The sequence below is a fragment of the Denticeps clupeoides genome, unplaced genomic scaffold (genome assembly GCF_900700375.1).
Source record: "Denticeps clupeoides unplaced genomic scaffold, fDenClu1.1, whole genome shotgun sequence".
Taxonomy (NCBI): Eukaryota; Metazoa; Chordata; class Actinopteri; order Clupeiformes; family Denticipitidae; genus Denticeps; species Denticeps clupeoides.
Window position 1 is genome coordinate 86,316 of NW_021630094.1, and position 72,089 is coordinate 158,404.

Here is a 72,089-nt window from a genome sequence, read left to right on the forward strand (position 1 = left end):
ACAATATCACCTTCACAAAGTCTATATGCCCTGCCCCTAATTCATACTTCAGACCCTGAAATTAGAATAGTACACAATACATCACTTAATTGACACCCCACATTAAAATAAAAAAAAAAGATTCATACATTTACAAAACAATAATACTCATGATACATCCCTTAAATTATTATTACTACAAATACCCATTTTACCTCTGTGCATACCTCTATATTTCCCTAAACGCATTCCTGTTTTCACACTGACCCTCCTCACATTTTTTTCTGAAATACATATTTACCTTCCTCAACCCTGCAAATGAGCTCATAAATAAAAAAAAAAAAAAAACACAAATGTTGCTTTTGCTTGACACAGTTGTTAATAAGAAAGCACAACCCTGCAACTAAGCTTTAAAAAACACATAATTAAACTAATTAAACTAATTAAAAGAGACAAGTGTTAATACTACAATCCAGACACAAAGCTTTTAAATAAAACAGTAAAAGAATAAAAAAAAGATTCATACCTTTCCAACCATGACCAACATAAAAATGGACGTAAAGCACTGAGAAGACTGATCTGACTACACAGTTCACAATAAAAAGAAAAAAAAAATCATACCTTTATAAAACAGTAAGACTCATAAAACACCACTTAAATTATTATTATTACAACAAAAACCACATTTACCTGCGTGCATACCTCTATATTTACTTAAATGCATTCCTTTTTTCTCACTAATCTACCTCACTTTTTTCTGAAATACATATTTACCAAATAAAAACAGCTCATAAATACAGTAACATAGAAAGTAACACTATGTTACTTTTTCTTGACACAGTTCTTAATAAGAAAACACAACACTGCAACTAAGCTTAAAAATAATTAGTAAAAAAAAAAAAGTCTTAATGCCATTAAAAAACAAAATTAAACTTATATGACAACAGACAAGTGTTAATCCAGCAACTAAGCTTTTAAATAAAACAGTGAAAGAATAAAAAAAAGATTCATACCTTTCCAGACATGACCAACATAAAAATGGATGTAAAGCACTGAGAAGACTGATCTGACTACACAGTTCACAATGAAAAGAAAAAGATTCATACCTTTATAAAAAAGTAATACTTATTAAACACCCCATAGATTATTCTTATTAAAAAACACACACTTTTACCTGCCTGCATACCTCTATATTTACCTAAATGAATTCCTGTTTTCACTTTTTTTACTGAAATACATATTTACCTACCTTAATGCGGTAAATGAGCTCATACATGCAGTAAAAAACATTGAGATTCATATCTTTACAGAAAAAAACTATATGAAAACAGACATAAAGCACTCTAAAGACTGACCTGACTACACAGTAACAAAGAAAAGAGAAATATGAGCTCATACATGCAGTAAAAAAAGGTCACGATTCATACTCTCACAATATTACTTTTGATTTGACAATTGATAATAAAACTCAAACCCGCAACCAAACTTGTAATTAACAGTAATCCTTACAGAGCTCGTTACCTGCGTATCTACCTACATACTTCAAGCACTATGAAAACTGATCTGACTCCAACTTCACAAAAACAATCAATACACCCTGCCTCTAATTCACACTTCAGAAGAACCTGAAATTATAATACTACAAAAAAAAAACACACAATATTACACTTAATTGACACCACACAATCACTGCAAATCATGCAAATGAGCTAATAAACACAGTAAAAATGTTGAGATTCATATCTTTCCAAATGTGATCAACATAAAAATGAACATCAAGCAATCTGAAGACTGATCTGACTGCACATTCACAAAGAAAAAATAAGAAAAAAAAAAAAAAGATTCATACCTTAACTAAACAGTAATACTCATGTAATACTCATGATATACCCCTTAAATTATTACAACAAAATCCAAAATTACCTGCCTGCATACCTCTATGTTTACCTGTTTCCACACTGACCTACCTCACATTTTTTATAAAATACATATTTTCTCACCTCAATCCTACAAATGAGCCCATTAATACTGAAGAATCATGATTCAATTAATACCATAAAAAAAAACAATATCAAACTTAATTGACAACAGACAAGTGTTAATACTACAATCCAGCAACTAAGCTTAAAAAAAAAAAAAAACAGTAAAAGAATAAAAAAAAGATTCATACCTTTCCAAACATGACCAACATAAAAATGGATGTAAAGCACTGAGAAGACTGATCTGACTAAAAAGATTCATACCTTTATAAAAAAGTAATACTCATAAAACACCCCTTAGATTATTATTATTACAAACAAAACACTTTTACCTGCCTACCTCTATATTTACCTAAATGAATTCCTGCTTTCACACTGACCCACCTCACTTTTCTTTCTGAAATACATATTTACCTTCCTCAATCCTACAAATGAGGTCATACATGCAGTAAAAAAAACATTGAGATTCATACCTTAACAGAAAAAAAACTATATTAAAATAGTCATAAAGCACTCTAAAGACTGACCTGACTACACAGTCACAAAAAAGAGTAAAGAAAAAAAAACCTTAACAGTAATACTCATAATACACCCTTTAAAAAAGTCGAGATTCATATTTTTCCATAAGAGACAAAGATGGACTTCAGGAACTCTGAAGACTGATCTGACTTCACCTCCTCTATAAATCTCACAGCCTTGTCCCCTAATTCACCTCTTTTTTAAAGTCTGTCCTCCACCTGACCTGGTTGTTTTTCCTGACGTCGCGTCTCGTAATTCTACCTGATTCCTCGGTCGTGAGGGCTCCTCTTGTACGGCTGGGAAATAAAACCTGCTTTTTTGTGAGGTGAAACTGGGTGTTTTACCTGTCCAGAGACCGGACGGTTAGTTGGAGGGAAGTCTGGACGGTTCTGGTCGCCGTAAAAATAAGTTGATGACGAACTTTTTTTGTTATTCTTACCCACGACTGTAACCAGGACTCGTCTCCGTCAGTCGCGCGTTCCTTTTGTTCATCCATGAATCCTCGCCGTCGTGCACTGGGTGTCGCGGGGATCCTGTAATCCTCCTCTCCGTTCGGTCCTCGGTCCTGCTGCTCCTGCTACGTCCTTATCCGAGGGAGGCTTCTTTAGTTTGGGGCTGAACGGTATTTATACAGTAGAGCGATGACGTCATCGTTTTTATCAGCCAATCACATGAGAGTTCTAAAAATCTGATTGGACGAAAACCGAGAGGGTAATATCCGCAGAACTAAATGGTTGAGATGAATATAAAAAAATTAAATATGTAAAGTAATGAACGTAACAAGACGTAACTGCAGTTTACAAAGACAGAGTGGAATGGTTTCTTTTATTTTGTGAATGACTAGACATATTTAGTATGCAGTTCAATATTTCATTTAATTTAATGCACAGTAATTTGATGAATTTCCCATTTGCATCCTAGATTTAGATTATATCTATATCTGTTGCAGTGTTTGTTGTGGCGTCCGTCTCCACCTACCGGCAGCTGTGGGTAATGCGTACGGAGAGAGACTGGAAGTGCATTTCAGCGGAATCTGAGCGGCAGTTGCTGCGTTTTGAGCTCTATTTTTCTCTCCCTTTCGCTCAGCATCTTCACTATGTAAAAATATTAGTTCTATGCCAGGTAATATTTTGTTATTCCTTTATTGGACGTGTGTATATAGCCACGTTCTTTTAATTAATATTGAGTCCTCGATATTAATCTTAGGACTATAAACGATAATTCCAGAGGAAATTTTGATGGGCCTGTCCGGGCATTAGTCACAGCTGCGGGCGTGGCATTTGTAAAATGGGGCTTCTTTTAAGTGGTACTGCAGTATCACTTAAAAGAAGCCCCATTTTACAAATGCTACCAATGCTAAAATTAGCATTCAATGCATTCTAATGGGAAAATGACCCTGTTTGAGCGTTAATAGCTCGGCCACGCCTAGTCCGATCGCTTAGAAAAGTAATAGCACACCTCACACAATAAAGTACTAATTTTTGATATATAGCACACCGGTGTGCGTGCTTCGGTATGACCCGCATTAAGTGCCGAAAAAACGCTGACATAATAAATAAATACATTTTTTCTCGCCCATTGACATTTTTTAGTTTTTTCAAATTTGTGCATGATCTGTAAGTCAGACAGAGACAAATATATCAAAACGTCGGTCTTAACGAGATCTACGAGACAACATTAAACACATTAACTTTTTTGTATGTCAAACCGTCTGGACACAAAGTCCAAAAAAGTTCAATTTTCGACAAGAATAATAAACACGTTCCGAAAACGCTTTTTGTGGAATTGCGCGCAGACCGTAAATCCGTCCGAGCCAAGCCATATGTCAAACCGTGCGGAACGAAAAGCCACACGACCTGACATGAAATTCGTGTGTGTGCTCTGAAACCAAAGTTTTTCACACTTTTAATGGTTTGGCCACGTTTTGTGTCATTTTGTGCGGAGAGGTCAGGCCTTCAGGCCTTTTTGTGCGTTTCACGGTCTTAGCGTGGCAGCCACAAATGCAAGACATGGCCTTTTTTGCCTTTTTCCCTATTTCCTATGTTTTCCTGACAACTGTTGGTGGTAGCAACACATCCAATATGTCAGATTGTGTGTCTCGGCGAGGCCTTCGTTACTTTTTACACTTTGAACATGATTTGTGGGCAGGCCGTATGACATACCAAAACATATTGTTATATGTCATCTTGTTATTGTTGATATATGTTATTGTATGTTATCGCATACTGTAATGTGATTTTCCTGTTCTTTCAGTTTCACCTCAATAAAACGACATTTTTAGAACCATAGAACCACGTCTCGTTGATGGGGAAGGCATTTAATAGACTGACCAATTACGCTGCTTAGTGAGGAGGGCAGAACAGTATATTATCCCGTTCTGAACAAATACAGGGAGTTCAAAATTATTAGGCAAGTTGTATTTTTGAGCAATCATTTTATTATTGAACAACAACCATGTTCTCAATGAACCCAAAAAACTCATTAATATCAAAGCTGAATGTTTTTGGAAGTAGTTTTTAGTTTGTTTTTATTTTGAGCTATTTTAGGGGGATATCTGTGTGTGCCGGCGACTATTACTGTGCATAATTACTAGGCAACTTAACAAAAAACAAATATATACCAATTTCAATTATTTATTTTTACCAGTGAAACCAATATAACATCTCCACATTCACAAATATACATTTCTGACATTCAAAAACAAAACAAAAACAAATCAGCGACCAATATGGCCACCTTTCTTTGCAAGGACACTCAAAAGCCTGCCATCCATGGATTCTGTCAGTGTTTTGATCTGTTCACCATCAACATTGCGTGCAGCAGCAACCACAGCCTCCCAGACACTGTTCAGAGAGGTGTACTGTTTTCCCTCCTTGTAAATATCACATTTGATGATGGACCACAGGTTCTCAATGGGGTTCAGATCAGGTGAACAAGGAGGCCATGTCATTAGTTTTTCTTCTTTTATACCCTTTCTTGCCAGCCACGCTGTGGAGTACTTGGACGCGTGTGATGGAGCATTGTCCTGCATGAAAATCATGTTTTTCTTGAAGGATGCAGACTTCTTCCTGTACCACTGCTTGAAGAAGGTGTCTTCCAGAAACTGGCAGTAGGACTGGGAGTTGAGCTTGACTCCATCCTCAACCCGAAAAGGCCCCACAAGCTCATCTTTGATGATACCAGCCCAAACCAGTACTCCACCTCCACCTTGCTGGCGTCTGAGTCGGACTGGACCTCTCTGCCCTTAACCAATCCAGCCACGGGCCCATCCATCTGGCCCATGAAAACTCACTCTAATTTCATCAGTCCATAAAACCTTAGAAAAGTCAGTCTTGAGATATTTCTTGGCCCAGTCTTGACGTTTCAGCTTGTGTGTCTTGTTCAGTGGTGGTTGTCTTTCAGCCTTTCTTACCTTGGCCATGTCTCTGAGTATTGCACACCTTGTGCTTTTGGGTACTCCAGTGATGTTGCAGCTCTGAAATATGGCCAAACTGGTGGCAAGTGGCATCTTGGCAGCTGCACGCTTGACTTTTCTCAGTTCATGGGCAGTTATTTTGCGCCTTGGTTTTTCCACACGCTTCTTGCGACCCTGTTGACTATTTTGAATGAAACGCTTGATTGTTTGATGATCATGCTTCAGAAACTTTGCAATTTTAAGAGTGCTGCATCCCTCTGCAAGATATCTCACTATTTTTGACTTTTCTGAGCCTGTCAAGTCCTTCTTTTGACCCATTTTGCCAAAGGAAAGGAAGTTGCCTAATTATTATGCACGCCTGATATAGGGTGTTGATGTCATTAGACCACACCCCTTCTCATTACAGAGATGCACATCACCTAATATGCTTAATTGGTAGTAGGCTTTCGAGCCTATACAGCTTGGAGTAAGACAACATGCATGAAGAGGATGATGTGGACAAAATACTAATTTGCCTAATAATTCTGCACTCCTTGTAAACAGTAAATTCCCCTCCTCTTTAACAATTAAACACAATAACCAATCAGTGTGTAACAGTGGAAGGACAATTTTTTGCACAGTTTAAAATAAATCAAACACACACAAATAATTTATTTTATGCCAAATAAAATTATGTTTTATAACACAGTGAAAGAAATGTAAAATAATGGTCAGATAGGGAAGTGTCTAAAGACACTCAGATTATTGGATATTTAAATTAAACATGTAATATAATTTATATACAAACCCACTTTTCATGTTATTGACCAGACACATTTCCTACTTTAAAAAATAATGTTGAGAATAAGAACCATTTTTTTAAAATCTGAGGTTATAACAGTTGTGAAGTGCTCCAAACAATGTGTGAGGCTTCCAGCTTTGCTATGTAGAAAGCAGTTTTAGCAGAGGTGAGGTTAGTGGAGAATTTGCATAGAAGATTTTGATTCTGATAAAAGAGTCGGGGTCAAGCTGTAATTTCTTATATTTTCTCTTAGTTTCACAACGCGTCAGATAACCAGTGGTGGAATGTAACAAAGTATTTGGACTTTGTTACTGTACTTAAGTACATTTTTACGTATCTGTACTTTACTTAAGTAAAAATAATTTTTTTTACTCCATTACATTTGCGGCAATTAACATGGACATTCAACATGGACCCAGAGTCTTTGCTAGCATAATGTCCAGCTCAGTGTTGTGCCAGTTAAAAAGCTCAAAAAATGAAGAAGTTCACGTTCGTTCTTTATTTATTAATTTATTTATTTTTTCATTTTTTAACATTTTCAATACAACGTCCTTCTATCTGAACCTCCTTCAGTCTTTTCCTTCTATCTGTCATACAACTGAACAATCACAGATATGTTACATTAAAACCAATTTTGAGGTTGAGAATAGATCTTACCACTTAAGCAACACATTGTGTTATGCTGACAGTGGAAAAAAACAAGGTGCAGGTATACTGTATATGGACATTTTATTCAGACAACATTAACACGAAATGTTAATGTTAAACTTACAGTGCTCAGAAAAGAACAGAAAGTAAACAATCAGTAACACCCGCTGTCTTTCAGTCCGTTTTTTAACCTTATCCAACTAGTGAAAATGTAGACAAACTGCTTGTGCAGAGGCGTCCGGACTCGAAGCACCAGCCATGCTAGCCTGTAACCAGCAAACTTTAAAACGTGAGCGGCGTTCAGTCTCGCCAGAGTGAACGTCACTCACGTTCACGTTCATAATATTTAAACTGATTCGTTCAGTTCAGCGTTCACGAAAAATAGGAACATTGAATGCGTTCATGCACACAACTGGTCCAGCTTGGCTGGAAGTGGTGCTTTCCGCCTGAGGGTTCTTCAATAAAGCAGCAGAAACTTGACAACACCAAAGCCTCTCAGAAGACCATGGACCTAGCGGTGGTCAACTTTATTGTCCAGGGTTTGCACCCTTTTTCTGTAGTAGAACAGCCTGGGTTCGTTAATTTAATGCAGCATAATCACCCACAACATTGAGAGAGAGAATAGATAAGCACACAAAGCGAATGAAAGATGGAGTGAAGAATGCAATGCAGACTGCTAAATACATCGCCACAACTGCAGACTGTTGGACAGCTCATAGACAAAGCTTAATTGGGGTTACTGTCCACTGGATTGATTCAGATAACCTAGAAAGCTCTGGCTTGCAAAAGGCTGAAAGGGGCACATACTTATGACATGCTAGCCAGTACACTCAATGACATTCATACAGAATGTCATTTTCACAGCCTGAAAAAATTGTTAGGACCACGACAGATAATGCCTCAAACTTTATCAATTCAAATTCAAATTTTATTTGTCACATACATAGTCATACATGGTATGATATGCAGTGAAATGCTTTTTGCGACTAGTACAGACCACAGTATTGCAAATGTGGCAAGTATACAATGAACCAATATGCAAATATTACAAACATAACCAAATATTACACTTTTACGTCTTTAACATAAATCATGTGTAAATGGTATGATGAAGGTGTGCAAATGAGTTAGACAATGTGTAAAGAAAAGAGAAAAAGAGCCATAAAAAAAAAAGAGCAGTAAAGTAAAAAGCGCAGAGTGATTTTGTGCAAAGTGATTTGTGCAAAGTGATTGTGTGCAAAGTGATTTTGTGCAAAAGAGTCCGGAGTGATCGGAGGTGAAAGTGAAAGTGCTGGAGTTCTATGTACTGTTGTTGTTGAGAGCTTGGACAACCTGCGGGAAGAAGCTCCTCCTCATTCTCTCTGTGTTGGACTTCAGGGAGCAAAAGCGCTTCCCTGATCGCAGCAGAGAGAAGAGTCCATTGTTGGGGTGGCTGAGGTCCTTCACTATCTTCCTGGCCCTGGTACAGCACCATTTGCTGTAGATAGATTGAAGGTCAGGGAGCTTGGTACGGATGATTCGTTCGGCTGATCGAATCACCCTCTGTAGGGCTCGCCTGTCCTTCATGGTGCTGTTCCCGAACCAGGTTGAGATGTTTCCCGTCAGGATGCTCTCTATGGTGCAGGAGTAGAAGTTCCTGAGCACCTTGGAGGGCAGTCTGAAGTCTTTCAGGCGTCTGATGTGGTAGAGACGCTGCCGGGCCTTTTTCACCTGGGTGTTGATGTGACAGGACCATAACAGGTCCTGCGTGATGTTAACACCGAGGTAACGGAAGCTGTCCACTCTATCCACTGGGCTCCTGTTGATGACAGGGGTCTGGTAGGTCCTCTCCTGCTTTGTACTGAAGTCCACTATTAACTCCTTTGTCTTGCTGACGCTCAGGTGGAGATTGTTCCTCTGGCACCAGTTCACCAGATTTCCAACCTCCTCCAGGTAGGCCGTCTCGTCGTTGTCAGAGATCAGGCCCACCACGACAGTGTCGTCAGCAAACTTGATGATGGTGGTGGAGTTAGTAGTGGCTGTACAGTCGTATGTGTACAGGGAGTACAGCAGGGGGCTCAAAACGCAGCCCTGGGGGGGCTCCAGTGCTGAGAGTGATGGGGGCTGAGACATGTCCACCCATCCTTACTGCCTGTGGTTTCCCGGTTAGGAAGTTGGAGATCCACTGACAGAGAGATGAGCTGAGTCCCAGGTGCTCCAGCTTGGTGGTGAGTGTGGAAGGGATTATTGTGTTAAATGCTGAACTGTAGTCAATGAAAAGCATTTTAACATAATTTCCCTTCCGAGTGTCCAGGTGGGTGAGTGCTGTATGGAGGAGATGTGATATGGGGTCATCTCTGGATCGGTTGGGACGATACGCAAACTGTAGTGGGGTCGAGTGTATCTGGAATTGAAGAAATGATGAAGTCTCTGACCAGCCGTTCAAAGATCTTCATCACTGCTGAGGTGAGGGCTACAGGGCGGTAGTCGTTGAGGGAGGCAGGATGGGTTTTCTTGGGGAACGGAACAATGATGGACACCTTGAAGCATGTGGGGATCACCGACTGAGATAGAGAGAGGTTGAATATCTCTGTAAACACAGGTGCTAGCTGGTCCGCGCAGGCTCTGAGGATTCTCCCCGAGATGCCGTCTGGTCCAGCTGCCTTTCTGGTGTTCACTCTCTTGAAGGCTCTCCTCACGTCATGCTCGGTGATGACGAACGCGTTCTCGGTGCTGGCAGTGTCCTCCTGTCTGCAGCTGTTGGAGCCGCTAGCCGTGTTGGAGCCACTAGCCGTAGCATCGCTAGCGCCTTTAGCTGCAGCCTCGAAGCGCGCATAGAACGTATTTAGCTCGTCATTCAGAGACACGTCCACGTTCGTCGTACCGGATATTAAGGCCTTCAGAGTTTTTGCATGTGAAGATGAAGGAAGTTCAACTGAAGAAGAGAGGGAAAATGTAAATGACAGTGCGGAGGAAGATGATCCAGAAGAGGAGACAGAGGGTGTTGAAGTTGAGGCTTTGATGGAGGAAGAAGATGAGTGCTCTGAATATCAACTCCCAAAACATCACCGTTGTGCCTGTCATCTTTTGAATTTGATCTCAACTGTGGATGCTAAAAAAGCTGAATCGAATGTTGTGTACAGGAAGATGTCTCGTGCAGCATTTGCCAAGTGCTCAGCTCTTTGGAATAAGACTGCCCGCTCATCTATCGCTGCGGAGGTTATTGAAAGGGAGTGCAAACTGCAACTCATCCGTCCAGTTGATACCAGATGGAACTCTCTCTTCCTTGCAGTTGAGCGGCTACTGAGGATATTTAGAGAAAGTGGAGAAGGAGCTGTCAGAGCAGTGACCATTGCACTTAAAGTCCCCATGTAAGTTTGACTTGGAGCAGATGCACAGTTATGATATGGTTGGCTATGGATTGTGTGCCATAATATTGTAGTTCACAATCATTTACACCTCATTTAATTGAACTGCAGTAGTATATCCTATAATTATTTAGATAACTTAGAACACAATAAGCATATCAGTCATGTCTGTTTCATATCTATGCTGACAGGCCACAAATTCATATTTTAACAACTTTTTGCAGACACAATCTGAAATAATTAAAAATAGTTTGTTGAATGATGTGTGTAATAACATTATGTATATCTACAGGGAGTGCAGAATTATTAGGCAAATGAGTATTTTGTCCACATCATCCTCTTCATGCATGTTGTCTTACTCCAAGCTGTATAGGCTTGAAAGCCTACTACCAATTAAGCGTATTTGGTGATGTGCATCTCTGTAATGAGAAGGGGTGTGGTCTAATGACATCAACACCCTATATCAGGTGTGCATAATTATTAGGCAACTTCCTTTCCTTTGGCAAAATGGGTCAAAAGAAGGACTTGACAGGCTCAGAAAAGTCAAAAATAGTGAGATATCTTGCAGAGGGATGCAGCACTCTTAAAATTGCAAAGCTTCTGAAGCGTGATCATCGAACAATCACGCGTTTCATTCAAAATAGTCAACAGGGTTGCAAGAAGTGTTTGGAAAAACCAAGGCACAAAATAACTGCCCATGAACTGAGAAAAGTCAAGCGTGCAGCTGCCAAGATGCCAATTGCCACCAGTTTGGCCATATTTCAGAGCAGCAACATCACTGGAGTGCCCAAAAGCACAAGGTGTGCAATACTCAGAGACATGGCCAAGGTAAGAAAGGCTGAAAGATGACCACCACTGAACAAGACACACAAGCTGAAACGTCAAGACTGGACCAATATCTCAAGACTGATTTTTCTAAGGTTTTATGGACTGATGAAATTAGAGTGAGTTTTGATGGGCCAGATGGATGGGCCCATGGCTGGATTGGTAAAGGGCAGAGAGCTCCAGTCCGACTCAGACGCCAGCAAGGTGGAGGTGGAGTACTGGTTTGGGCTGGTATCATCAAAGATGAGCTTGTGGGGCCTTTTCGGGTTGAGGATGGAGTCAAGCTCAACTCCCAGTCCTACTGCCAGTTTCTGGTACAGGAAGAAGTCTGCATCTTTCAAGAAAAACATGATTTTCATGCAGGACAATGCTCCATCACACGCGTCCAAGTACTCCACAGCGTGGCTGGCAAGAAAGGGTATAAAAGAAGAAAAACTAATGACATGGCCTCCTTGTTCACCTGAACTGAACCCCATTGAGAACCTGTGGTCCATCATCAAATGTGAGATTTACAAGGAGGGAAAACAGTACACCTCTCTGAACAGTGTCTGGGAGGCTGTGGTTGCTGCTGCACGCAATGTTGATGGTGAACAGATCAAAACACTGACAGAATCCATGGATGGCAGGCTTTTAAGTGTCCTTGCAAAGAAAGGTGGCTATATTGGTCGCTGATTTGTTTTTGTTTTGTTTTTGAATGTCAGAAATGTATATTTGTGAATGTGGAAATATTATATTGGTTTCACTTGTAAAAATAAATAATTGAAATGGGTATATATTTGTTTTTTGTTAAGTTGCCTAATTATGCACAGTAATAGTCACCTGCACACACAGATATCCCCCTAAAATATGTAGTGTCTGCGTAGGATCACAGATGGTTGATCTTCAAAGAACCTTTTAACCTTTGACATTTACATACCAATTACAAGCCTGGACCCTCAACCTGATCGCCCCGTCTTCCCCCACTGTCACAAATGTAGCGTTAAACAGACTGGGTCTGCAAACTGTTCATGGGGGTTCCAAGCTTCAAAGCATTCCATAAAGGCCTCCTGCCTGGCCCCACCTTTGCAATACACAATCACGCACACACTTAAACGCATTGTCTGTATCTTGTGCTAGGAATATGTGATTATAAGTGGATCCCGTATATGCACGCGTTGTGTGTACGTTCCCTTGTATGAATTATACTAGTTACAACTTTCTATTTTGCATTAGGTAAACTTTAATTACCTATAATTAAGTGTATAAGTGTATTTCCACTTTCCTACTTCCTAATGGTCCCTTTCTTGGTATCAGAAGGAACATCTCTTTACTACTGAAACAGTGATGCATACCATGTGATCACAAAATATTTCTATAAGGTAGAAATTGTAACTGCAACGAAATACAGTTTCTCTCTGGGCCAGCCATAAAAATTCCAGTCAGTCGTAAACCCAGACAAAGGGAACTTCTCCCGCCAAAATGCCACACTTGTGATTGGCCATTCAGGCCACATGATGGGCGTGCCAGAAAGCATCAAAAAGAGCGTCACACAGGCACGAATGCTCAGAACTTCTCTCCTTCCTTCCGAGACACCTCTTTTCAACACTTTGACTCTTTGGCAAAATTTACCTTCAAGGAGGATCGCGACCCTACCACATCAGGACTCCTTTGCATGAAATAAGGACCAATGCAAGTAACTATGCACGTTTAAACCCCTTTTTAAGGTGAACATAAGAATTCTCTGACGATTCTCATTAGGCTGTGGTTAATTGATGTGTAATACTGCCATTCTCTTTTCATCACTTTCCTTTACCCTGTATGTATCTGTTTGTCTAATTGTTGTATGTTACCTATAGCCGTGTTTATTAAATTCTTTAAATTCACAATCGTTTGTTTCTGTGTGCTGCTCACAGCTGAGTCACTGAACGTTGACCTTTTAAGCTACATGCTAAATTACTGCTAGCACGCAGAGTGGGAAAGCTACCTTTCCTGGCAAGAGGGGGGATAATCGTTCCCAGAATTGATAAATAATTATATTATCTGCTCCGTGGACGGACAGATCAAGTAATTGTAACATTAATTCTGCTACAGTTTATCCCAAAATCTAGTCTAAATGTTTATTATTAATTATAACCAGTTATAATTAATTCTAGATATTTCCCTTTTGAGCTAATTCGTTACAAATAGCTAAAAATAAAAACAAACTAAAAACTACTTCCAAAAACATTCAACTTTGATATTAATGAGTTTTTTGGGTTCATTGAGAACATGGTTGTTGTTCAATAATAAAATTAGTCCTCAAAAATACAACTTGCCTAATAATTCTGCACTCCCTGTAGGTGTGTGACAAATTCCTTGTCACTTGTTGACATTCTGCATATTCCAATACTGTGTATTACAGGTTCAGCCCTGCAGAACTTGCTTTCTTGACAGAATATGCATCAACCATGAACCCAGTATCCAAGGCAGCCAACATGTTGCAGGCAGAGGTGGATGTCCACATGGGATGGCTGTTACCAACTATAACCGTCCTGACTGTGAAGCTGGACCGCCTCCAAAAGCCATCCAAGTTCTGCCAGCCACTGATCTCTGCCCTTCAAGAAGGAATACAGCGGCGGTTTGGTGACATGCTTACTGACCCTGAACTCATTGCTGCTGCAATTTTACTTCCGAAGTTTCGCACATCGTGGACAAGCAATTAGGATTTGCTAAGGTTGGGTAAGTAATTTAAATCATTTATTTCATTGGCAAGTGTTTAATTGATAAGGAAACCTTGCAAAGAACCTTTTCTGATCCTGCCAGTTAATCTAAAAAAATGTTGTTGCAACTAGGAGACCGTGGGAAATTCCAAAGTGATAATTATGGTTTTTACAAGGTTAAAGAGAAATACAGTTCTCTTCATATAAGCTTAATGGTTCCTGTATTCTGTGTTTGGGCATGGACTACATCAAGAGTCACTTGGAGGAGTACCAAGCCTCATCACCAGATAGCCATTCTGGCTCAGACGAGGAGGACTTCTTTGGCCAAATGAAGGGAAACGTCCAAGAAACCACAAGACAGCTGGATGCCTACCTGGCCAACTCGGCTGCCTCCATAGATACTCTAAAGTCGGTGCCCACAGTTTTCAATTTGTCCCTCAAGCTCAACACACCGTTGCCTGCATCTGCAGCATGTGAAAGACTGTTTAGTACAGCGGGGCACATCTTTTCTGCGAAAAGGCTAGGGTCAAAAAACTCTTGTTGAAATTTAACAAAAAGCACTGGTAATGCTGTGCTTATAAGGGCACCAAATGGCACTTATACTCTCATGTTCATGAGAGAGCCATTTTCACCCTCTGACCTTTGATTGCCTGGCCAGTGGTAAACTTTTCATTTGATGGTCCTTCATTTTAAGTTTCTTATTCTAAGATCTGCCTTTTGTATTTGTATTGTAAGTGTTGAGTTACACAATATAGTTTTTTTCTGCAATCAATAGATCATTGACAAGATTTAAAATTACATCTGTTTTTCATATAGACTTGTCTTTTGTTAAAGAAAAAACTCTTAACAAAAAGTATTGATAATGCTAGGTTGATCAGGGGTCTGAATAGCATTTATACTGGCATATTCCTAAGAGAGCCACACCCCAGCCAATGGTCAAATTTTATTTTCAAGGTCCTTTTTGTTGTTTCTCATTCTAACATCTGCCTTTTGTATTGACTAAGTGTTGTGTTATTCATTATTAGGCCAATGTTTTTTGCTTTTCTGCAATCATTGGAACATAAACTTTGTATTGACTAGTTTTACAGTTGCGCTACATTTGTTTTTCATGCAAGCCAGGATAAAGGACTTTGGAAAGCAACTCTTGTTGAACAGAATGTTCTGGTGATACGAAGCTGGTGATATGTACTGCCATATTCTTGAGAGCGCCACCCCACCACTGGTGTTTGGTTACTGTTGTGTTTCCCTTTTACTGCTCTTAACAGAAGTGTTGAATAGTTTTGCAAGTACATAAATGATTTAAAGATATATCATGTCCTGATTGGTTTATTTTAATGGTATATTAGTGGGTAATACCTAGTAGTGTCATCCACATAATTCTAAGGTACACACAGTATTGCAGAGTGCACGCACAATAAGCACACCAAACTTTCCAATACACATATACTGTAAAATTGCTTGTAATTATTACGAGCAATGACATCAGTACAGGCATAAGTCAGTGTATGTACTATGCTTTTACAAAATGGCACACCCCAGATGTTGAGACAAACCATTGTGTGAGTACTTTTACTTAAAAAAAATACTTTAAAGTAAATTTAAAAGTAAGTACTTAATACTTTTACTTAAGTAAGATTGTTGATGAAGCACTTCTACTTTTCATTTCACTACTTTATCGCTGTCTGTCTCATTGTTGTCTACATGTTTTGTTTGTTTGCACTTTATGTCAGTTTGTAACGTTGTTTCAATGTTACATGTAACACCAGGTTCTGGAGAAACGTTGTAAGGTCAGACACATATATGTCTGAAATGACAAAGCTCAACTTCAGATTGTGTTGGTCCACTTCCATGAAGACTCGGGGTGATCGGGGCTCTGCTTTCAGGCAAGGTTTGTGGGTGCATATGTGGTGGATTCGAAGTTGAATGAGACCGAACAGGAAACAGAAAGCTTGAGTGTGCCATATCAACATCGCTTCTCGGCCTTTTGGCTAAGATCAAGTGTAGTATCTGTTCTTATCAGTTTAATATCTGATACGTCCCCCAGCGGGGGACTACATATTAAGCGGATTTATAGAACAGGGAGTCGGCAAAGGAGCTTGCTCCATCCGCTCCACGCATCGACCCAGTATTGCAGTGCCTCTGGGAGCGGTGCACTTTCTCTGGGGGCAGTGGTGGCCTAGCGGTTAAGGAAGCGGCCCAGTAATCAGAAGGTTGCCGGTTCGAATCCCGATCCGCCAAGGTGCCACTGAGGTGCCACTGAGCAAAGCACCGTCCCCACACACTGCTCCCCGGGCGCCGGTCATGGCTGCCCACTGCTCACTCAGGGTGATGGGTTAAATGCAGAGGACAAATTTCACTGTGTGCACTGTGTGCTGTGCTGCTGTGTATCACATGTGACAATCACTTCACTTTAATTAATTTCACTTTAACATGCTGAAAAGCTACGTTGAGCGAGAGAACATAGTGGTACAGGACGAAGCTGCAGAATAGTGAAATTCTGCACGATTTAGAAGCTCGTCTGTCCCACAGTCCGCAGGCAGGTTATTGGGTTAATTCAGCCACATGCCACTTTGTTCTCTGACACATCTATAGGTACGTCTACTTGTTGGAGAAGTCCATGCCTACTGGTTCATAAGCCTGATGGGACATTTCGGTTCGGTACTGATAACTGAAAGGTTGATGCGATCACTAAACCAGATTCATTTCCATTTCCTCGAATGGAAGACTGCGTAGACAAGGTTGGTGCAGCCAGAGTTGTCATGAAATGAGACCTTCTGCAGGTTACTGGCAGGTTCTGTTGACTCCTCGTGCTGCTGAGATCTCCGCCTTTGACGCTCGGTGATGCATTTGGGTTACGCAATGCCCCTGCTACCTTCTAGCACTTAATATGTTGCTGGAGTCCCTTGCTTTTATTGAGGTTTATTCAGATTATAATATAATCTATTCATCCACCTGGACCAGCACATTGAGGCATTAGAATTTTTCTAAGCGCCTTCAGCCAGTGTAACTAACCCTCAAGCGACTGTGACTTACTTAGGAGAAGAAGTGGGTCAAGGTCAAGTTTGACCCATGTAGGCCAAAGTTCGGGCTGTCATGAATTTCCCTGTCCCCAGTTTGAAACAGGAATTGCGCTGTTTGTCTTTTTTGGAGAAGGCTGGATTCTATCTGGGTTTTTTATCAGAACTTCTCAGATGTGTTCTGCCGTTAACCAAGCTGCTTCTTGGCAGAGCAACCTTGGTTTGGTCTCAGGACTGGAAGGAAGAGAAGGGAGGAAATACACGAGACAGACGCCCTGTTCGCAGTAGCAGTCTACCCTGCACTTCTTCATGGCCGCACTGCTTTGTTGTGTCATGGCTTAATTTGACTTCTTTCTGTTTATTAAAAATTGGTAAAAATGTTTGTAGCGTTTTCCTCCCTGTTTCCTGGACCAGGACTCTCCTGATCAAGAAGAATTAATTATATTGTATTCGTATATGTTGTTGTGAACATCACTTCAAGGTGACTTTTATAGATTGTTTCAGAAAAGACTGCAGAATAACCTCCCCTGAATAAACAGTAAATTCCCCTCCTCTTTAACAGAGACACATTTAAACACAATAACCAGTCAGTGCGTAACAGTGGAAGGACAATTTATTGCAGTTTCAAATAAACCAAACATACACAAATCCTGATGGTCAGGATCAAATAAAACTGTGTTTCATAACACAATGAAAAAAAAATTAAAATAATTGTCAGATAGGGAATCTATGAGCATTCAAAAAAATCTCAAACCAAAAATCAACATTTCATGTGTTTTAAATATAATACTTAAAATTGAACATATAATATAAGTCAAATATAAAATTTCCCCATATATAATATAGGTTAAAAAATGTCTGCTACAGCAATTAATTAAGCAACAGCAATATAATTGACAGGCGCCCGGGGAGCAGTGTGTGGGGACGTTGCTTTGCTCAGTGGCACTTCGGTCACAACTTGGCAGATCTGTATTCGAACCGGCAACCTTCTGATTACGGGGCCGCTTCCTTAACTGCTAGGCCACCACTGCCCTCACATTTCTATTCCCTCCTCAGCTTCGTTGTGCTCGTATGCCACTCTCTCCAGATGTTCTCTCCACGGGATGTTCCTGAAATGATCTCTGCACTCCAGACGTCCGTCTGATTGCCCAGCTTCTCTCTTACCTCCATTAAAACCACCATGTCACGAATTCCATAGAACAGAAATTGTGTTGGTCAGTCATGAATGGTCTACTTGTGTCTGGTTCCGGGGTGTCACCTTCCTGATCCTGCTGCCCTAATCACAGCTTTTGACACGGACAGTTTATGACGGTCTAAGCTGCTGTCTCACGGACCGAAAACATTTCATCACATTGGCAGCAACGTATTGCAGCATGAAGCTAATTACAATCCAAAAAAGCGAACCAGAATCACAGAGAAGAATTGTCACTCTCAGCTCTCCCCTTGTTTACAGCCCTTCTTCTTGTGCCAGTGGTGGGGCGCACCGAGTATACACTCGGCAAACTGATGCAAAAGAAAACGAAAGACCTGCTGCCATTGGCTACAGGAATGTAGACAGAAGAGGTGAACATCCTGCAACAAACAGCCAGAAATAAAATCAGACCTGATCAGAAACATCACGGCAGAAAGAATTTGGGGCGGGACATGATGGGGGATTTACCTGTTAGTTTTAGTCAGCAGGCCAAATGCCACCCCATGTTGTTCTGGTGAGTGGCTCTCACTCCCAATCTGCCTCTCCTCCTCCTGGGGACCAGGGCAATACTTCACCCTGCCTGGTAACCATGATGTTGTCGCTGTGGATCACCTTCATTTGGTGGAAATAAGATAGTGAGTGGGCCACCCTCATCAGTCATATCAAGTTTGATTCAGATTGAACGTTGCATGTGCAACTTACTGTTATATGGCGAGTCATGTTAATCCTAGGAAGTTTGGTGCAGATTGGGTGTTGTGGGCAAATGACACAAACGTCCTCTTCCATTGCAAATTCTTGATATTTTAAGTTACTTCTTGTGTCCACGTGGTGGCGCTGTGAACATTCCAGAAACATAATGCCCCTACGTTTTTCAGATCGGTATACTTACCAGTCTTATCGAGATTGTATAGAGACCCAGGACCCTCATCAGTCATATCAAGTTTGATTAAGGTTGGACGTTACATGTGTGAATGACAGCAATTTCCTGTTACACGGCGAATTATTAAAATTATTCAATGATTCCATGTGCAAACCACGTAACAAAATCTCACCTCAATCCTGCAAATTGCTCATAAATACAGTAAAAAAGGTCACGATTCATACTCTCACTAAACACAATGTTACTTTAGATTGACAATTGTTAATAAAACTGAAACCTAAACAGTCATCCTTACAGAGCTTGTTACCTGCATACCTACCTACCAACTTTAAGCACTATGAAGACTCATCTGACTGCACCTTCACAAAGACAATATCACAATATCACCTTCACAAAGTCAATATGCCCTGCCCCTAATTCACACTTCAGACCCTGAAATTAGAATAGTACACAATACATCACTTAATTGACACCCCACATTAAAATAAAAAAAAAAGATTCATACATTTACAAAACAATAATACTCATGATACATCCCTTAAATTATTATTACTACGAATACCCATTTTACCTCTGTGCATACCTCTATATTTCCCTAAACGCATTCCTGTTTTCACACTGACCCTCCTCACATTTTTTTCTGAAATACATATTTACCTTCCTCAACCCTGCAAATGAGCTCATAAATAAAAAAAAAAAAAAAAAAACACAAATGTTGCTTTTGCTTGACACAGTTGTTAATAAGAAAGCACAACCCTGCAACTAAGCTTTAAAAAACACATAATTAAACTAATTAAACTAATTAAAAGAGACAAGTGTTAATACTACAATCCAGACACAAAGCTTTTAAATAAAACAGTAAAAGAATAAAAAAAAGATTCATACCTTTCCAACCATGACCAACATAAAAATGGACGTAAAGCACTGAGAAGACTGATCTGACTACACAGTTCACAATAAAAAGAAAAAAAAAAAATCATACCTTTATAAAACAGTAAGACTCATAAAACACCACTTAAATTATTATTATTACAACAAAAACCACATTTACCTGCGTGCATACCTCTATATTTACTTAAATGCATTCCTTTTTTCTCACTAATCTACCTCACTTTTTTCTGAAATACATATTTACCAAATAAAAACAGCTCATAAATACAGTAACATAGAAAGTAACACTATGTTACTTTTTCTTGACACAGTTCTTAATAAGAAAACACAACACTGCAACTAAGCTTAAAAATAATTAGTAAAAAAAAAAAAGTCTTAATGCCATTAAAAAACAAAATTAAACTTATATGACAACAGACAAGTGTTAATCCAGCAACTAAGCTTTTAAATAAAACAGTGAAAGAATAAAAAAAAGATTCATACCTTTCCAGACATGACCAACATAAAAATGGATGTAAAGCACTGAGAAGACTGATCTGACTACACAGTTCACAATGAAAAGAAAAAGATTCATACCTTTATAAAAAAGTAATACTTATTAAACACCCCATAGATTATTCTTATTAAAAAACACACACTTTTACCTGCCTGCATACCTCTATATTTACCTAAATGAATTCCTGTTTTCACTTTTTTTACTGAAATACATATTTACCTACCTTAATGCGGTAAATGAGCTCATACATGCAGTAAAAAACATTGAGATTCATATCTTTACAGAAAAAAACTATATGAAAACAGACATAAAGCACTCTAAAGACTGACCTGACTACACAGTAACAAAGAAAAGAGAAATATGAGCTCATACATGCAGTAAAAAAAGGTCACGATTCATACTCTCACAATATTACTTTTGATTTGACAATTGATAATAAAACTCAAACCTGCAACCAAACTTGTAATTAACAGTAATCCTTACAGAGCTCGTTACCTGCGTATCTACCTACATACTTCAAGCACTATGAAAACTGATCTGACTCCAACTTCACAAAAACAATCAATACACCCTGCCTCTAATTCACACTTCAGAAGAACCTGAAATTATAATACTACAAAAAAAAAAAACACACAATATTACACTTAATTGACACCACACAATCACTGCAAATCATGCAAATGAGCTAATAAACACAGTAAAAATGTTGAGATTCATATCTTTCCAAATGTGATCAACATAAAAATGAACATCAAGCAATCTGAAGACTGATCTGACTGCACATTCACAAAGAAAAAATAAGAAAAAAAAAAAAAAGATTCATACCTTAACTAAACAGTAATACTCATGTAATACTCATGATATACCCCTTGAATTATTACAACAAAATCCAAAATTACCTGCCTGCATACCTCTATGTTTACCTGTTTCCACACTGACCTACCTCACATTTTTTATAAAATACATATTTTCTCACCTCAATCCTGCAAATGAGCCCATTAATACTGAAGAATCATGATTCAATTAATACCATAAAAAAAAACAATATCAAACTTAATTGACAACAGACAAGTGTTAATACTACAATCCAGCAACTAAGCTTAAAAAAAAAAAAAAAACAGTAAAAGAATAAAAAAAAGATTCATACCTTTCCAAACATGACCAACATAAAAATGGATGTAAAGCACTGAGAAGACTGATCTGACTAAAAAGATTCATACCTTTATAAAAAAGTAATACTCATAAAACACCCCTTAGATTATTATTATTACAAACAAAACACTTTTACCTGCCTACCTCTATATTTACCTAAATGAATTCCTGCTTTCACACTGACCCACCTCACTTTTCTTTCTGAAATACATATTTACCTTCCTCAATCCTACAAATGAGGTCATACATGCAGTAAAAAAAACATTGAGATTCATACCTTAACAGAAAAAAAACTATATTAAAATAGTCATAAAGCACTCTAAAGACTGACCTGACTACACAGTCACAAAAAAGAGTAAAGAAAAAAAAACCTTAACAGTAATACTCATAATACACCCTTTAAAAAAGTCGAGATTCATATTTTTCCATAAGAGACAAAGATGGACTTCAGGAACTCTGAAGACTGATCTGACTTCACCTCCTCTATAAATCTCACAGCCTTGTCCCCTAATTCACCTCTTTTTAAAGTCTGTCCTCCACCTGACCTGGTTGTTTTTCCTGACGTCGCGTCTCGTAATTCTACCTGATTCCTCGGTCGTGAGGGCTCCTCTTGTACGGCTGGGAAATAAAACCTGCTTTTTTGTGAGGTGAAACTGGGTGTTTTACCTGTCCAGAGACCGGACGGTTAGTTGGAGGGAAGTCTGGACGGTTCTGGTGATTCGACGTAAAAATAAGTTGATGACGAACTTTTTTTGTTATTCTTACCCACGACTGTAACCAGGACTCGTCTCCGTCAGTCGCGCGTTCCTTTTGTTCATCCATGAATCCTCGCCGTCGTGCACTGGGTGTCGCGGGGATCCTGTAATCCTCCTCTCCGTTCGGTCCTCGGTCCTGCTGCTCCTGCTACGTCCTTATCCGAGGGAGGCTTCTTTAGTTTGGGGCTGAAAGGTATTTATACAAAAGAGCGATGACGTCATCGTTTTTATCAGCCAATCACATGAGAGTTCTAAAAATCTGATTGGACGAAAACCGAGAGGGTAATATCCGCAGAACTAAATGGTTGAGATGAATATAAAAAAATTAAATATGTAAAGTAATGAACGTAACAAGACGTAACTGCAGTTTACAAAGACAGAGTGGAATGGTTTCTTTTATTTTGTGAATGACTAGACATATTTAGTATGCAGTTCAATATTTCATTTAATTTAATGCACAGTAATTTGATGAATTTCCCATTTGCATCCTAGATTTAGATTATATCTATATCTGTTGCAGTGTTTGTTATGGCGTCCGTCTCCACCTACCGGCAGCTGTGGGTAATGCGTACGGAGAGAGACTGGAAGTGCATTTCAGCGGAATCTGAGCGGCAGTTGCTGCGTTTTGAGCTCTATTTTTCTCTCCCTTTCGCTCAGCATCTTCACTATGTAAAAATATTAGTTCTATGCCAGGTAATATTTTGTTATTCCTTTATTGGACGTGTGTATATAGCCACGTTCTTTTAATTAATATTGAGTCCTCGATATTAATCTTAGGACTATAATCGAAAATTCCAGAGGAAATTTTGATGGGCCTGTCCGGGCATTGGTCACAGCTGCGGGCGTGGCATTTGTAAAATGGGGCTTCTTTTAAGTGGTACTGCAGTATCACTTAAAAGAAGCCCCATTTTACAAATGCTACCAATGCTAAAATTAGCATTCAATGCATTCTAATGGGAAAATGACCCAGTTTGAGCGTTAATAGCTCGGCCACGCCTAGTCCGATCGCTTATAAAAGTAATAGCACACCTCACACAATAAAGTACTAATTTTTGATATATAGCACACCGGTGTGCGTGCTTCGGTACGACCCGCATTAAGTGCCGAAAAAAGGCTGACATAATAAATAAATACATTTTTTCTCGCCCATTGACATTTTTTTGTTTTTTTCAAATTTGTGCATGATCTGTAAGTCAGACAGAGACAAATATATCAAAACGTCGGTCTTAACGAGATCTACGAGACAACATTAAACACATTAACTTTTTTGTCTGTCAAACCGTCTGGACACAAAGTCCAAAAAAGTTCAATTTTGGACAAGAATAATAAACACGTTCCAAAAACGCTTTTTGGGGAATTGCGCACAGACCGTAAACCCGGCCGAGCCAAGCCATATGTCAAACCGTGCGGAACGAAAAGCCACACGACCTGACATGAAATTCGTGTGTGTCCTCTGAACCGTGTCATCGCAAGTTTTTCACACTTTTAATGGTTTGGCCACGTTTTGTGTCATTTTGTGCGGAGAGGTCAGGCCTTCAGGCCTTTTTGTGCGTTTCACGGTCTTAGCGTGGCAGCCACAAATGCAAGACATGGCCTTTTTTGCCTTTTTTTTCCTATTTCCTATGTTTTCCTGACAACTGTTGGTGGTAGCAACACATCCAATATGTCAGATTGTGTGTCTCGGCGAGGCCTTCGTTACTTTTTACACTTTGAACACGATTTGTGGGCAGGCCGTACGACATACCAAAACATATTGTTATATGTCATCTTGTTATTGTTCATATATGTTATTGTATGTTATCGCATACTGTAATGTGAATTTCCTGTTCTTTCAGTTTCACCTCAATAAAACGACATTTTTAGAACCATAGAACCACGTCTCGTTGATGGGGAAGGCATTTAATAGACTGACCAATTACGCTGCTTAGTGAGGAGGGCAGAACAGTATATTATCCCGTTCTGAACAAATACAGGGAGTTCAGAATTATTAGGCAAGTTGTATTTTTGAGGAATAATTTTATTATTGAACAACAACCATGTTCTCAATGAACCCAAAAAACTCATTAATATCAAAGCTGAATGTTTTTGGAAGTAGTTTTTAGTTTGTTTTTATTTTGAGCTATTTTAGGGGGATATTTGTGTGTGCAGGTGACTATTACTGTGCATAATTATTAGGCAACTTAACAAAAAACAAATATATACCCATTTCAATTATTTATTTTTACCAGTGAAACCAATATAACATCTCCACATTCACAAATATACATTTCTGACATTCAAAAACAAAACAAAAACAAATCAGCGACCAATATAGCCACCTTTCTTTGCAAGGACACTCAAAAGCCTGCCATCCATGGATTCTGTCAGTGTTTTGATCTGTTCACCATCAACATTGCGTGCAGCAGCAACCACAGCCTCCCAGACACTGTTCAGAGAGGTGTACTGTTTTCCCTCCTTGTAAATCTCACATTTGATGATGGACCACAGGTTCTCAACGGGGTTCAGATCAGGTGAACAAGGAGGCCATGTCATTCGTTTTTCTTCTTTTATACCCTTTCTTGCCAGCCACGCTGTGGAGTACTTGGACGCGTGTGATGGAGCATGGTCCTGCATGAAAATCATGTTTTTCTTGAAGGATGCAGACTTCTTCCTGTACCACTGCTTGAAGAAGGTGTCTTCCAGAAACTGGCAGTAGGACTGGGAGTTGAGCTTGACTCCATCCTCAACCCGAAAAGGCCCCACAAGCTCATCTTTGATGATACCAGCCCAAACCAGTACTCAACATCCACCTTGCTGGCGTCTGAGTCGGACTGGAGCTCTCTGCCCTTTACCAATCCAGCCACGGGCCCATCCATCTGGCCCATCAAGACTCACTCTCATTTCATCAGTCCATAAAACCTTAGAAAAATCAGTCTTGAGATATTTCTTGGCCCAGTCTTGACGTTTCAGCTTGTGTGTCTTGTTCAGTGGTGGTTGTCTTTCAGCCTTTCTTACCTTGGCCATGTCTCTGAGTATTGCACACCTTGTGCTTTTGGGTACTCCAGTGATGTTGCAGCTCTGAAATATGGCCAAACTGGTGGCAAGTGGCATCTTGGCAGCTGCACGCTTGACTTTTCTCAGTTCATGGGCAGTTATTTTGCGCCTTGGTTTTTCCACACGCTTCTTGCGACCCTGTTGACTATTTTGAATGAAACGCTTGATTATTCGATGATCACGCTTCAGAAACTTTGCAATTTTAAGAGTGCTGCATCCCTCCTCAAGATAGCTCACTATTTTTGACTTTTCTGAGCCTGTCAAGTCCTTCTTTTGACCCATTTTGCCAAAGGAAAGGAAGTTGCCTAATAATTATGCACACCTGATATAGGGTGTTGATGTCATTAGACCACACCCCTTCTCATTACAGAGATGCACATCACCTAATATGCTTAGTTGGTAGTAGGCTTTCGAGCCTATACAGCTTGGAGTAAGACAACATGCATGAAGAGGATGATGTGGACAAAATACTCATTTGCCTAATAATTCTGCACTCCCTGTAAACAGTAAATTCCCCTCCTCTTTAACATTTGAACACAATAACCAATCAGTGTGTAACAGTGGAAGGACCATTTTTAGCACAGTTTAAAATAAATCAAACACACACAAATAATTTATTTTATGCCAAATAAAATTTTGTTTTATAACACAGTGAAAGAAATGTAAAATAATGGTCAGATTATTGGATATTTAAATTAAACATGTAATATAATATATATACAAACCCACTTTTCATGTTATTGACCAGACACATTTCCTACTTTAAAAATAATGTTGAGAATAAGAACCTTTTTTTTTTAATCTGAGGTTATAACAGTTGTGAAGTGCTCCAAACAATATGTGAGGCTTCCAGCTTTGCTATGTAGAAAGCAGTTTTAGCAGCGGTGAGGTTAGTGGAGAATTTGCATAGAAGATATTGATTCTGATAAAAGAGTCGGGATCAAGCTGTAATTTCTCATATTTTCTCTTAGTTTCACAACGCGTCAGATAACCAGTGGTGGAATGTAACAAAGTATTTGGACTTTGTTACCGTACTTAAGTACATTTTTACGTATCTGTACTTTACTTAAGTAAAAATATTTTTTTTTACTCCATTACATTTTGCGGCAATTAACATGGACATTCAACATGGACCCAGAGTCTTTGCTAGTATAATGTTCAGCTCAGTGTTGTGCCAGTTCAGAGCTCAAAAAATGAACTAGTTCACGTTCGTTCTTTATTTATTTATTTATTTTTTCATTTTTTAACATTTTCAATACAACGTCCTTCTATCCGAACCTCCTTCAGTCTTTTCCTTCTATCTGTCATACAACTGAACAATCACAGATATGTTACATTAAAACCAATTTTGAGGTTGAGAATAGATCTTACCACTTAAGCAACACATTGTGTTATGCTGACAGTGGAACAAAACAAGGTGCAGGTATACTGTATATGGACATTTTATTCAGACAACATTAACACAAAATGTTAATGTTAAACTTACAGTGCTCAGAAAAGATCAGAAAGTAAACAATCAGTAACACCCGCTGTCTTTCAGTCCGTTTTTTAACCTTATCCAACTAGTGAAAATGTAGACAAACTGCTTGTGCAGAGGCGTCCGGACTCGAAGCACCAGCCATGCTAGCCTGTAACCAGCAAACTTTAAAACGTGAGCGGCGTTCAGTCTCGCCAGAGTGAACGTCACTCACGTTCACGTTCATAATATTTAAACTGATTTGTTCAGTTCAGCGTTCACGAAAAATAGGAACATTGAATGCGTTCATGCACACAACTGGTCCAGCTTGGCTGGAAGTGGTGCTTTCCGCCTGAGGGTTCTTCAATAAAGCAGCAGAAACTTGACAACACCAAAGCCTCTCTACAGACTGTTGGACAGCTCATAGGCAAAGCTTCATTGGGGTTACTGCCCTCTGGATTGATTCAGATAACCTAGAAAGACTGAAAGGCTGCAAAAGGCTGAAAGGGGCACATACTTATGACATGCTAGCCAGTACTCTCAATGACATTCATACAGAATGTCATTTTCACAGCGTGAACAAATTGTTAGGAGCACGACAGATAATGCCTCAAACTTTATTAAGGCCTACAGAGTTTTTGCATGTGAAGATGAAGGAAGTTCAACTGAAGAAGAGAGGGAAAATGTAAATGAAAGTGCGGAGGAAGATGATCCAGAAGAGGAGACAGAGGGTGTTGAAGTTGAGGCTTTGATGGAGGAAGAAGATGAGTGCTCTGAATATCAACTCTCAAAACATCACCGTTGTGCCTGCCATCTTTTGAATTTGATCTCAACTGCAGATGCTAAAAAAGCTGAATCGAATGTTGTGTACAGGAAGATGTCTCGTGCAGCATTTGCCAAGTGCTCAGCTCTTTGGAATAAGACTGCCCGCTCATCTATCGCTGCGGAGGTTATTGAAAGGGAGTGCAAACTGCAACTCATCCGTCCAGTTGATACCAGATGGAACTCTCTCTTCCTTGCAGTTGAGCGGCTACTGAGGATATTTAGAGAAAGTGGAGAAGGAGCTGTCAGAGCAGTGACCATTGCACTTAAAGTCCCCATGTAAGTTTGACTTGGAGCAGATGCACAGTTATAATATGGTTGGCTATGGATTGTGTGCCATAATATTGTAGTTCACTAATCATTTACACCTCATTTAATTGAACTGCAGTAGTATATCCTATAATTATTTAGATAACTTAGAACACAATAAGCATATCAGTCATGTCTGTTTCATATCTATGCTGACAGGCCACAAATTCATATTTTAACAACTTTTTGCAGACACAATCTGAAATAATTAAAAATAGTTTGTTGAATGATGTGTGTAATAACATTATGTATATCTAGGTGTGTGACAAATTCCTTATATCACTTGATGACATTCTGCATATTCCAATACTGTGTATTACAGGTTCAGCCCTGCAGAACTTGCTTTCTTGACAGAATATGCATCAACCATGAACCCAGTATCCAAGGCAGCCAACATGTTGCAGGCAGAGGTGGATGTCCACATGGGATGGGTGTTACCAACTATAACCGTCCTGACTGTGAAGATGGACGCCTCCAAAAGCCATCCAAGTTCTGCCAGCCACAGATCTCTGCCCTTCAAGAAGGAATACAGCGGCGGTTTGGTGACATGCTTACTGACCCTGAACTCATTGCTGCTGCAATTTTACTTCCCAAGTTTCGCACATCGTGGACAAGCAATGAGGATTTGCTAAGGTTGGGTAAGTAATTTAAATCATTTATTTCATTGGCAAGTGTTTAATTGACAAGGAAACCTTGCAAAGAACCTTTTCTGATCCTGCCAGTTAATCTAAAAATATGTTGTTGCAACTAGGAGACCGTGGGAAATTCCAAAGTGATAATTATGTTTTTTACAAGGTTAGAGAGAAATACAGTTGTTACGTCCTCTGACGTATTTATTTTATGTTTATTATATTGTAAACATGAATTGTCATGCTACAGTATGTTGTGTTTCTCTCTCTTCTTTTTCTCTTTTGTCTTTTCTTTCTCTCATCTACCACACTGCCAGCTTGGTGGAGCTCAGCTGTGCCTAACTGCACCAATCACCGCTGGATCCACATTGGCTAACGAGGGGAGCTCTGTGGAGTTAAAGGCTGCCGACACCTGAAGGACAGGGGAGGGTGTTTTGTGGACAGGCGGAGTAGAGTAGAGTAGAGTAGAGTAGAGTAGAGTAGAGTAGAGTAGAGTAGAGTAGAGTAGAGTAGAGTAGAGTAGAGTAGAGTAGAGCAGAGTAGAGCAGAGCAGAGCAGAGCAGAGCAGAGCAGAGCAGAGCAGAGCAGAGCAGAGCAGAGCAGCGCAGCGCAGCGCAGCGCAGCTTAGGAGAAGGTGCCCTCCTGCTTTCTGACCAGCTCACTAGAGAGTGTTGTGTTTTCTCCTGCCTTAGACATTAGCTTGTGTGCTATTGCTCGTGCTATTTGTTAGCTTGTTATTTGTGCTAAGGTGCTAGCCTCAACTTCACCTTCACCCGTTGTCATCTTGTTAGTTATTACTACAGCTCTGTTCCTACTCTTTTTCTGAAACTTGAGTTCTTTGTTTTATTTACTTACTTATTTTATAAGGAGCAGTAGGGAGAAGGACGCCATTTACTTTTGGTCATCTTTTCTCATGTGTTGAGTTAGTAAGGGAGCCAGGTAAGACTTCTGTTTATTTGATATTTTCTTTTGTGAGGTTACCTGAGTTTCTTTAACACTAAGTTAGAACTGTTAGGTTTGTTATTTTGGCCTTGTTCCCTCCTGAAGTTTGTTTTGCTCCCTGTTTTGGATATTTGAGTTATAAATAAAATCTTTTCGTTTAGCATTTGAGATTAGTGTGATCTTTTCTGAGTGTTGGGACAGGGGAAAAGCAAATTAGACATTGTATTCAGGTTTGTAGATAAAAACGCTGCTATCTTAATTTTTGTTACTTCTCTTCCACCCCTAGACATGAGGAGAACGTAACAAGCTTAATGGTTCCTGTATTCTGTGTTTGGGTTGTTGTTATGTAGGCATGGACTACATCAAGAGTCACTTGGAGTACCAAGCCTCATCACCAGACAGCCATTCTGGGTCAGAGGAGGAGGACTTCTTTGGCCATATGAAGGGAAACGTCCAAGAAACCACAAGACAGCTGGATGCCTACCTGGCCAACTCGGTTGCCTCCATAGACACTCGTCGGTGCCCTAAGTTTTTTTTTCTGCAATCAATAGATCATTGACAAGATTTACAATTACATCTGTTTTTCACATAGACTTGTCTTTTGTTAAAGAAAAAACTCTTAACAAAAAGTATTGATAATGCTAGGTTGATCAGGGGTCTGAATAGCATTTATACTGGCATATTCTTAAGAGAGCCACACCCACGCCAACGGTCAAATTTTATTTTCAAGGTCTTTTTGTTTCTCATTCTAACATCTGCCTTTTGTATTGACTAAGTGTTGTGTTATCCATTATTAGGCCAATGTTTTTTGCTTTTCTGCAATCATTGGAACATTAACTTGGTATTTACCAGTTTTACAGTTGCGCTACATTTGTTTTTCATGCAAGCCAGGATAAAGGACTTTGGAAAGTAACTCTTGTTGAACAGAATGTGCTGGTGATACGAAGCTGGTGATATGTACTGCCATATTCTGTTTCCCTTTTACTGCTCTTAACAGAAGTGTTGAATAGTTTTGCAAGTACATAAATGATTTAAAGATATATCATGTCCTGATTGGTTTATCTTAATGGTATATTAGTGGGTAATACCTAGTAGATAACTTGTCATCCACATAATTCTAAGGTTCACACAGTATTGCAGAGTGCACACACAATAAGCACACCAAACTTTCCAATACACATATACTGTAAAATTGCTTGTAATTATTACGAGCAATGACATCAGTACAGGCATAAGTCACTATACAGGGAGTGCAGAATTATTAGGCAAGTTGTATTTTTGAGGAATAATTTTATTATTGAACAACCATGTTGTCAATGAACCCAAAAACTCATTAATATCAAAGCTGAATGTTTTTGGAAGTAGTTTTTAGTTTGTTTTTATTTTAGGGGGATATCTGTGTGTGCCGGCGACTATTACTGTGCATAATTATTAGGCAACTTAACAAAAAACAAATATATACCCATTTCAATTATTTATTTTTACCAGTGAAACCAATATAACATCTCCACATTCACAAATATACATTTCTGACATTCAAAAACAAAACAAAAACAAATCAGCGACCAATATAGCCACCTTTCTTTGCAAGGCCACTCAAAAGCCTGCCATCCATGGATTCTGTCAGTGTTTTGATCTGTTCACCATCAACATTGCGTGCAGCAGCAACCACAGCCTCCCAGACACTGTTCAGAGAGGTGTACTGTTTTCCCTCCTTGTAAATATCACATTTGATGATGGACCACAGGTTCTCAATGGGGTTCAGATCAGGTGAACAAGGAGGCCATGTCATTAGTTTTTCTTCTTTTATACCATTTCTTGCCAGCCACGCTGTGGAGTACTTGGACGCGTGTGATGGAGCATTGTCCTGCATGAAAATCATGTTTTTCTTGAAGGATGCAGACTTCTTCCTGTACCACTGCTTGAAGAAGGTGTCTTCCAGAAACTGGCAGTAGGACTGGGAGTTGAGCTTGACTCCATCCTCAACCCGAAAAGGCCCCACAAGCTCATCTTTGATGATACCAGCCCAAACCAGTACTCCACCTCCACCTTGCTGGCGTCTGAGTCGGACTGGAGCTCTCTGCCCTTTACCAATCCAGCCACGGGCCCATCCATCTGGCCCATCAAGACAGTTATTTTGGCAGTTATTTTGCGCCTTGGTTTTTCCACACGCTTCTTGCGACCCTGTTGACTATTTTGAATGAAACGCTTGATTGTTCGATGATCACGCTTCAGAAGCTTTGCAATTTTAAGAGTGCTGCATCCGTCTGCAAGATATCTCACTATTTTTTACTTTTCTGAGCCTGTCAAGTCCTTCTTTTGACCCATTTTGCCAAAGGAAAGGAAGTTGCCTAATAATTATGCACGCCTGATATAGGGTGTTGATGTCATTAGACCACACCCCTTCTCATTACAGAGATGCACATCACCTAATATGCTTAATTGGTAGTAGGCTTTCGAGCCTATACAGCTTGGAGTAAGACAACATGCATGAAGAGGATGATGTGGACAAAATACTCATTTGCCTAATAATTCTGCACTCCCTGTATATACTATGCTTTTACAAAATGGCACACCCCAGATGTTGAGACAAAGTGAGTACTTTTACTTAAAAAAAATACTTTAAAGTAAATTTAAAAGTAAGTACTTAGGACTTTTACTTAAGTAAGATTGTTGATGTAGCACTTCTACTTTTCATTTCACTACTTTATCGCTGTCTGTCTCATTGTTGTCTACATGTTTTGTTTGTATTCACATTATGTCAGTTTGTAACGTTGTTTCAATGTTACATGTAACACCAGGTTCTGGAGAAACGTTGTACGGTCAGACACATATATATCTGAAATGACAAAGCTCAACTTCAGATTGTGTTGGTCCACTTCCATGAAGACTCGGGGTGATCGGGGCTCTTCTCTCAGGCAAGGTTTGTGGGTGCATATGTGGTGGATTCGAAGTTGAATGAGACCGAACAGGAAACTGAAAACTCGAGCGTGCCATATCAACATGCTGAGAAGCTACGTTGAGCGAGAGAACATAGTGGTACAGGACGAAGCTGCAGAATAGTGAAATTCTGCACGATTTAGAAGCTCATCTGTCCCACAGACCGCAGGCAGGTTATTGGGTTAAGTCAGCCACATGCCGCTTTGCTCTCTGACACATCTGGAGGTACGTCTACTTGTTGGAGAAGTCCATGCCTACTGGTTCATAAGCCTGATGGGACATTTCGGTTCGGTACTGATAACTGAAAGGTTGATGTGATCACTAAACCAGATTCATTTCCATTTCCTCGAATGGAATGCGTAGACAAGGTTGGTGCAGCCCGAGTTGTCATGAAATGAGACCTTCTGCAGGTTACTGGCAGGTCCTGGTGACTCCTCGTGCTGCTGAGATCTCTGCCTTTGTTACACCTGATAACTGTCTGCAGTGCTCGGTGATGCCATTTGGGTTACGTAATGCGCCTGCTACCTTCTAGTGCTTCATATGTCACTGGAGTCCCTTTCTGTGAAGGTTATTCAGATTATAATATAATCTATTCATCCACCTGGACCAGCACATTGAGAAATTAGAACTTTTTTTAAGCGCCTTCAGCCAGTGTAACTAACCCTCAAGCGAAAGTGACCTACTTAGGAGAAGAAGTGAGTCAAGGTCAAGTTCGACCCATGTAGGCCAAAGTTTTTCCCTGTCCCCAGTTTGAAACAGGAATTGCGCTGTTTGTCTTTTTTGGAGAAGGCTGTATTCTATCTGGGTTTTTTGTCAGAACTTCTCAGATGTGTTCTGCCGTTAACCAAGCTGCTTCTTGGCAGTGCAACCTTGGTTTGGTCTCAGGACTGGAAGGAAGAGAAGGGAGGAAATACACGAGACAGACGCCCTGTTCACAGTAGCAGTCTACCCTGCACTTCTTCTTGGCCGGACTGCTTTGTCTTTGTGTCAAGGATTAATTTTACATCTTTCTGCTTATTAAAAGTTGGTAAAAATGTTTGTAGCGTTTTCCTCCCTGTTTCCTGGACCAGGACTCTCCTGATCAAGAAGAATTAATTATATTCTTCGTATTTTGTAGCAGTCAGTCAATATTGAGAAGGCCAGAACTGATGGTCAAATGATGATTTATTGAAGCCGTCCGTGTCATCAACCAACGTAAGAGCTAAGCAAGAGCAGATACCAATAATTACGATCACATCCCCAGTCATGCACAGCACCTTACGTTAGTATATTTCTTTCCCTTAGCATAACAAATCACGTCTTTTCTCACAAACATTACAAGATGCTCAAATATACTTTAGTCATCGTTACTGTTGGAAAATGTATATAAGTTATCATGCTATTAACCTTTACTACCTTTTTGACATATATATCCCACATGTATTAAACTCTATTAATCCTTTTGACATATATATATATCTCGCATGCATTAAACTATATTAATCTTTTTAATATGCGCACTACATTGAATCATAAGCCTCTTCAGAAACTGGTGGGCTAAAGGCTGTTTGCAGAACAGAATGACCGCGACTTGATAAGAGGAGGCCTGCAGCCGCGGAGAAGCAAGAAAAACAAGAAGACCTTGGCGATGGAGCGTCTACCAAAGAGACAACCCTACATGCAAATTATAAGCTTATTTGGTGTGATCCTGTGATGAATGTACCGCCCTATTATTGAATAAAAAGAGAGGAAGCGGAAGAGACGGCAGAGCTTTTTGGAGGCTGCTGTATTGGTCGTCTCTGATCGCTCTCCTTGCAAGTAAAAGAACTCAACTTCTTCGTGTCATTTTTCTCTGGTTTATAAGTGTTGGAACGGCGTACAACTCTAACATTTTATTGGTCCTTCGAGCCGGATTCCAAGACACCAAAGGACTCCAGCGGGCGGGACGGATACCAGGAAATCCTTGGCCAAGGCTGACTCCTTAGTAGGGGTCAGAGACAGACCCCTTTGGGGACTGGGAGGCCGACCCGTCGGTTGGGATCTGGAGGTTGACGGAATCTTACGAGTGAGAGAAGGCACGGGGGTAAGTTGACTTCTGTTTAAAAGAAATGGAATGAATGGTAACAAGAGGTTACAAGAGGTTACAAGAGGTAACAAGAGGTTACAAGAGGTAACAAGAGGTTACAAGAGGTTACTTAAAGGAAACAAACCCTGGGTATTCTAGACTCTGGCAGGTAACAAAGACAGTTAAATTCCGTGGGGGGGCGGACCCCTCCCGTAAAGGGTTAAAATCCGCGGGGAGGACGGACTCCTCTGTCAGTGAAAAGGAACGTTCAATAGTAAAATAAGTGATTTAAAACTCATACAGGTGTATGAGAGTGCGCGCGGGTGTGAGTGTGTGGATGAGTGGGGGTGAAAGTCACTAGACGGACACTCCATACAAAACCTCACAGGGAAGGAAACAGCGACCCCTCGTGGATGCAGAGGCAAGGTATTTCCACCCCAAATGATTTGAGGTAGAAGTGAAATACACCACGAGAGGAATTTTGATACGCTGTCCTGTGAACAAATACCAGTGTTTTAGGATACCCCAGGTACAACACACTGGCCCAAATTTAGGTCAAAATGGGTAAGGGATCCAGTAAACCAGAACTGAAAGAAGAACTAAAATGTAAAGACTGGAAGTATGTAGAGCAGATTAACAAAGCCTACGTCGAGCCGTTAAATAAATGGATAACAAAATACGGGTTTGATGGAGTAAAAAGAGTAAAAAGCCTAATTGAGTTACAGGGAGTCATAAAACATACATGTAAAAATAAGGAGAAGCAAATGAAGCGAGAAGGGGTTGAGGCTTTAATACAGTGGATAAAGATAGCAGGAAAGAGAGAAGAAGGGGAGAGGAAGATAAGACAGGCTAGAGAGAATGCAGCACGTGAGGAGGAAAGGGAGAGAGAGGATCAGGCAGTTAAAGTGATGGAAGTGGAGAAAACTATTCTGTTTCTCCGCAAAGAAGACCATGAAGAAACTGGAAGTAGGGGAAGTCAGAGGGAAGGGGTGCGTAGGAGTAGGGGGCAATGGGGGCCGCTAGTGCAGCCACCAGCGCTTCCCTCTGTGCCTGCAGCTCCTCCCCTGTATCTGGATATGGGATATGGCATATCCACGCCATGCACATAGACAAACTGATAAGAACTAAAAGGAAAAGACAAACCTATAAAAAAAAATGACACCTTTTGGGAAAACACTATGCGGGATACAGACACATTTTACCATGTAGGCAGAGATAGAGAGAGACAGGGAGGACGCAGGGGAAGAAGAAGAGGGGGTGTCCAAGGACGAGGGTGGAACACACAGGGCCAATGGAGAGCAGGCTGCTGGTCCTGTGGGAAGGCTGGGCACATAGCCAGAGACTGTCTAGCAGGGCCGGGAGATAAGGGAGTAGTAGGGAGATCAGTAAATGGGGGTACAACAATAGTCACTGCTTCTAAACCAGTTTGGGTGAGAGACCCCAAAGGAACATCATGTAAAACGTGTCCATCCTTTTTATCCCAGAATGCCCTGTTAATTTGCTGGGAAGAGACGGCTTACTTAAATTAGGTTTGGCACTCGTCTCCACTCCGTAACAGGTGTGGAGCTCATGCCCTCTGACGAACTACATGTCACCATGTGGTATAAAAACTCTCCTTGACCTGATCCAATATACGAAAAGAAATTGTCACGACTCACGCCAACAACCATAGTCATTCTTTATGTTTACTCGGACGGGCAAGGTAACGTGGTGGCGGGGGTCGCTTTACCTAGCAATGCTCCGGGTTGGTATCCACCGCACATCTCACAGTATACAAACAGAGAGAGGAGTTGGAAGTCGTTGGGCACCATAGTTCAAGAAGGTGACAGCGCAACGGATTTGGGCAGACATGTGGGACAAATTAGAGCATAATTTGGAAATGGCTGTATTGGACAATACAGACCAAGACTGGAGTACATCCAGAAACCAGTGACATTTTCTGCTCACTGAAGAAGATGAATCAGAACTAGCACAAACCCCCCTGTCCATATGTACAAATCCCTCAATCATTGTGGTCACAAGGACCGTCTGATGTTGGACTGATAAAAGGAATTTTGCCGGTACAAGTCAGACCCAAAACAGAATATCGGCCTTGCATAAGACAATATCCGCTTAATCCTGACACACTAGAAGGCACACCAGTGATACGTGACTTACAGCAAGCAGGGGTTATTATAGAGAGAGATTATTCCCCCTGCAATATACCTATATTCCCGGTGAAAAAGCAAGCTTTCTCGGTGGGATGGAGAATGGTGCAGGATCTGCAGGCAGTAAATGCTGCAGTAGTACAGCGAGCTCCGTGTGTGCCTGACCCACACACATTACTAAATTCCAAATTCTAAAGACCAGATGCGCAAATATTTACTGTGGTTGACATTAGTAATGCCTTTTTCTCCATTCCCATAGACCCAGACAGCCAATTTTGGTTCGCTTTTACATTTAAGGGGAAACGATACACCTATACTAGGCTTCCCCAGGGCTATTGCGAAAGCCCTACTATATATTCCCAAGCCATGCATGCCAGCATGTCCAAATTTCAACCACCGGGGGGAAGTCAGATTCTACTTTACGTTGATGATATATTAGTGGCTTCTCCGAGTCTAGATGCATGTAAAAACGACACTGTGGCCCTCTTAAATCACCTAGCTAAAGAGGGGCACAAAGTTAGTAAAAACTAATTGCAATTGTGGAATCCACAAGTCAAATACCTGGGACACCACGTCAGTGCAGGCGGCAGAACTATTCTAGAAGAACGGAAAACAGCGGTCCTACAGGCGCCAAAACCAATTAATAAAAAACAAATGATGTCATTCTTAGGATTAACTAATTATTGTAGAAGTTGGGTACCAAATTACGCTGAGATTACTTCCCCACTCACGGCTTTAATTTACACTGAAGACCTGAAAATGACATCACCGCTAAATTGGACGTCAGAAGCAGAAAAAGCTTTTTGTGATATTAAACAGGCGCTGACCTCCAATTTAGCTCTAGCCTTGCCAAATTATAGTAAACCATTTATACAAATGGTGGACTGCAAAGACAAATATATGACTTCTGTCCTAGGCTGACAACATGGAGACAACCTGGAGACAACCGCCCCCCCCACTTATTTTTCATCCAAATTAGATAATGTAGCCCGCGCATTGCCACACTGTGTGAGGGCGGTGATAGCGGCGTCCATGGCAGTAGAAGCAAGTGCCGGAATAGTTTTATTCCACCCATTGACCCTTAAGGTCCCACATGCAGTGGCTGCTTTACTACTGCAAACCAATATGATCTTTTTATCACCTGCAAGGCACCTCTCCTGCATGGCCACGTTGCTGTCACAGCCACATCTCACTATCGAACGATGCACCACATTTAACCCAGCCACATTGTTAACTTTACCCGATGACGGAGAACAACACGACTGCCAAGCACTCGCAGAACACACAGCTAAATCTAGATTAGATTTAAGTGACCAACCTTGCCTCAGGGTGAGGTAATATTCATCGATGGCTCTTCAAAGAAAAATTATTTGGGAAAAACATAAACGGGCTACGCCATGGTGACAGCAGTGATTAAAGCTGACAACTTACCATCGACTTTTTCAGCGCAAGCAGCCAAAATAATTGCTCTAACTGAGGCTTGTAAATTAATGAAAGGGAAAGATGTTACTATATATATACTGATAGCCAATATACATTTGCTCAGTACTGGCGGAATAGGGGAATGGTTACATCTACAGGAAAATACAAGTGCAGGACAGGAGTTCTGATGAGACACTCCAGCCTCTGTGTGTGTGTGTGTGTGTGGGGGGGGGAATGTGCGTCTACACGCATTGGCAGACCTTATCTCTCTGGTATGTGTGTGTGTGTGTGTGTGGGGCCTATCTATCTCTCTCTCTCGTTTTGTTTTGGAACTCTTAGCAATAGATTTTACCGTCTGGGCATCAGCACAGCGATTTACAACGGGTCTCCACCTTATTCAGATTTAAAGGGAATATGGGAAATATTTTGAATTTACATTTTGTGTATCTTGTTTGTTTGTTTTCTTTTCTTTCTGAGAGTTTTAAAATTAAGTTTGTGAAAAACTGGGGAAAATATATACATTACATCTAAACTGCAATTTTAAATGAATATTGTACTGTTGTATGTACACTTTGGGTTCTTTTTTCTGGGTTTTGTGTTGTTTTATTTTATTTAAGAAGGGAGATTTCCCAACGGCTGCACTGTTTGCCTCTGTTACTGTGTCTTTGAATAAGGTCCATCACACCTACACTGACCTACACTGACACTCACGCTGAATACGAAGACATAACACACTGATACGCATCCCTCTGACAAGTGAATTTTTTTCTTTTCTCATTGTTGATTCTAGTGCAGCCATGTAAAAAAGAACAGTGGAAGACATAAAAAAAAAAAAAAAAAAAGGCTTCACATTTATATTGTACTGTGGATTTTATTTCATTTCATTGTGTTGCCCCAGCCAATGACCGATATGATGCTGTATTGTTTTTTATTTAAATGGTAGCATTGGGATGACTACATTATTCTGGTTATAACTTGCGCTGTACACTTTTTGTTTCCTTGAACCCAGACCGAGAGCATTTAGAGAATAATTATTATTATTGTTATTCACAGCAATAGGGTTATTGTCTCAGTTTTGGTTTGGATTTCAGTTGCATTTTTGCTGTTACATTTCCGTTATATTTCTGGGTCACATTATTAGTGGAAGATGACAAGGACCTGTCATCCAAACTCCTCACATCCATTACTGTAAAACAGTTGTTGTTATTTATTGCCTTTTGTTCCTACCATTGAGTATTTCTTCCAAGGTTCAGCAAGCCTTTAACTGCCCTCACTCATTATAAATCGATGTCTTCTCAGGTGCTGTGGAACCCTGATGCAGAGCAGGCCCTCTTAGCTTTAAACAGACTCCCCACCCACATTAGGCCTCCAAAATTGTGACCGTATCACCTCTGTTCTCCTTCACTATGTCCTGTAGCTGATTTTTCATGCATTCTTTTTTTATTTATTTTTGGGAGGTGCAAAATTTTGTGTAAAGACGAATCGGGTGCGTAACGGATGTTGGATGATACTGCTGTAGTAGTCTTGGATTTTCAGCATGACTGAGGATGTGTTTCTACGCGGGTTTTTGATGCAATTTGGATGTTACCTTATCGACAACTGTTAATTTCATTTTTTTATTTACAATTTTTTAAGAAAAAAAAAAAAAAGACAATCTACATATGTACATATCTACATACAGATGGGCTGCGATTTTGGGCCATGGGAAAACACATGTCTCAACAGGGGGGTTGGTGGGACTGGTACAGCTACATATGGCTTTAGCCTATATAAAAAAAAAAAACAAAAAAAAAAAAAACATAATTGATACATGCTTGATGTGGTAAAAACAACAATTGGCTTCTTTAAGTGGAGCAAGCAGCTAATGTCACTCAACAAAATTGCGTGCTTTGTATGGGGCCATGACCATTATTACAGGTAAAACCAGCGGTTATAACTCAACCAGATTGTCGTTGCAGAAGTTGGGATCAAGTTTGGGATCAGGTTGTTTGATCGATTGCCCACAAACACCACTGGGTTGTGTGTCTTAGTAACCCTTTTATTACCAGTGTCCATATACCCAACAACAATAAGTAACCTATTATTCAAAATAGACAGCCTGGTGCCTGCAGACTGGCACCAGACGAAGCGGTCAACCCCGCCCTGGGAGAAGCTAACAGATCCAACTTACATAGATGCAATTGGGGTTCCCAGGGGGGTGCCTGACGAATATAAAATAGCAAATCAAATAGCAGCGGGATTCGAATCAACCTTGTGTTGGTGGTGTACGATTAATAAGAACGTAGACAGGATCAACTACATCCATTACAATGTTCAGAAATTAGGAAATTGGACACAAGTCGGTTTTGAGGCCGTGCATGGGCAATTATCCGCCACTTCCCTAATGGCTTTTCAGAACAGAATAGCGCTTGATATGCTCTTGGCTGAGAAAAATGGGGTTTTGCGCCGTGTTTGGAGAGCAATGCTGCTCGTTCATACCAAACAACACAGCTGCAGGAGGCAGTCTGACAATGGCCATTGACTGCCTGCGCACCCTCAACCGGAAGATGAAGGAGCATTCAGGGGTGGAAACTACGATGTGGGATTCCTGGATGAATGTATTCGGGAAATACAAAGCCCTAGTTCAATCTGTTTTAACATCAATGGCTGTATTTGCAGCAATTCTGACCTTGTGTGGATGTTGTTGTATTCCTTGTCTGCCCAGTCTTGTGAACCGTCTCATCACTACGGCCTTATCACCCAGGGAGGTTGATCCCACACAGTTATACCCGCTCTTGGAAAATAAAATCCACGATGAGGGCTTTGAGATGTCCATGGAGCCCAGTGACTTACAGTTGAGCCAACTGTTCCGAGAATCTATCTTCGAGAATTGAAGCAACATCCCTTTGAGTGTAAATGTATTGCTCGGTTTATGAACTAATAGTCAAAAATCCTACCGGAAGAGGTTATTAGGGAAGTACTATAGGAAAAAAAAAATAAATAAAAAAAGTTCAATACATGATAAACAGGGGGGAAATATTGGGGGACATATGCTTGACTCATTATGTTTTAAATGTATTTTTTGTTGTTTTAATTCTGAATTTCCTGAATTTATCAGGCTTTTTTGTTGTTTTAATTCTGAACTTCCTGTATTTATCAGGCAAGGTGCTGTTTGGATAAGGCTGGAAACGACGTTCGGAAATATGGTGACTTATGGTGATAGGATGGTAGAATATGGATCTCTCAGCAGACTTGAATCTGCTGATTCAAAGAAAAAAAAAAAAAAAAAAAAAAAAGGAGCAGCGTTTTGAATCGGCAGGGTAGCGTTTATTCTGTCCTCTCCTGAACAGCGACACCACGTTTTTGTTCTCTTGAATGCTTGGTTGGTTGCATTGTGGTTTCGATTCGGTGCGTCATGTGGCCTGTTCTCAGCACCGTACTACAGTCCCTATGTGGTCCAGAACGGCATTATCACTCTGTGTGATACTCACAATGTTTTCCTATTATTTTTGTTATTCTATACTCACGATTTTTTCTATTATTATTATTATTGTTGTTATTATTAAGAGAAAAAGAAAAAAAAAAAAAAAAAAGATATATGTATATATATCCAATATGGTCCAAAATATGGCAGCCCGCCTCATCTTCAATCAGCCAAAATACACCCATGTTACACCTCTCCTTACCTCCCTCCACTGGCTCCCGGTAGCTGCTCGCATTGAGTTCAAATCCTTGATGCTTGCCTACAGGGCTGTAAATGGAACTGCGCCCTCCTACATCAACACACTACTACCTACATACACTCCTACACGCTCTCTCAGATCGGCAAACGAAAGGAGACTAAAAATTCCTTCTTCACGGGGTCTCCGATTCCAATCATGTCTGTTCTCTGTTGTTGTCCCTGGCTGGTGGAACAACCTACCCTCCTCCACACGACTAGCCGAGACTATCACCACTTTTAAGAAGAAGGTGAAAACCCTCTTATTCCAAAAATATTACAGATAAATTTAACACATACACATGCATACACATTTAACAAACAAATACAAAATGTATAAATACATTATAATTTTTCTTAGTCTAGCACCCAACACTCTCCGAGCATGTTCTTCAATGACAAGTCTAAGCCTTATCAGGGCTCTTAGTTTGTATACTTGATATACTATAGAAATCGAACGAGAATTGCTGGTGTCTTCCCATTGTAAGTCGCTTTGGATAAAAGCGTCTGCCAAATAAAGTAAAGTAAAGTAAATATATATCACTATACTCACGATTTTTGCTATTATTATTATTGTTGTTATTATTAAGATTAGAAAAATTATTAGGATTAGAAAAAGGTTTGATACATGATAAACAGGGGGGAAATGTTGGAAAATGTATATAAGTTATCATGCTATTAACCTTTACTACCTTTTTGACATATATATCCCACATGTATTAAACTCTATTAATCCTTTTGACATATATATATATCTCGCATGCATTAAACTATATTAATCTTTTTAATATGCGCACTACATTGAATCATAAGTCTCTTCAGAAACTGGTGGGCTAAAGGCTGTTTGCAGAACAGAATGACCGCGACTTGATAAGAGGAGGCCTGCAGCCGCAGAGAAGCAAGAAAAACAAGAAGACCTTGGCGATGGAGCGTCTACCAAAGAGACAACCCTACATGCAAATTATAAGCTTATTTGGTGTGATCCTGTGATGAATGTACCGCCCTATTATTGAATAAAAAGAGAGGAAGCGGAAGAGACGGCAGAGCTTTTTGGAGGCTGCTGTATTGGTCGTCTCTGATCGCTCTCCTTGCAAGTAAAAGAACTCAACTTCTTTGTGTCATTTTTCTCTGGTTTATAAGTGTTGGAACGGCGTACAACTCTAACAGTTACAAACCTTGTTCCCTTATCAACTGATGCTAGATTTGTTGCTTTTAACTTTTTCGGTTGTCCTTTTCTCTGCGTTCCCACTGAGCCTTTCCTGCTTTACTTCGCGTCCTCTGTCTTACCTCAAGCTCAGTTCCGTTACCGTACTTCCGCTCACAAAGGGGTTATCAAAATAAGAGCGGGTAACATTACATTAATGTAAATCTTACGTTTTTTGGTCTTTACACTCCCATCAAATTATTTTCTGTTGAACATATGAAACACAAATAATTTATAAAAAAAAACTGTCACAAAAAGAATAACATAGTAAACATCTTAACACTGTAACTTGAGAAATGTCCATACACTCAATCATCAGGAATTTACATTCCACTATCTTCCAGCAGCAGAACTAACTTATGAACTGGACGTTCTACCACTGACATACCACTCACACGCTGACCTCCTTTGGTAAGATTTCTGTCAGCAAAAGCTATTTTAACCTTTCTGACAAGTCCATCTGTATCTTCTACAGTGTCCAAGATTCAGCCAAGCTTCCATTGGGATCGAGGTCGCATGTCATCTTTGTCCATTATTATGTCACCTATTTGCATGTTCCTTTTAGGCGCGTTCCATTTTTGTCTGGTCATAATGTTTTGAAGGTACTCCTGTCTCCATCTGCTCCAGAACTGCTCGAGTAAGTACTGTATTTGACGCCATCGTTTGCGTGCATACAAGTCCGCTTTAACGAACTGTCCGGGGGGGGTCATAGAAGAAGGTTCTGAGGGAAGAATCAGTGAGCCGACCGGGTGTGAGAGCCAATGTTGCATTAAGAACATTTCTTACAGTTCGTATTTGTCGTTCCCACACTCCACCTGCGTGACTAGCATGAGGTGTGTTTAGGATGAATTCACATTGTTTTTCTGCAAGGAAGGTTGTCAGTCTTTCAGCGTCCATTCCACTTTGTGCTGTGTTCAGCTCATTTTTGGCACCTATGAAGTTGGTACCCTGATCACATATTGACTGAGCCTCTTATGGCAATGAAACATCTGAGTCCATTTATAAAAGTATCTGTTGACAGATCCTCTAACATTTCAACATGGACTGCACGTGAATAGAAGCATGTGAAAAGGAGGCCATACCTTTTGTGTTCTTTCCGTGCTTGTTTGGTCAGGAACGGCCCAAAAACGTCCATACCACAGTATGTGAAGGGTGGAGTGTGTTCAATTCTCTCTGTGGGTAGATCTTTCATTTTTTGTCCTTCCACAGGTCTCCTTTGTCTACGACAAAACACACACTGGCGAATATAGGATGCAACCTTTTGGCTTAACCTTGGAATCCAATACCCACTGGATCGTATCTCATTCATCGTGAAGCCTTTTCCTTGATGACTGACCCTTTCGTGGCATTGGGCAATTATCAGTTTTGCGATGTGATGTTCTCTGGGAATGATGGTTGGATGTTTGAATGAATTTGGGAGAGATGAATGTCGTAGTCTTCCTCCCACCTTAAGCACATTATCTTTGTCCAAGAAAACATCCAAGTTGTGCATTTTGTTGTTCTTTGATAGTTGTTTGCCTTTGTTTAGTGTATCTATTTCATTTTGATATGCTTGTCTTTGTAAGTCCTTGATAATGACTGCATTTTGTCTTTCTGTCACAGTGGTGATCGTGTTTGATTTGTCTTTAAGCAGGTATCGTCTGAGACGTGCTACTGCACTGACTGCGCGGGACCAGGATGAGAACTTTCTGAGGCGGTCACTAAGGCTTGCATGTTCAGCAGTTTGTGTACTTAGTGTCTGCACCTTTTTCACTTCTGGGTCTCCTACTAGGAGTCCAATATTTTCCTTTGGTGGGTGTTGTATTTCTCTTTCCCATAGGAATTTAGGGTCAGTAAGCCAATTGGATGAGAGTAGTTCGTTTACTGACATGCCCCTGGAAGCCATGTCTGCTGGGTTTTCGGCAGTAGGCACATGAAACCATTGTTGTGGTGTGGTATTTTCTGCACTCTATTCGCGACAACCACCACGCCGGGTTGGTGGTTGGTCTTTTAGTGTGATGTTGAACGTGAAGCAATCTTCCTCCACGTTCCAGTAAATGCCAAGTGCTCTTTCAGTCTGTGCTTCATTAAATGTCAAGTCCTTTGTTTTTGTATCTGTGGCATGCTCTGAGGGCGGAACAGTCGAAGACCACACGTAACCTGTCAGGTTTCTTTGGATGATAGATGCCATGGTGTGGTATGTACCATGTCTTGCCAGGGAGTCCGATATCATCAGTCTCTTCTGCATCACCTCTTTCAATGATGTCATTCATGTATTTCCTGTAATCCTCCTTGTATTTTTCGTCTTTCATGAGTTTGTGTTTGAGCTGGTTTAGTCTGTTTTCAGCAAGTTGTCTGTTATGTGGCATTTGTGGCTTTTCTCTAAATGGCAATGGCATCTCCAAATGTCCCGTTTCCGTCTGTGTTATGCCTTGCTCAAGCTTCTGGAGGAATATTAAATCCTCTTGTGATACAGTCTTTTCGTTTCTGTCCGTCTCTTTGAAATCTCTTTCCAGAGCAAGTATTGCATCTGCTGGAGTGGAGTGAGGGATTTCTTTAACTGTGACTCTGTGGCAGAGGCTGCTGTCTATAACCGTTTCATTGCAAAGCGCTGCGTTGCCTACTATGCTCCATCCTAAGTCTGTGCGAATAGCATAGGGCTCACCATCTTTTCCTAAGATTATTCGTTTAGGTGCAAGAGCCCTGGGACAGGTGTAACCTATAAGGAGACCCACTTCACAACTGAGGAGTGGAGGGATCTCATCTACAATAGGCAGTAAATGACTCCACTGTTTGGCTGTTTCACATGTGGGTATGTGTTCCCTGTTAGCAGGTAAGCAATCCTTGGAGTATGCCGTGGGGAGCTTTATGACTGTGGCTGAGTTGTAACCTCTCACCAAGAGATCAGACACCCTTCCACTACTTACGACAGCATTTTTACCCATCATGGTAGTCAATTTCAGTTTTACTGGACAAACATCTGCCTGCAGCTCCTGCGTTACATCCTGATCCACAAAGACAGCATCGCTCTGAGTGTCTAATAATGCATAGACCAATTTTTCCTTGAGTGGATTGGTGGTGGTTGACAGCCATACTGGGACTATCATTGAGGTGCTGACGGTCTGTTCTGATCTGGCAACATTAAGTGACATGGCTGTTGCCATCAAGCTGGCCCTGGAGGAGTGGCGCCATTGGCTGGAGGGGGCAGTCCACCCATTTTTGGTACTGACAGACCACAAAAATCTGCCGTACCTCCAAAACGCCCAACGCCTTAAACCACGGCAAGCACGGTGGGCCTTGTTCTTCACACGGTTCGAATTCACCGTATCCTACATCCCCGGCACCAAGAATGCGAAGGCTGATGCCCTGTCCCGCCGGTACACCCCAGAGGCTGAGGACAATCCGTCCTCCCCTATCCTCTCCCAGCCGTTCCTACTGGCCCCCGTACGCTGGACCCTCATGCAAGAGGTGATTGCGGATCACACACACCACCCCCCACCTCGGACCACGCCTCCCAACCTCACGTACGTGTCACCCCCTCTCCGACCACGCGTCCTACAATGGGGGCATGACACTCCATTGGCCGGACACCCTGGACGTCAGCGCACCCGGGCCAACATTCAGCAGACGTTCTGGTGGCCAGGCCTGGCCTCAGACGTACAGGCATACGTTGCCGCTTGTAACACCTGCGCCTCACATAAGGCCGACACACAAAGACCCCAATGCCTTCTCCTTCCCCTGCCTCGCCCCCATCGCCCATGGTCCCATGTCTCCATGGATTTCATCACGGGACTGCCACGATCAAGAGGGATGACCACCATTATGGTACTCGTGGACCGTTTTTCCAAGATGGCCCGGTTCATTGTCCTTCCAGGACTCCCAACCGAGAGGGTCAACCAGGAGGTGGAGACCTACCTTCGCTGCTACTGCTCGGCCCGACCAACCTCCTGGTCCCAACACCTCCTCTTGGCGGAGCTTGCACGGAACCAGACACTGAGTTTGCCTGACCCTTGTGACAAGACGACCTCCCCGCTACCCCCCCACGAAGCCCTAGTTCCCTCCACGCCGCACTGCGGCGCGTCCACGACTACACTCCCGTCCCAACTCACCTCCGGCCTCCCTCTCCCCGACGCGTCCTATGTCTGCTCCCCGTGTGATGACTTGTCCCCTTGCTCCCAGCATGCCTGCAAATGCGTCCCCGAACTCCGGCAGTTACAAATTCATTTAATTAAAAACGGAACTATGTACAGTTTTAATAAGATCAATTGAACATACAGCAAAAATATAAATAAAGTATAAAAAAGGGCATTTAAACACAATGAAATAAAAAAAACAATGAGAACACTTTACATTAACAACGAAACGTGTCTTCTGTATTTAACCATCACCCTGAGGGAGCAGTGGGCAGCCATGACAGGCGTCCGGGGAGCAGTGTGTGGGGACGTTGCTTTGCTCAGTGGCACTTCGGTCACAACTTGGCAGATCTGTATTCGAACCAGCAACCTTCTGATTACGGGGCCGCTTCCTTAACTGCTAGGCCACCACTGCCCTCAACATATTTCTATTCCCTCCTCAGCTTCGTTGTCCTCGTATGCCACTCTCTCCAGATGTTCTCTCCACGGGATGGTCCTGAAATGATCTCTGCACTCCAGACGTCCGTCTGATTGCCCAGCTTCTCTCTTACCTCCATTAAAACCACCATGTCACAAATTCCATAGTACAGAAATTGTGTTGGTCAGTCATGAATGATCTACTTGTGTCTGGTTCCGGGGTGTCACCTTCCTGATCCTGCTGCCCTAATCACAGCTTTTGACACGGAGAGTTTATGACGGTCTAAGCTGCTGTCTCACCGACCGAAAACATTTCATCACATTGGCAGCAACGTATTGCAGCATGAAGCTAATTACAATCCAAAAAAACGAACCAGAATCACAGAGAAGAATTGTCACTCTCAGCTCTCCCCTTGTTTACAGCCCTTCTTCTTGTGCCAGTGGTGGGGCGCACCGAGTATACACTCGGCAAACTGATGCAAAAGAAAACGAAAGACCTGCTGCCATTGGCTACAGGAATGTAGACAGAAGAGGTGAACATCCTGCAACACACAGCCAGAAATAAAATCAGACCTGATCAGAAACATCACGGCAGAAAGAATTTGGGGCGGGACATGACGGGGAATTTACCTGTTAGCTTTAGTAAGCAGGCCAAATGCCACCCCATGTTGTTCTGGTGAGTGGCTCTCAGTCCCAATCTGCCTCTCCTCCTCCTGCTGGTCCTTGGGAAGAGTTCGCTTCTTCTGTCTATGTCGCTGAAGCTGACTGCTGCTCCCAAGTCACCTGTAGCAAGAAATGAGAGAACATTACGCTCAAATTAATTGGAGTTGGAGGACCAGGGCAATACTCACCAATATTCACTTCACCCTGCCTGGTAACCATGATGTTGTCACTGTGGATCATCTTCATTTGGTGGAAATAAGATAGTGAGTGGGCCACCCTCATCAGTCATATCAAGTTTGATTCAGATTGGACGTTGTATGTGCAACTTACTGTTATATGGCGAGTCATGTTAATCCTAGGAAGTTTGGTGCAGATTGGGTGTTGTGGGCAAATGACACAAACGTCCTCTTCCATTGCAAATTCTTGATATTTTAAGTTACTTCTTGTGTCCACGTGGTGGCGCTGTGAACATTCCAGAAACATAATGCCCCTACGTTTTTCAGATCGGTATACTTACCAGTCTTATCGAGATTGTATAGAGACCCAGGACCCTCATCAGTCATATCAAGTTTGATTAAGGTTGGGCGTTACATGTGTGAATGACAGCAATTTCCTGTTACACGGCGAATTATTAAAATTATTCAATGATTCCATGTGCAAACCACGTAACAAAATCTCACATCACAATTTAACATCACCATGGCATTAAGATGAGACTCACCAAAAACCATATAGAGCTGATATATTTTCTAAGAGTTTGTTAATTTGACAATTGTTACTACTAATTGTAAACCATTAGCAGTACAAAACAATTGTTAATACTCAACAATACTGCAACTGAGCTTATAGACAATAAACAAAGTCACAATTCATACCTTCACAAAACACAATATTACTCTTGATTGAAACCACACAATTGTTGAACAAAATCCACACTTACCTGCCTGCCTACCTCTATTTTTACCTAAATTCCTGTTTTCACACTGACCTACCTCACTTTTTTCTGAAATACATATTTGCCTACCTCAATCCTGCAAATTAGCTCATAAATACAGTAAAAAAAAATACAAAAAAAAATATTACTTTTGATTGTTAATTGTTAATAAAACTGAAACCTGCAGCTAAGCTTTTAAATAAACAGTCATCCTTACAGAGCTCATTACCTGCATACCTACCTACCAACTTTAAGCACTATGAAGACTCATCTGACGGCACCTTCACAAAGACAATATCACAATATCACCTTCACAAAGTCAATATCACAATATCACCTTCACAAAGACAATATCACAATATCACCTTCACAAAGTCAATATGCCCTGCCCCTAATTCACACTTCAGAAGACCCTGAAATTAAAATACTACATAATGTTACACTTAATTGACACCCCACATTAAAATAAAAATCATACATTTACAAAACAATAATACTCATGATACATCCCTTAAATTATTATTACTACAAATACCCATTTTACCTCTGTGCATAACTCTATACTTCCCTAAATGCATTCCTATTTTCACACTGACCGTCCTCATATTTTTTCTGAAATACATATTTACCTTCCTCAACCCTGCAAATGAGCTCATAAATACAGTAAAAAAAACACAATGTTACTTTTGCTTGACACAGTTGTTAATAAGAAAGCACAACCCTGCAACAAAGCTTTAAAAAACACATAATTAAACTAATTAAACTAATTAAAAGAGACAAGTGTTAATTCTACAATCCAGACACAAAGCTTTTAAATAAAACAGTAAAAGAATAAAAAAAGATTCATACCTTTCCAACCATGACCAACATAAAAATGGACGTAAAGCACTGAGAAGACTGATCTGACAACACAGTTCACACTAATAAGAAAATAAAAAAAGATTCATACCTTTATAAAACAGTAATACTCATAATACACCCTTTAAATTATTATTTCAACAAAACCACATTTACCTGCGTGCATACCTGTAAATTTATGTAAATGCATTCCTGTTTTCACACTAATCTACCTCACTTTTTTCTGAAATACATATTTACCTCTCATGCAAATAAATACAGCTCATAAATACAGTAAAATAAATAAAAGTAACACTATGTTACTTTTTCTTGACACAGTTGTTAATAAGAAAACACAGCCCTGCAACTAAGCTTAAAAAATATATTATTAAAAAAAGTCTTAATGCCATTAAATAAAAAAAATTAAACTTATATGACAACAGACAAGTGTTAATCCAGCAACTAAGCTTTTAAATAAAACAGTGAAAGAATAAAAAAAGATTCATACCTTTCCAGACATGACCAACATAAAAATGGATGTAAAGCACTGAGAAGACTGATCTGACTACACAGTTTACAATGAAAAGAAAAAGATTCATACCTTTATAAAAAAGTAATACTTATAAAACACCCCATAGATTATTCTTATTAAAAAAACACACACTTTTACCTTTTGATTGACAATTGATAATAAAACTCAAACCCGCAACCAAACTTGTAATTAACAGTAATCCTTTCAGAGCTCGTTACCTGCGTATCTACCTACATACCTCCAACTTCACAAAAACAATCAATACACCCTGCCTCTAATTCACACTTCAGAAGAACCTGAAATTATAATAAAAAAAAACACACAATATTACACTTAATTGACACCACACAATCACTGCAAATCATGCAAATGAGCTAATAAACACAGTAAAAATGTTGAGATTCAAATCTTTCCAAATGTGATCAACATAAAAATGAACATCAAGCAATCTGAAGACTGATCTGACTGCACAGTCACAAAGAAAAAATAAGAAAAAAAAAGATTCATACCTTAACTAAACAGTAATACTCATGTAATACTCATGATACACCCCTTAAATTATTACTACAAAATCAGAATTTACCTGCCTGCATACCTCTATGTTTACCTAAATTCCTGTTTCCACACTGACCTACCTCACATTTTTTATAAAATACATATTTTCTCACCTCAATCCTGCAAATGAGCCCATTAATACTGAAGAATCATGATTCGTACTTTCACTAAACACAATAATGCTCTTGACTGACACAATTGTTAATAAAACACAACCCTGCAACTAAGCTTAAAAATAATTAGTAAAAATAGTCTAGATTAATACCATAAAAAAAAACAATATCAAACTTAATTGACAACAGACAAGTGTTAATACTACAATCCAGCAACTAAGCTTAAAAAAAAAAAAAAAACAGTAAAAGAATAAAAAAAAGATTCATACCTTTCCAAACATGACCAACATAAAAATGGATGTAAAGCACTGAGAAGACTGATCTGACTACACAGTTCACAATAAAAAGAAAAGAAAAAAGATTCATACCTTTATAAAAAAAAGTAATACTCATAAAACACCCCTGACCTACCTCACTTTTTTTCTGAAATACATATTTACCTTCCTCAATCCTACAAATTAGGTCATACACTCATTAAAAAAACATTGAGATTCATACCTTAACAGAAAAAAAACTATATTAAAATAGTCATAAAGCACTCTAAAGACTGACCTGACTACACAGTCACAAAAAAGAGTAAAGAAAAAAAAACCTTAACAGTAATACTCATAATACACCCTTTAAAAAAGTCGAGATTCATATTTTTCCATAAGAGACAAAGATGGACTTCAGGAACTCTGAAGACTGATCTGACTTCACCTCCTCTATAAATCTCACAGCCTTGTCCCCTAATTCACCTCTTTTTTAAAGTCTGTCCTCCACCTGACCTGGTTGTTTTTCCTGACGTCGCGTCTCGTAATTCTACCTGATTCCTCGGTCGTGAGGGCTCCTCTTGTACGGCTGGGAAATAAAACCTGCTTTTTTGTGAGGTGAAACTGGGTGTTTTACCTGTCCAGAGACCGGACGGTTAGTTGGAGGGAAGTCTGGACGGTTCTGGTCGCCGTAAAAATAAGTTGATGACGAACTTTTTTTGTTATTCTTACCCACGACTGTAACCAGGACTCGTCTCCGTCAGTCGCGCGTTCCTTTTGTTCATCCATGAATCCTCGCCGTCGTGCACTGGGTGTCGCGGGGATCCTGTAATCCTCCTCTCCGTTCGGTCCTCGGTCCTGCTGCTCCTGCTACGTCCTTATCCGAGGGAGGCTTCTTTAGTTTGGGGCTGAACGGTATTTATACAGTAGAGCGATGACGTCATCGTTTTTATCAGCCAATCACATGAGAGTTCTAAAAATCTGATTGGACGAAAACCGAGAGGGTAATATCCGCAGAACTAAATGGTTGAGATGAATATAAAAAAATAAAATATGTAAAGTAACGAACGTAACAAGACCTAACTGCAGTTTACAAAGACAGAGTGGAATGTTTTTTTTTATTTTGTGAATGACTAGACATATTTAGTATGCAGTTCAATATTTCATTTAATTTAATGCACAGTAATTTGATGAATTTCCCATTTGCATCCTAGATTTAGATTATATCTATATCTGTTGCAGTGTTTGTTGTGGCGTCCGTCTCCACCTACCGGCAGCTGTGGGTAATGCGTACGGAGAGAGACTGGAAGTGCATTTCAGCGGAATCTGAGCGGCAGTTGCTGCGTTTTGAGCTCTATTTTTCTCTCCCTTTCGCTCAGCATCTTCACTATGTAAAAATATTAGTTCTATGCCAGGTAATATTTTGTTATTCCTTTATTGGACGTGTGTATATAGCCACGTTCTTTTAATTAATATTGAGTCCTCGGTATTAATCTTAGGACTATAAACGAAAATTCCAGAGGAAATTTTGATGGGCCTGTCCGGGCATTGGTCACAGCTGCGGGCGTGGCATTTGTAAAATGAGGCTTCTTTTAAGTGGTACTGCAGTATCACTTAAAAGAAGCCCCATTTTACAAATGCTACCAATGCTAAAATTAGCATTCAATGCATTCTAATGGGAAAATGACCCTGTTTGAGCGTTAATAGCTCGGCCACGCCTAGTCCGATCGCTTATAAAAGTAATAGCACACCTCACACAATAAAGTACTAATTTTTGATATATAGCACACCGGTGTGCGTGCTTCGGTACGACCCGCATTAAGTGCCGAAAAAACGCTGACATAATAAATAAATACATTTTTACTCGCCCATTGACATTTTTTAGTTTTTTCAAATTTGTGCATGATCTGTAAGTCAGACAGAGACAAATATATCAAAACGTCGGTCTTAACGAGATCTACGAGACAACATTAAACACATTAACTTTTTTGTATGTCAAACCGTCTGGACACAAAGTCCAAAAAAGTTCAATTTTGGACAAGAATAATAAACGCGTTCCGAAAACGCTTTTTGGGGAATTGCGTGCAGACCGTAAACCCGGCCGAGCCAAGCCATATGTCAAACCGTGCGGAACGAAAAGCCACACGACCTGACATGAAATTCGTGTGTGTGCTCTGAAACCAAAGTTTTTCACACTTTTAATGGTTTGGCCACGTTTTGTGTCATTTTGTGCGGAGAGGTCAGGCCTTCAGGCCTTTTTGTGCGTTTCACGGTCTTAGCGTGGCAGCCACAAATGCAAGACATGGCCTTTTTTGCCTTTTTCCCTATTTCCTATGTTTTCCTGACAACTGTTGGTGGTAGCAACACATCCAATATGTCAGATTGTGTGTCTCGGCGAGGCCTTCGTTACTTTTTACACTTTGAACACGATTTGTGGGCAGGCCGTATGACATACCAAAACATATTGTTATATGTCATCTTGTTAATGTTGATATATGTTATTGTATGTTATCGCATACTGTAATGTGAATTTCCTGTTCTTTCAGTTTCACCTCAATAAAATGACATTTTTAGAACCATAGAACCACGTCTCGTTGATGGGGAAGGCATTTAATAGACTGACCAATTACGCTGCTTGTGAGGAGGGCAGAACAGTATATTATCCCATTCTGAACAAATACAGGGAGTTTTTACAGAGGAATACAGAGGAATATACAGAGGAATAATTTTATTATTGAACAACAACCATGTTCTCAATGAACCCAAAAAACTCATTAATATCAAAGCTGAATGTTTTTGGAAGTAGTTTTTAGTTTGTTTTTATTTTGAGCTATTTTAGGGGGATATTTGTGTGTGCAGGTGACTATTACTGTGCATAATTATTAGGCAACTTAACAAAAAACAAATATATACCCATTTCAATTATTTATTTTTACCAGTGAAACCAATATAACATCTCCACATTCACAAATATACATTTCTGACATTCAAAAACAAAACAAAAACAAATCAGCAACCAATAATGCCACCTTTCTTTGCAAGGACACTCAAAAGCCTGCCATCCATGGATTCTGTCAGTGTTTTGATCTGTTCACCATCAACATTGCGTGCAGCAGCAACCACAGCCTCCCAGACACTGTTCAGAGAGGTGTACTGTTTTCCCTCCTTGTAAATCTCACATTTGATGATGGACCACAGGTTCTCAATGGGGTTCAGATCAGGTGAACAAGGAGGCCATGTCATTAGTTTTTCTTCTTTTATACCCTTTCTTGCCAGCCACGCTGTGGAGTACTTGGACGCGTGTGATGGAGCATGGTCCTGCATGAAAATCATGTTTTTCTTGAAGGATGCAGACTTCTTCCTGTACCACTGCTTGAAGAAGGTGTCTTCCAGAAACTGGCAGTAGGACTGGGAGTTGAGATTGACTCCATCCTCAACCCGAAAAGGCCCCACAAGCTCATCTTTGATGATAGCAGCCCAAACCAGTACTCCACATCCACCTTGCTGGCGTCTGAGTCGGACTGGAGCTCTCTGCCCTTTACCAATCCAGCCATGGGCCCATCCATCTGGCCCATCAAGACTCACTCTCATTTCATCAGTCCATAAAACCTTAGAAAAATCAGTCTTAAGATATTTCTTGGCCCAGTCTTGACGTTTCAGCTTGTGTGTCTTGTTCAGTGGTGGTTGTCTTTCAGCCTTTCTTACCTTGGCCATGTCTCTGAGTATTGCACACCTTGTGCTTTTGGGTACTCCAGTGATGTTGCAGCTCTGAAATATGGCCAAACTGGTGGCAAGTGGCATCTTGGCAGCTGCACGCTTGACTTTTCTCAGTTCATGGGCAGTTATTTTGCGCCTTGGTTTTTCCACACGCTTCTTGCAACCCTGTTGACTATTTTGAATGAAACGCTTGATTGTTCGATGATCACGCTTCAGAAACTTTGCAATTTTAAGAGTGCTGCATCCCTCCTCAAGATAGCTCACTATTTTTGACTTTTCTGAGCCTGTCAAGTCCTTCTTTTGACCCATTTTGCCAAAGGAAAGGAAGTTGCCTAATAATTATGCACACATGATATAGGGTGTTGATGTCATTAGACCACACCCCTTCTCATTACAGAGATGAACATCACCTAATATGCTTAGTTGGTAGTAGGCTTTCAAGCATATACAGCTTGGAGTAAGACAACATGCATGAAGAGGATGATGTGGACAAAATACTCATTTGCCTAATAATTCTGCACTCCCTGTAAACAGTAAATTCCCCTCCTCTTTAACACTTGAACACAATAACCAATCAGTGTGTAACAGTGGAAGGACCATTTTTAGCACAGTTTAAAATAAATCAAACACACACAAATAATTTATTTTATGCCAAATAAAATTTTGTTTTATAACACAGTGAAAGAAATGTAAAATAATGGTCAGATTATTGGATATTTAAATTAAACATGTAATATAATATATATACAAACCCACTTTTCATGTTATTGACCAGACACATTTCCTACTTTAAAAATAATGTTGAGAATAAGAACCTTTTTTTTTTTAATCTGAGGTTATAACAGTTGTGAAGTGCTCCAAACAATATGTGAGGCTTCCAGCTTTGCTATGTAGAAAGCAGTTTTAGCAGCGGTGAGGTTAGTGGAGAATTTGCATAGAAGATATTGATTCTGATAAAAGAGTCGGGATCAAGCTGTAATTTCTCATATTTTCTCTTAGTTTCACAACGCGTCAGATAACCAGTGGTGGAATGTAACAAAGTATTTGGACTTTGTTACCGTACTTAAGTACATTTTTACGTATCTGTACTTTACTTAAGTAAAAATAATTTTTTTTACTCCATTACATTTTGCGGCAATTAACATGGACATTCAACATGGACCCAGAGTCTTTGCTAGTATAATGTTCAGCTCAGTGTTGTGCCAGTTCAGAGCTCAAAAAATGAACTAGTTCACGTTCGTTCTTTATTTATTTATTTATTTATTCATTTTTTAACATTTTCAATACAACGTCCTTCTATCCGAACCTCCTTCAGTCTTTTCCTTCTATCTGTCATACAACTGAACAATCACAGATATGTTACATTAAAACCAATTTTGAGGTTGAGAATAGATCTTACCACTTAAGCAACACATTGTGTTATGCTGACAGTGGAAAAAAACAAGGTGCAGGTATACTGTATATGGACATTTTATTCAGACAACATTAACACGAAATGTTAATGTTAAACTTACAGTGCTCAGAAAAGATCAGAAAGTATACAATCAGTAACACCTGCTGTCTTTCAGTCCGTTTTTTAACCTTATCCAACTAGTGAAAATGTAGACAAACTGCTTGTGCAGAGGCGTCCGGACTCGAAGCACCAGCCATGCTAGCCTGTAACCAGCAAACTTTAAAACGTGAGCGGCGTTCAGTCTCACCAAAGTGAACGTCACTCACGTTCACGTTCCTAATATTTAAACTGATTCGTTCAGTTCAGCGTTCACGAAAAATAGGAACATTGAATGCGTTCATGCACACAACTGGTCCAGCTTGGCTGGAAGTGGTGGTTTCCGCCTGAGGGTTCTTCAATAAAGCAGCAGAAACTTGACAACACCAAAGCCTCTCAGAAGACCATGGACCTAGCGGTGGTAAACTTTATTGTCCAGGGATTGCACCCTTTTGCTGTAGTAGAACAGCCTGGGTTCGTTAATTTAATGCAGCATAATCACCCACAAGAGAGAGAGAATAGATAAGCACACAAAGCGAATGAAAGATGGAGTGAAGAATGCAATGCAGACTGCTAAATACATCGCCACAACTACAGACTGTGGGACAGCTCATAGGCAAAGCTTCATTGGGGTTACTGCCGGCTGGATTGATTCAGATAACCTAGAAAGCTCTGGCTTGCAAAAGGCTGAAAGGGGCACATACTTATGACATGCTAGCCAGTACTCTCAATGACATTCATACAGAATTGTTAGGACCACGACAGATAATACCTCAAACTTTATTAAGGCCTTCAGAGTTTTCGCATGTGAAGATGAAGGAACTTCAACTGAAGAAGAGAGGGAAAATGTAAATGAAAGTGCGGAGGAAGATGATCCAGAAGAGGAGACAGAGGGTGTTGAAGTTGAGGCTTTGATGGAGGAAGAAGATGAGTGCTCTGAATATCAACTCCCAAAACATCACCGTTGTGCCTGCCATCTTTTGAATTTGATCTCAACTGTGGATGCTAAAAAAGCTGAATCGAATGTTGTGTACAGGAAGATGTCTCGTGCAGCATTTGCCAAGTGCTCAGCTCTTTGGAATAAGACTGCCCGCTCATCTATCGCTGCGGAGGTTATTGAAAGGGAGTGCAAACTGCGACTCATCCGTCCAGTTGATACCAGATGGAACTCTCTCTTCCTTGCAGTTGAGCGGCTACTGAGGATATTTAGAGAAAGTGGAGAAGGAGCTGTCAGAGCAGTGACCATTGCACTTAAAGTCCCCATGTAAGTTTGACTTGGAGCAGATGCACAGTTATAATATGGTTGGCTATGGATGGTGTGCCATAATATTGTAGTTCACTAATCATTTACACCTCATTTAATTGAACTGCAGTAGTATATCCTATAATTATTTAGATAACTTAGAACACAATAAGCATATCAGTCATGTCTGTTTCATATCTATGCTGACAGGCCACAAATTCATATTTTAACAACTTTTTGCAGACACAATCTGAAATAATTAAAAATAGTTTGTTGAATGATGTGTGTAATAACATTATGTATATCTAGGTGTGTGACAAATTCCTTATGTCACTTGTTGACATTCTGCATATTCCAATACTGTGTATTACAGGTTCAGCCCTGCAGAACTTGCTTTCTTGACAGAATATGCATCAACCATGAACCCAGTATCCAAGGCAGCCAACGTGTTGCAGGCAGAGGTGGATGTCCACATGGGATGGGTGTTACCAACTATAACCGTCCTGACTGTGAAGCTGGACCGCCTCCAAAAGCCATCCAAGTTCTGCCAGCCACAGATCTCTGCCGGACGGAGGTACTTCGGAAAGCATGCAATACGGGAGTTGGCCATATCTTTCCCATAGTGAGATACCGAGGAATGTTTAAAAGAGAACGTGAGGTTACGTAACCCCGGTTCTCTGATAACATGAGTGAGGTATCGCACTGCTTTCCCCTCCTTCCATTTGGCACGGGGAAGAGCATGCTAGAGAAGGCCGTTCCGGTGGGCGGCGGCACCTGATATAGGGAGGCGGGGCTCCCGGGGTGCAGCTGCCATTGGTCCGTCTGCGACGGACATGGTGTCATTGGTGCTTCCACGATCGGTCACGCTGAGGGCGTTCCCATAGTGAGATACCTCACTCATGTTATCAGAGAACCGGGGTTACGTCAAGTAACCTCACGTTTTTTCTGCAATCAATAGATCATTGACAAGATTTACAATTACATCTGTTTTTCACATAGACTTGTCTTTTGTTAAAGAAAAAACTCTTAACAAAAAGTATTGATAATGCTAGGTTGATCAGGGGTCTGAATAGCATTTATACTGGCATATTCTTAAGAGAGCCACACCCCAGCCAACGGTCAAATTTTATTTTCAAGGTCTTTTTTGTTGTTTCTCATTCTAACATCTGCCTTTTGTATTGACTAAGTGTTGTGTTATCCATTATTAGGCCAATGTCTTTTGCTTTTCTGCAATCATTGGAACATAAACTTTGTATTGACTAGTTTTACAGTTGCGCTACATTTGTTTTTCATGCAAGCCAGGATAAAGGACTTTGGAAAGTAACTCTTGTTGAACAGAATGTGCTGGTGATACGAAGCTGGTGATACGTACTGCCATATTCTTGAGAGCGCCACCCCACAACTGCTGTTTGGTTACTGTTGTGTTTCCCTTTTACTGCTCTTAACAGAAGTGTTGAATAGTTTTGCAAGTACATAAATGATTTAAAGATATATCATGTCCTGATTGGTTTATCTTAATGGTATATTAGTGGGTAATACCTAGTAGATAACTTGTCATCCACATAATTCTAAGGTACACACAGTATTGCAGAGTGCACGCACAATAAGCACACCAAACTTTCCAATACACATATACTGTAAAATTGCTTGTAATTATTACAAGTAATGACATCAGTACAGGCATAAATCAGTATATGTACTATGCTTTTACAAAATGGCACACCCCAGATGTTGAGACAAACCATTGTGTGAGTACTTTTACTTAAAAAAATACTTTAAAGTAAATTTAAAAGTAAGTACTTAATACTTTTACTTAAGTAAGATTGTTGATGTAGCACTTCTACTTTTCATTTCACTACTTTATCGCTGTCTGTCTCATTGTTGTCTACATGTTTTGTTTGTTTGCACTTTATGTCAGTTTGTAACATTGTTTCAATGTTACATGTAACACCAGGTTCTGGAGAAACGTTGTACGGTCAGACACATATATATCTGAAATGACAAAGCTCAACTTCAGATTGTGTTGGTCCACTTCCATGAAGACTCCGGGTGATCAGGGCTCTTCTCTCAGGCAAGGTTTGTGGGTGCATATGTGGTGGATTCGAAGTTGAATGAGACCGAACAGGAAACTGAAAGCTTGAGTGTGCCATATCAACATGCTGAAAAGCTACGTTGAGCGAGAGAACATAGTGGTACAGGACGAAGCTGCAGAATAGTGAAATTCTGCACGTTATTGGGTGGCAGGTTATTGGGTTAATTCAGCCACATGCCACTTTGTTCTCTGACACATCTATAGGTACGTCTACTTGTTAGAGAAGTCCATGCCTACTGGTTCATAAGCCTGATGGGACATTTCGGTTTGGTCCTGATAACTGAAAGGTTGATGCGATCACTAAACCAGATTCATTTCCATTTCCTCGAATGGAAGACTGCGTAGACAAGGTTGGTGCAGCCCAAGTTGTCATGAAATGAGACCTTCTGCAGGTTACTGGCAGGTTCTGTTGACTCCTCGTGCTGCTGAGATCTCTGCCTTTGTTACACCTGATAACTGTCTGCAATGCTCGGTGATGCCATTTGGGTTACGTAATGCGCCTGCTACCTTCTAGTGCTTCATATGTCACTGGAGTCCCTTTCTGTGAAGGTTATTCAGATTATAATATAATCTATTCATCCACCTGGACCAGCACATTGAGAAATTAGAACTTTTTTTAAGCGCCTTCAGCCAGTGTAACTAACCCTCAAGCGAAAGTGACCTACTTAGGAGAAGAAGTGGGTCAAGGTCAAGTTTGACCCATGTAGGCCAAAGTTCAGGTTGTCATGAATTTCCCTGTCCCCAGTTTGAAATAGGAATTGCGCTGTTTGTCTTTTTTGGAGAAGGCTGGATTCTATCTGGGTTTTTTGTCAGAACATCTCAGATGTGTTCTGCCGTTAACCAAGCTGCTTCTTGGCAGTGCAACCTTGGTTTGGTCTCAGGACTGGAAGGAAGAGAAGGGAGGAAATACACGAGACAGACGCCCTGTTCACAGTAGCAGTCTACCCTGCACTTCTTCTTGGCCACACTGCTTTGTCTTTGTATCAAGGATTAATTTTACATCTTTCTGTTTATTAAAAGTTGGTAAAAATGTTTGTAGCGTTTTCCTTCCTGTTTCCTGGACCAGGACTCTCCTGATCAAGAACAATTAATTATATTGTCTTTGTATTTTGTAGCAGTCAGTCAATATTGAGAAGGCCAGAACTGATGGTCAAATAATGATTTATTGAAGCCGTCCGTGTCATCAACCAACGTAAGAGCTAAGCAAGAGCAGATACCAATAATTACGATCACATCCCCAGTCATGCACAGCACCTTACGTTAGTATATTTCTTTCCCTTAGCATAACAAATCACGTCTTTTCTCACAAACATTACAAGATGCTCAAATATACTTTAGTCATCGTTACAAACCTTGTTCCCTTATCAACTGATGCTAGATTTGTTGCTTTTAACTTTTTCGGTTGTCCTTTTCTCTGCGTTCCCACTGAGCCTTTCCTGCTTTACTTCGCGTCTTCTGTCTTACCTCAAGCTCAGTTCCGTTACCGTACTTCCGCTCACAAAGGGGTTATCAGAATAAGAGCGGGTAACATTACATTAATGTAAATCTTACGTTTTTTGGTCTTTACACTCCCATCAAATTATTTTCTGTTGAACATATGAAACACAAATAATTTATAAAAAAAAACTGTCACAAAAAGAATAACATAGTAAACATCTTAACACTGTAACTTGAGAAATGTCCATGGAGACAGGAGTACCTTCACAACATTATGACCAGACAAAAATGGAACACGCCTAAAAGGAACATGCAAATAGGTGACATAGTCATGGACAAAGATGACATGCGACCTCAATCATGCGACCATACACTCAATCATCAGGAATTTACATTCCACTATCTTCCAGCAGCAGAACTAACTTATGAACTGGACGTTCTACCACTGACATTTTATTCACACGCTGACCTCCTTTGGTAAGATTTCTGTCAGCAAAAGCTATTTTAACCTTTCTGACAAGTCCATCTGTATCTTCTACAGTGTCCAAGATTCGGCCAAGCTTCCATTGGGATCGAGGTCGCATGTCATCTTTGTCCATTACTATGTCACCTATTTGCATGTTCCTTTTAGGCGTGTTCCATTTTTGTCTGGTCATAATGTTTTGAAGGTACTCCTGTCTCCATCTGCTCCAGAACTGCTCGAGTAAGTACTGTATTTGACGCCATCGTTTGCGTGCATACAGGTCCGCTTTAACGAACTGTCCTGGGAGGGGGGGTGGGGGGGGTGGGGCGCGTTGAGGTTTTCATTGTGACAAGGTGGTTTGGAGTAAGAGGCTCCAAACTTTGTGGATCATTGAGATTGTCTGTTGTTATGGGGCGGCTGTTTACTATTGCAGCTGCTTCATAGAAGAAGGTTCTGAGGGAAGAATCAGTGAGCCGACCGGGTGTGAGAGCCAATGTTGCATTAAGAACATTTCTTACAGTTCGTATTTGTCGTTCCCACACTCCACCTGCGTGACTAGCATGAGGTGTGTTTAGGATGAATTCACATTGTTTTTCTGCAAGGAAGGTTGTCAGTTTGTCAGCGTCCATTCCACTTTGTGCTGTGTTCAGCTCATTTTTGCCACCTATGAAGTTGGTACCCTGATCACATTTTATTTGTCTGACTGAGCCTCTTATGGCAAGGAAACATCTGAGTCCATTTATAAAAGTATCTGTTGACAGATCCTCTAACATTTCAACATGGACTGCACGTGAATAGAAGCATGTGAAAATGAGGCCATACCTTTTGTGTTCTTTCCGTGCTTGTTTGGTCAGGAACGGCCCAAAAACGTCCATACCACAGTATGTGAAGGGTGGAGTGTGTTCAATTCTCTCTGTGGGTAGATCTTTCATTTTTTGTCCTTCCACAGGTCTCCTTTGTCTACGACAAAACACACACTGGCGAATATAGGATGCAACCTTTTGGCTTAACCTTGGAATCCAATACCCACTGGATCGTATCTCATTCATCGTGAAGCCTTTTCCTTGATGACTGACCCTTTCGTGGCAATTATCAGTTTTGCGATGTGATGTTCTCTGGGAATGATGGTTGGATGTTTGAATGAATTTGGGAGAGATGAATGTCGTAGTCTTCCTCCCACCTTAAGCACATTATCTTTGTCCAAGAAAACATCCAAGTTGTGCATTTTGTTGTTCTTTGATAGTTGTTTGCCTTTGTTTAGTGTATCTATTTCATTTTGATATGCTTGTCTTTGTAAGTTATGATAATGACAGTTTCTGCATTTTGTCTTTCTGTCACAGTGGTGATCGTGTTTGATTTGTCTTTAAGCAGGTATCGTCTGAGACGTGCTACTGCACTGACTGCGCGGGACCAGGATGAGAACTTTCTGAGGCGGTCACTAAGGCTTGGATGTTCAGCAGTTTGTGTACTTAGTGTCTGCACCTTTTTCACATCTGGGTCTTTACTTTACTTTACTTTACTTTATTTGGCAGACGCTTTTATCCAAAGCGACTTACAATGGGAAGACACCAGCAATTCTCGTTCGATTTCTATAGAATATCAAGTATACAAACTAAGAGCCCTGATAAGGCTTAGACTTGTCATTGAAGAACATGCTCGGAGAGTGTTGGGTGCTAGACTAAGAAAAATTATAATGTATTTATACATTTTGTATTTGTTTGTTAAATGTGTATGCATGTGTATGTGTTAAATTTGTCTGTAATATTTTTGGAATAAGAGGGTTTTCACCTTCTTCTTAAAAGTGGTGATAGTCTCGGCTAGTCGTGTGGAGGAGGGCAGGTTGTTCCACCAGCCAGGGACAACAACGGAGAACAGACATGATTGGAATCGGAGACCCCGTGAAGAAGGAATTTTTAGTCTCCTTTCGTTTGCCGATCTGAGAGAGCGTGTAGGAGTGTATGTAGGTAGTAGTGTGTTGATGTAGGAGGGCGCAGTTCCATTTACAGCCCTGTAGGCAAGCATCAAGGATTTGAACTCAATGCGAGCAGCTACCGGGAGCCAGTGGAGGGAGGTAAGAAGAGGTGTAACATGGGTGTATTTTGGCTGATTGAAGATGAGGCGGGCTGCCATATTTTGGACCATCTGGAGTGGTTTTATGGTGACTGCAGAGGCTCCAGCCAGGAGAGAGTTACAGTAGTCGAGTTTGGAGATGACCATTGCCTGGACGAGGAGCTGCGTAGCCTGTTGTGAGAGAAAAGGCCGAATCTTGCGAATGTTGTAGAGAGTGAACCTGCAGGATCTGGAGATCGCAGCAACATGATGGTTCAAACTCAGTTTGTTATCTATCCAAACCCCAAGGCTTTTTGCAGATGCCGTGGGTGTTAACAATAGCGATCCAATTTGAATTGAAAGGTTTTGCTGAGGAGAATTGTTGCCCGGAAAGATCAGAATCTCGGTTTTGGATAGGTTGAGTTGGAGGTGTCGCTCAGACATCCATGCCGATATGTCTGAGAGGCAGGCCGATGCCGATATGTCTGAGAGGCGGGTCTCCTACTAGGAGTCCAATATTTTCCTTTGGTGGGTGTTGTATTTCTCTTTCCCATAGGAATTTAGGGCCAGTAAGCCAATTGGATGAGAGTAGTTCGTTTACTGACATGACCCTGGAAGCCATGTCTGCTGGGTTTTCGGCAGTAGGCACATGAAACCATTGTTGTGGTGTGGTATTGTTGCGGATTTTCTGCACTCTATTCGCGACAAAGGTGTGAAAACGCCTTGCCTCATTATTTAGGTATCCTAGAGTCACTTTAGAGTCAGTCCAAAAGAACTCTTCGACATTGTCATAAAGTAGTTCCTCTCTCAGCATGTTGCTCACGGTGACTGACACTGTGGCCGCGGTAAGTTCCAGCCTTGGGATTGTGGTGATTTTTGTGGGTGAGACACGTGCTTTGCCCATAATGAAGGCACAATGAACTTCCTTGTCTTTGTTTAAGAGTCTGAGATAAGAACATTGTCCATATCCTGTGGTGCTTGCGTCAGAAAAGTGATGTAATTCTCTTTTCACCACATCTCCAAAATCTGCAGGAACATAACATCTGCTTATTTGTAATTTTCTCAAATTGTGAAGATCTCCCTTCCAGCGCTCCCACCGTGGCCTGAGATGCTCTGGTATCGGGTCGTCCCAATTCGTTCCTTGGCGGCACATTTCTTGGAGGATTCCTTTGCCATTGAGCACGTAAGGAGCTATGAATCCAAGGGGGTCATATATTGCCGCAACTGTGGATAGGATGGCTCGCCGGGTTGGTGGTTGGTCTTTTAGTGTGATGTTGAACGTGAAGCAATCTTCCTCCACGTTCCAGTAAATGCCAAGTGCTCTTTCAGTCTGTGCTTCATTAAATGTCAAGTCCTTTGTTTTTGTATCTGTGGCATGCTCTGAGGTCGGAATACTATTCAGAACGTTGATGTTGTTGGACACAAACTTGTGTAACCTTAATCCACCCTTTGCGCACAATTCACGTGCTTCTTTTGCCAGTTGTATAGCATCCTTGACTATCTCTGCGCTGGTGACGCCGTCATCTACATAGAAGTCTCTTGTTATGAACCGTGAGCCCGCAGGATATGCAAGGCTGTTCTCTTTGGCTAAATGTTTCAGTTCAACAAGGTGACGAAACAGCGCCAAAGAGAGGAACTGTCATTCTGTATGCTTGCGGTTGGCTGTTTATGTCACCATCTTTCCACCATAAGAAGCACAAGTAATTGCGATCGCTTTCTTTGACCTGAAACTGGTGGAACATTTTCTCGATGTCACACATCAGCGCTATTTGGTGCTGTCTGAAGCGCACAAGAACACCCATAAGACTGTTGATCATGTCGGGGCCAATCAGTAAATGTTCATTAAGACAGGTACCTTTGTGTTTGGCGGAACAGTCGAAGACCACATGTAACCTGTCAGGTTTCTTTGGATGATAGATGCCATGGTGTGGTATGTACCATGTCTTGCCAGGGAGTCCGATATCATCAGTCTCTTCTGCATCACCTCTTTCAATGATGTCATTCATGTATTTCCTGTAATCCTCCTTGTATTTTTCGTCTTTCATGAGTTTGCGTTTGAGCTGGTTTAGTCTGTTTTCAGCAAGTTGTCTGTTATCTGGCATTTGTGGCTTTTCTCTAAATGGCAATGGCATCTCCAAATGTCCCGTTTCCGTCTGTGTTATGCCTTGCTCAAGCTTCTGGAGGAATATTAAATCCTCTTGTGATACAGTCTTTTCGTTTCTGTCCGTCTCTTTGAAATCTCTTTCCAGAGCAAGTATTGCATCTGCTGGAGTGGAGTGAGGGATTTCTTTAACTGTGACTCTGTGGCAGAGGCTGCTGTCTATAACTGTTTCATTGCAAAGCGCTGCGTTGCCTACTATGCTCCATCCTAAGTCCGTGCGAATAGCATAGGGCTCACCATCTTTTCCTAAGATTATTCGTTTAGGTGCAAGAGCCCTGGGACAGGTGTAACCTATAAGGAGACCCACTTCACAACTGAGGAGTGGAGGGATCTCATCTACAATAGGCAGTAAATGACTCCACTGTTTGGCTGTTTCACATGTGGGTATGTGTTCCCTGTTAGCAGGTAAGCAATCCTTGGAGTATGCCGTGGGGAGCTTTATGACTGTGGCTGAGTTGTAACCTCTCACCAAGAGATCAGACACCCTTCCACTTCTTACGACAGCATTTTTACCCATCATGGTAGTCAATTTCAGTTTTACTGGACAAACATCTGCCTGCAGCTCCTGCGTTACATCCTGATCCACAAAGACAGCATCGCTCTGAGTGTCTAATAATGCATAGACCAATTTTTCCTTGAGTGGATTGGTGGTGGTTGACAGCCATACTGGGACTATCATTGAGGTGCTGACGGTCTGTTCTGATCTGGCAACATTAAGTGACATGGCTGTTGCAGTAACAGGTGAGTTACCTTGATTTGCATTCTCCGTACTCCCACGTGTTTGTCTTTGCAAACCGTTACTGTAGTTTTCATCATGAAGACACACAGGATGTCTCTTTGTGCAGGTTTCGCAAGTGAGGCGGCGTCTGCAGTCCTTAGCACGGTGTCCTTTTTTCAGACAGCCATAACAAAGTTTATTGTCTCTCACATATTTCTTTCTATTTTCTGGAGACATCTTTAAGAAGTCTGGGCATTTGTGAAGCTGATGTGCGTGCTGGCACAACATGCATGGAGAACTGTTAGGTGTCTTTGTTACTGTCCGTTTGTCACTTTGTACAGTTGCATTTGTGTTAAATACACCTGCTTTACTCCCACTGATTACCCTTGTACTCCTTTTATCAAAATTTTTTCAGTGCGGCGAAGTGCGTGAATGGAGGTGACTGGGTTGCAAGCAACTTCCGCTTCTAATGAGAGGAAGGAAGCAAAATCACAAAAACTTGGAAACTCACCACCCACCATCAAAGTTTTTGTTACCTGTCTATTCCATCTTGCATTTATCCAGTCCGGTAGTTTGTGCAACAATCTTTGGTTTTCTTCGCAGTCGTTGAGTATTTGTAGTCCCTTTACGTGAGACATAGCAAGCTTGCATGCATTTATGAAATCTGCAAGGTTCCTTAATCCATCAGCGTCTCTGGACTGCACCTTTGGCCAATTCGCTAGCTTCTCTCTTAATGCCTTTTGTATCATGAAAGGTTGACCGTATCTTTGGTTTAGTTTATCCCAAGCATCTTTGTATGCCTCTTCATCGTTTCTGAAGAAAGTTCCTTCAAGACATTTGCGAGCCGACCCAGTTACATATCTTTTTAAGTAGTACATTTTATCTGCCGCTGAGAGGCCCTTTCGTTCAATCAGGGACATGAATGTGGATTTCCACTCTGAAATTTATTGGATCACCACTAAACACTGTTGGTTCTGGCGTGGGAAGTTTGTTCATTTTTATGCTGTCTTGCACTGCTTGTGCTAGCTCAGAGACATCCGAGTGAGCTGTTTGCACAGGAATGAAGGGGAGAGCTGGTATGGGCTGTTTGGGTGTGAAGTTTGGGCTAACTGGTTCGCCTTTTATTGACTGTTCATCCTCCACCAGTGATAACTCTCTATCATATGCTTCCAACCTGGCTCGAGCCGCTTTTACTTCCTTCTGCGCTCTTAAGCGTTCCAGCTCTGAATTTTGCGCTGCCATTTGTTCCTTGTGCTCCTCCTCTAGAGCCTTTATCCTTTCTCTTTGTTCCTCTAATACAACCTCATATTCTGCCTCTTTTGCTGCTAATTCCGCTGCTGCTTCGGCTCACTTTGCGGTAAGCTGTGAAGCTGAGGATCGTTGGCTGTGGTTTGATGCCGCGGTCGAGCCATATATGGACAAGGCATAGTCACGCTGTAAAAGTCCACGTAAACGAGTTCTTTCACGCTCTGCATCAAAATCTCCATCAACACCACTTATTCTCTCCAGAATTATTCTTACAACTTCATGAGTTACTGCTTCACAGGCATCAATCTTTCTCCTTATGTCAGATGCTGGTGCCACTTGGTTTCTCATTTCTGAATAGAACATCAATATATTGTCTCTCCTTTGTTCTATTATGTCTGCAAGTTCTGACATCTCTTCATCTGTGATATCTGTCTTTAGCTTTTCTCTTGTTTCTCGAACTTGCATTTTCCATTGTTCATAAAGAGTTGTTAGTCTCCTTTCCTTTTGGCTCAATTCTTCCTTTCGGTATGTTAGCATCCTTTCAGTTTGTACTTTAACTCTTTCAGAACGTCTTGGTAAGTCTGACATGCTTTGAGCTTTATCTTGAAGCTCACTTAACATTTGTTCTTTGCATGTGATTGGATCTTTAATGTATTGTTGTGAATTTGTGACTGTTTGACTTGGTGATGCAGCTTGCACATCTTCCATTTGAGACTCTTTCGATCCGTTTCGTCTTCTGACCAACTTCTGCCACCTGCTGGACGTCGCGAGTATTACCTTAAACCACGTAGTGCAGCGGGAGGCGGCGGTCAAGCTCTTACTGTAGCAGTCAGTCAATATCGAGAAGGCCAGAACTGATGGTCAAATGATGATTTATTGAAGCCGTCCGTGTCATCAACCAACGTAAGAGCTAAGCAAGAGCAGATACCAATAATTACGATCACATCCCCAGTCATGCACAGCACCTTACGTTAGTATATTTCTTTCCCTTAGCATAACAAATCACGTCTTTTCTCACAAACATTACAAGATGCTCAAATATACTTTAGTCATCGTTACAAACCTTGTTCCCTTATCAACTGATGCTAGATTTGTTGCTTTTAACTTTTTCGGTTGTCCTTTTCTCTGCGTTCCCACTGAGCCTTTCCTGCTTTACTTCGCGTCTTCTGTCTTACCTCAAGCTCAGTTCCGTTACCGTACTTCCGCTCACAAAGGGGTTATCAAAATAAGAGCAGGTAACATTACATTAATGTAAATCTTATGTTTTTTGGTCTTTACAATGCTGTTGTGAATTGTAGTTGTGAACATCACTTCAAGGTGACTTTTACAGATTGCTTCACAAAAGACTGCAGAATAACCTCCCCTGAATAAACAGTAAATTCCCCTCCTCTTTAACAGAGACACATTTAAACACAATAACCAGTCAGTGTGTAACAGTGGAAGGACAATTTATTGCACAATTTCAAATAAACCAAGCATACACAATGGTCAGGATCAAATAAAACTGTGTTTCATAACACAATGAAAAAAAATTAAAATAATTGTCAGATAGGGAATCTATGAGCATTCAAAAAAATCTCAAACCAAAATCAACATTTCATGTGTTTTAAATATAATACTTAAATTGAACATATAATATGGGTCAAATATAATTTCCCCATATATAATATAGGTTAAAAAATGTCTGCTACAGCAATTAATTAAGCAACAGCAATATAATTCTGTCACAGCCAATACACCTCCAGCCCACCAGAGAGCACCAGACCAGACAGAGAGACAACGACCCGGAAGCGGAAACGAGAGCGGGCAGCGTAGAGTATAAAAGTCAGGTAACCCCGAGGAGACACTGCCCGCTCTTTGAGTTGAATTTATTCCCAGAGACGCTAGCCTTGTTTTCCCACGCCCAGCTGACCAGAATCCACGACCACGAGCCTTGCCTGCCCCCTTTGTTACGACGATCTCCTGACAGATTCTACCTCGACACCACGACCTTCGCCTGCCATTGACACCGAGTTTGCCTGACCCTTGTGACAAGACGTTCTCCCCGCTACCCCCCACGAAGCCCTAGTTCCCTCCACGCCGCGCTACGGCGCGTCCACGACTACACTCCCGTCCCAACTCACCTCCGGCCTCCCTCTCCCCGACCAAACGCCTCCGGTCCTCCTCCCCAGCGCGTCCTATGTCTGCTCCCCGTTTGACGACTTGTCCCCTTGCTCCCAGCATGCCTGCAAATGCGTCCCCGAACTCCAGCAGTGACAGTAAGAGCGGGCCATCTCCTGACGCAGCAGGCATGTCCACCATGCAAGAGACGCTCGGTCAGCTGACCGCGTTCCTACAGCTGCAGCACATCGGCATGCGGCTGACCGGACGCGCGCTGGACTGGGTCACGACGCTGGTAGAGCGACGCGACCCGATCTGTCTGTCTGTCCCCGCCTTCCTGGACCGCCTCCAGACCGTGTTTCAGGGAGAGACCGGGCGGCGCGCGTCATCTTTGCGGCTCCTGTCGCTACGCCAGGGAAATCGGAGCGTGAGCGATTACGCGATTGAATTCCGAACCGTGGCGAACGACAGTGAGTGGACTGACGCCGCGCTCCCCGCCGCGTTCTACCAAGGCCTCCGGGAGGCGGTGAAAGACAACATGGTAAATAGCGATTGGGGAACCACGCTGAACAGTATAATCACGCTGGCCACGTCCATAGACAGACGTCCCGCTGAGCGCGACCAAGAACGGCGTAGCCACGCCCCTTTCCTCTGAGCCCCCGTCGCGCGCCTGCATGACGCCCCTAGCGATCCTACGAACCCATGCAAATGAGCCGAGCCCGACCCCCACTCACTCCCCAGGAACGAAAACGGCGAGAAGAGCAGAAACGCTGCCATTACTGTGGAGAACCTAACCACCTCAGCGCCATCCCAACCGTCAAATCAAACCACACCCATCTGGAAAAAACCCACGCTTCCCTGAGGTCCGGAGCCCCCTGGCGAGGACCAAGGCCATTCCCAGAGCCACCACCCGCTGCTCACTTCCCATCATTGTCTGCTGGAATAAACCCAGACCCGGCCACCATCAGGGGCGAGCGTTGGTGGACTCCGGGGCGGCCATGAACTTGATAGACGTCGATCTGGCCACCCGACTCCAGCTCCCCGTCTCCCGTTGTGATCCTCCCCGTGCGGTTATGAGACTGGATGGCAGCCCGTTGGGCTCAGGGAGAATCCTTTTCCAAACCAAACCCCTACTAATCTGCCTTGAGCCCAATCATGTGGAAACCATAACATTCTACTTAACCACGATCCCCCATGACCCAATTGTGTTAGGATACCCATGGTTGACCACCCACGAGCCCCACATTGACTGGACCACAGGCACAATCAAACAGTGGGGACGCCAATGCATCCACCACCAACCCCGACAGGCCACGCCCCCGAACCGCTCTGGACCCGCAACGGTGAGACTCGGCCACGCCCCTCAACCCATGCCATGCTCGCTGCCAAGGACCAAGACCCCGGTCCAAAACTGCAAACCACGCCCATTAGCTGAAACCACGCCCCTTAGAGACAATGTGACCCAAAAGCTGCCAGAGACCACACCTCGATCTCCACATGACACCACCTCCTCCTTACTGGGGGTCCCTGACTGTTACCATGACCTTGCTGCGGTCTTTGACAAGGACAAGGCAGCAGAGCTGCCCCCCCATAGACCTTATGATCTGGCGATTGACCTGCTCCCTGGCGCCTTACTACCACGAGGCCGACTGTACTCGCTCTCACTTCCAGAGCGAAAGGCGATGGACGAGTACATCACGGCATCCCTGGCTAGCGGCATAATCCGTCCTTCCACCTCTCCAGCTGCTGCTCCGTTCTT

At 41.2% G+C, this 72,089-nt stretch overlaps 1 non-coding gene across 1 annotated transcript; it reads left to right on the top strand.

Annotated features, from left to right (window-relative positions):
• The first annotated feature begins 16,139 nt into the window (after nucleotides 1-16,139).
• On the top strand, nucleotides 16,140-16,330 carry LOC114783391 (U2 spliceosomal RNA). Its single transcript, XR_003748473.1, has one exon. It is a non-coding gene; the product is annotated as a U2 spliceosomal RNA (small nuclear RNA).
• The last annotated feature ends 55,759 nt before the right edge of the window (nucleotides 16,331-72,089 follow it).